General features: G+C 32.0%; 4 protein-coding genes across 5 annotated transcripts; 2 read left to right on the top strand and 2 right to left on the bottom strand.

Annotated features, from left to right (window-relative positions):
* The first annotated feature begins 2,947 nt into the window (after positions 1-2,947).
* LOC18594613 (COMPLEX 1 LYR-like protein) lies at positions 2,948-10,637 on the top strand. 2 transcript variants are annotated; one of them, XM_088807934.1, is made up of 3 exons: positions 2,948-2,968; positions 8,540-8,602; positions 10,204-10,637. In XM_088807934.1, exon 3 carries the CDS (start codon positions 10,206-10,208, stop codon positions 10,476-10,478), a length of 273 nt encoding a protein of 90 aa, XP_088664060.1. In that variant the 5' UTR covers positions 2,948-2,968; positions 8,540-8,602; positions 10,204-10,205; the 3' UTR covers positions 10,479-10,637. The 2 variants fall into 2 exon arrangements, with proteins under 2 accessions (XP_088664060.1, XP_007022290.3); XM_007022228.3 differs by lacking the exon at positions 2,948-2,968 and adding an exon at positions 8,317-8,380.
* A 931-nt stretch (positions 10,638-11,568) lies between these two features.
* LOC18594612 (cytochrome P450 71B36-like) lies at positions 11,569-13,770 on the bottom strand. The gene is made up of 2 exons (XM_018129898.2): positions 12,800-13,770; positions 11,569-12,363 (listed from the first exon to the last, which is right to left on the bottom strand). Exons 1-2 carry the CDS (start codon positions 13,715-13,717, stop codon positions 11,755-11,757), a joined length of 1,527 nt encoding a protein of 508 aa, XP_017985387.2. The 5' UTR covers positions 13,718-13,770; the 3' UTR covers positions 11,569-11,754.
* A 24,346-nt stretch (positions 13,771-38,116) lies between these two features.
* Positions 38,117-39,933, top strand: LOC18594610 (uncharacterized). The gene is made up of 5 exons (XM_007022225.3): positions 38,117-38,519; positions 38,948-39,062; positions 39,163-39,244; positions 39,408-39,459; positions 39,679-39,933. Exons 1-5 carry the CDS (start codon positions 38,148-38,150, stop codon positions 39,739-39,741), a joined length of 684 nt encoding a protein of 227 aa, XP_007022287.3. The 5' UTR covers positions 38,117-38,147; the 3' UTR covers positions 39,742-39,933.
* A 1,732-nt stretch (positions 39,934-41,665) lies between these two features.
* LOC18594609 (Tetratricopeptide repeat (TPR)-like superfamily protein) lies at positions 41,666-44,460 on the bottom strand. The gene has a single exon (XM_018125228.2). The coding sequence runs from the start codon at positions 44,251-44,253 to the stop codon at positions 42,034-42,036; it is 2,220 nt and encodes a 739-aa protein (XP_017980717.2). The 5' UTR covers positions 44,254-44,460; the 3' UTR covers positions 41,666-42,033.
* Between the last annotated feature and the right edge of the window lie 16,488 nt (positions 44,461-60,948).

Genomic DNA, 60,948 nt, shown 5'->3' with positions numbered 1-60,948 from the left:
ATTTCTTTGCCAAAAATATTATTTTGAGGTATTTTTTCTCTCTCTCTCTTTTTAGTTTTTATGATTCAATAATTTTTTTCATTTTTTCCTTTGTATTAGTTGCCTTTCAAAAAAAAAAATTTAATTACTTATTGGAATTTGTTATATGGTATCATTGTTTCATATATTTTTTTTGAAAAAATAAATTAATAATTATAATTAATAAATATTCAAAGATCACTTTAAGCAAGTTGAAAAATTTAGAACTCAATCATTTACTAAGCCTCACAATTTTTTGTCTAGGGAATCACATCTACACGTTTTCATTCTTGGAAGACTTAATTGTGATTAATTGTCCTAGCTTGAAGGTTGTACACCGAGTCATCGAAAAGGTATAAATTAATTCATGATGCTTTGATCCTGCTACAATTTATTTTGTAAACTACAGCACAATTTTATTTTTTGGTTGAAATATTGTCTTCTTTCATTATTTTAGAAGAATCTTGATTATTTGAGTAAGTAACCCCATAAGTTACTTATGAACAAATAAATGCATTGGGATTCTTTTTATATGTACTCGTGGCACTCACATGCGGCTGCCAAATGTCACAAAATCCCCTACAAATGGATGCACCAATAATTTTGTAACACGTGATATTCACATGGGTGTCGATAGACTTGTCAAAATGGGCTTGACCCATCGGGTCAGTTCATTTTTTATTAAATATGAGGTGGGTTGGTTGATATTTTTTCAGCTCATATTTAAACCGGGTCTAAATGGGTCAGTCCATTTAAATATGGATTATCCCGGGCTGGGTCGGGCCAGCCCACCGGGCTAAAAGAAAAAAAAAATTTAAATGCTTATTTCTTTGATTGGTTCAGCTGTCCTAACCATTCCTTTCAATTTTCTACTCAGCCGTTACCCACTCACCCGTCACCGTCAGCCCACATCACTCACTCACTCTCTTTCCTTTTTCTAATCACAACCATCACTCCCTTTTCTTTTTTTAATCACAACCGTCCACTCCATCTCCTTTCACAGCCGTCGACTTCCTTTCTTTCTTCTAATCACAACCGTCCACTCCATCTCCTTTCACAACCGTCCACTTCCTTTCTTTCTTCTAATCACAGCCGTCCACTCCCTCTGTCATTGTTAATCACAGCCGACTGTTACTCCCTTTCTTTTTTTTTTCTGCACTTTACCCTACCGACCGCCCCATTCTCTACCTTTTCTACTTCCACTTGCTGCGGCACCATTTATTTCTCTGCTCTTTCCTTTTCCTTCCTTTTGTTTCTTTCTATCTATTTATCGATCTTTTGTTCCTCTATTTGATTTCTTTGTCAAAAATATTATTTTGAGGTATTTTTTTTCTCTCTCTCTTTTTAGTTTTAATGATTCAATATTTTTTTTTTCGCTTTTTCCTTTATATTAGCTGCCTTTCAAAAAAAACTTTAATTACTTATTGTAATTTGTTATATAGTATCATTGTTTCATATATTTTTTTTGAAAAAATAAATTAATAATTATAATTAATAAATGTTAAAAGATCACTTTAAGCAAGTTGAAAAATTTAGAACTCAATCATTTACTAAGCCTCACAATTTTTTGTCTAGGGAATCACATCTGCACGTTTTCATTCTTGGAAGACTTAATTGTGATTAATTGTCCTAGCTTGAAGGTTGTACACCGAGTCATCGAAAAGGTATGAATTAATTCATGATGCTTGGACCCTGCTGCAATTTATTTTGCAAACTACAGCTCAATTTTATTTTTTGGTTGAAATATTGTCTTCTTTCATTATTTTAGAAGAATCTTGATTATCTGAGTAAGTAATCCCATAAGTTACTTATGAACAAATAAATGTATTGAGATTCTTTTTATATGTACTCGTGGCACTCACATGCGGCTGCCAAATGTCACAAAATCCCCTATAAATGGATGCACCAATAATTTTGTAACACGTGATATTCACATGGGTGTTGATAGACCTGTCAAAATGGGCTGGACCCATCGGGTCAGTTCATTTTTTATTAAATATGAGGTGGGTTGGTTGATATTTTTTCAGCTCATATTTAAATCGGGTCTAAATGGGTCAGTCCATTTAAATATGGATTATCTCGGGCTGGGTCGGGCTAAAAGAAAAAAAATTTAAATGCTTATTTCTTTGATTGGTCCAGCTGTCCTATCCATTTATTTCCATTTTCGACTCAGCCGTCACCCACTCACCTGTCACCGTCAGCCCACATCACTCAATCACTCTCTTTCCTTTTTTTAATCACAACCATCACTCCCTTTCCTTTTTTTAATCACAACCGTCCACTCCATCTCCTTTCACAGCCGTCCACTTCTTTTCTTTCTTCAAATCACAACCGTCAACTCCATCTCCTTTCACAACCGTCCATTTCCTTTCTTTCTTCTAATCACAGTCGTCCACTCCCTCTGTCATTTTTAATCACAACCGGCTATTGCTCCCTTTCTTTTTTTTCTGCACTTTACCCTACCGACCGCCCCATTCTCTACCTTTCCTGCTTCCACTTGCTGCGGCACCATTCATTTCTCTGCTCTTTTTCCTTCATTTTGTTTCTTTCTATCTATTTATCGATCTTTTGTTCCTCTATTTGACTTCTTTGCCAAAAATATTATTTTGAGGTATTTTTTTTTTCTCTCTTTTTAGTTTTTATGATTCAATATTTTTTTTGTTTTTTCCTTTATATTAGCTGCCTTTCAAAAAAAATTTTAATTACTTATTGAAATTTGTTATATAGTATCATTGTTTCATATATTTTTTTTTGAAAAAATAAATTAATAATTATAATTAATAAATGTTCAAAGATCATTTTAAGCAAGTTGAAAAATTTAGAACTCAATCATTTACTAAGCCTCACAATTTTTTGTCTAGGGAATCACATCTGCACGTTTTCATTCTTGGAAGACTTCATTGTGATTAATTGTCCTAGCTTGAAGGTTGTACACCGAGTCATCGAAAAGGTATGAATTAATTCATGATGCTTTGATCCTGCTACAATTTATTTTGCAAACTACAGCTCAATTTTATTTTTTGGTTGAAATATTGTCTTCTTTCATTATTTTAGAAGAATCTTGATTATCTGAGTAAGTAATCCCATAAGTTACTTTTGAACAAATAAATGCATTGAGATTTTTTTTATATGTACTCGTGGCACTCACATGCGGCTACCAAATGTCACAAAATCCCCTATAAATGGATGCACCAATAATTTTGTAACACGTGATATTCACATGGGTGTCGATAGACCTGTCAAAATGGGCTTGACTCATCGGGTCAATTCATTTTTTATTAAATATGAGGTGGGTTGGTTGATATTTTTTCAGCTCATATTTAAATCGGGTCTAAATGGTCAGTCCATTTAAATATGGATTATCCCGGGCTGGGTCAGGCCAGCCCACCGTGCTAAAAGAAAAAAAAATTTAAATACTTATTTCTTTGATTGGTCTAGCTGTCCTATCCATTCTTTTCCATTTTCTACTCTGACGTCACCCACTCACCCGTCACCGTCAGCCCACATCACTCACTCACTCTCTTTCCTTTTTTTAATCACAGCCATCACTCCCTTTCCTTTTTTTAATCACAACCATCCGCTCCATCTCCTTTCACAACCGTCCACTTCCTTTCTTTCTTCTAATCACAGCTGTGCACTCCCTCTGTCATTTTTAATCACAGTCGACTGTTGCTCCCTTTCTTTTTTTTTTGCACTTTACCCTACCGACTACCCCATTCTCTACATTTCCTGCTTCCACTTGCTGCAGCACCATTCATTTCTCTACTCTTTCCTTTTCCTTCCTTTTGTTTCTTTCTATCTATTTATCGATCTTTTGTTCCTCTATTTGATTTCTTTGCCAAAAATATTATTTTGAGGTATTTTTTTTCTCTCTCTCTTTTTAGTTTTTATGATTCAAAATTTTTTTTCATTTTTTCCTTTATATTAGCTGCCTTTCAAAAAAAATTTTAATTACTTATTGGAATTTGTTATATAGTATCATTGTTTTATTTTTTTTTTTTGAACAAATAAATTAATAATTATAATAAATAAATGTTCAAAGAACACTTTAAGCAAGTTGAAAAATTTAGAACTCAATCATTTACTAAGCCTCAAAATTTTTGTTCTAGGGAATCACATTTGCACGTTTTCATTCTTGGAAGACTTAATTGTGATTAATTGTCATAGCTTGAAGGTTGTACACCGAGTCATCGAAAATGTATGAATTAATTCATGATGCTTTGATCCTGCTACAATTTATTTTGCAACTACAACTCAATTTTATTTTTTGGTTGAAATATTGTAACACCCGACCCTAAATTATCTGTGATATATCATTCACATGCTTTGAATAGCATGTTTGTATATTGAATTGCCCCGAAAAACAAGTTAAATGACTATATTGCCCCTAATGGTAAGGTTCAGTCAAATAAGTCTTGAACTAGTTTAAACAGAGAATCGAGGATGAATTTGAGAAAACTAAAACCCATGAGTTGATTTAAAATAAGGATTCAGAGTTTGAGGTCCGATATGGAGTTAATATGGACTTTAAGTATTCTAGGGGCAAAATGGTAATTTGCCACCTGAGGACGAATATGAAAATTTTTAATCCCGTTTGATTAAGATTGATTATATTAAACTTATTGGAGTTTAATTTGAGGGTTTGGCAATGAAAAAGTTTAATTTCGGTGATTTCTGGAGTGTAGGGTCAAAATCGTAATTTTTTTATCCACGGACAAAATTGAGATTTTGAGAGAATTTAGATCAAATTTGACAAATTGGAGAATGGTATGAGTATAAGGGATGAAAAATATGTCTATGGGCAATTTTTCAGTTTTTGGGGTAAAAATGTAATTTTTGACTTTTACGGGGGCAAAAGTGTAAATTTCAAAAATTACTCCACCAAGACTTTGGATAAGTCTGAGAATTTTATCTAAGCTATGGATATGTGGGACAAGTGTATGGTGAAAATTTGGAAATAAATGGATGACTAGAATTTAAGGAATTAATAAAACAAAAAAATGAATAAAATAATATTATATTATTTCAGCCTTTAAAAATGTCAAAATTCCAGAATTCTCATCTTCTTCAGCTGTTCAAACCAGGAGAGAAAAGGGGGAAAAGAAATAAGAACCCTAGCTAAAAAAATTTGGGGAAAATCAAGAGAAATCAAGAAATCAAGCATTAAAAAGGTAAATTTCATTGATTTTCCTTGTGATTTTCACTACCCATGCATTTTTTTCTCATTTCCATACAAAATTAGAAAGTGGGTATGGACACCCATGCTGGCCAAACCTCCATGGATGAGTTTTGAACTTGAGTTTTGGTTGATTTTAATTGAATTAAGTGACTTTAGTTAGGTTATATTGAAATATAGCAAAAATAAGCTAGAGAAATAATTTTCTCCCATTGAAACCCATTATGCTGAATTTTCTAGGGGAATATTGGCTGCTGATCTTGATGTTTATTTGAGGAATTATGATGAATAATGATGAATTATGAGCCTAGAAAAATAATGAGAATTTTCGGAGTAAAAATACGAATTTTTACCCACTATGGGTGTTTTCGTAATTTACTATCGGGACTGATAATTTGCACCACACTGAAGAACATTAAGTCAATTTGGGTGCAATTGAGGTATAGAAATTGAAACAAATTAATTTGGAGTTTAAACGGACACGTATTTCGATTTATCGGGTAAAAGACCGAAATAGGCTAACATTGCATTTAAGCAAAATTTAGACATTTTGCACTTCATATCATGCATTAGTAGTATAAATTAGTTTATTTTGGTTTAGTACCAAAGTAGTAAACCTCTTAATTGTGCAATTTGTCAAGGTGGTGAATTCTCTGGCAAGGGTAAAGAAATCGCATCCGAGGAGTAATAGTTGGAGTACCCAAATTTAGTTTTCAGAAACTGTGAGTAAACTTATTATCGTCTTAATTATCTAGAGTAGTTTTATACAATTGTGTGATTTTATGAAAAATGGGTTTAAATGGTAAATTGCTATGTTTTAAGAGAAATTGTGATTTTATAAAATGATTTTATAAATTTTCTGAAAAATCGAATACTGGTTTTGAAAATAGAGTAATTGGAGACTACCTGCTTGTGTTGTAAATTTATGGTTTTAAATTGAATGGCTTATGACAATAAATGAGCATGAATGGCTAAACTGATTTTGGTGTTAAAATTATTTGTACTGTGTATTTAGCCTTGAGAGGCTAGGTTGCGATAAATTGTCATGTCATGCAGAAAAAGATTTTATAAATCAGGTGGTAGATAAAAGATTAGCTACTGCAGTGGTGGGGGGTTCCATGGGCCAGCCTATTAGAGGGGCACGGTAAACTCCTTTATATTCTCACCTCGGTCGTAGAGGCGCGTAGGGTATCTCCTGAGGTGGGCTTTTTGAGTGCACTTCACGTGTACCATCACGTGAGAGTGAGACTCAGCCAACGCCAAGGAACGGCTATGTTTCAAAATAAAAATATGATTTATGCGAAATATGAATTTTTAACAACCTTGGCGGACTCGGTTGGATACCCCTGGTTCAGGTGTCACCGAGTACAAGATTTGACATGAGCCAAGTTTTGAGTAATTCACGAGCCATATTGATTATTTGATTGAAATGAATATTCATGATGTGAAAAATTTACTGAAGTTAATTATTTTTTAATTGTCTCCATTTACTCGCCTTTAGATAGTTTAGATGGTGTCTGTTTACTCACTGGGATTTTATAATCTCACCACCCTTAATTCCCTCCATTTCAGGTTTGGGATAGCCGGTAGATAGCCGATTGCATCAAGGACTTCAGTTAGCCTTGCGTTGACAAAATTATAGGTTCACAGACTCGCATCTTATTGGTTAGTTGGGGGCCCACGTGTCATGGTAAAAGTAATTTTATACTTTAGTTATTTGATTTAAAATATGTATGAACATATTTAGCTTTTACACCATGTTTTTGGCGAGTTTTGGTAATTTCAAAGAAAAATAACAAAAATGCCCCTGTGAGCCAGAAAATAATATTTTATTGATTTGATTTGAAAATGAACTATGATTTCTTGAAATGCAAGATTTAATAACTGTCGCTCACTGGGGATATGCGAAAGCTGATGCTAAGCCTTGCGGAATTTTGATTGACATTCGGGGTAATGAGTGCCTATCGAGACGTCGCGGCGGTTGTCACGAGCCCGATAGGAGTTCCGAGTCATGACAAATATAGTATTCTTTCATTATTTTAGAAGAATCTTGATTATCTGAGTAAGTAACCTCATAAGTTATGAATCTTATTAAATGGAAATGATGACATACAACTCTGCTTTTCAAAAGTCAAGTTGATTGTGTGTTCAACTTGCTTATATTCATACAAAGTCACTACAAAATAACCATTTTTAGTGTGAAATAGAGATATCACTCCTTCAGGCTTCTAAATGTAGGCAAATCGTAAAATATCAAAGGAAAAAAAAATATAAATCAAATAAATGAATAATCAATTTGTCCAACAAATAACAAGGAAAAGCACCACAAATAACAGTTTGGGTTCAATATAGATATTATGAATATATATTAATGTTATATACAAAAATTGGAAATCACATTTTACTCTTTATAAAAAACAAGAGTACTGCTAAAATTGTCCGAAAATTTCAAGCCTGATAGACAAAATGACAAAAGGTTAAATTATATTTTGATAATTTTTAAATAGATTATTTGTCAATAAATAAAATCATATTATTAGTAAACAATTTTATATATCAAAATTTAAACTTAATATACTTACATGGCAAAAGGTATTTATGAGTTGAATTGAGTCTATGAAACATTCTTTTTCAAGTTGTCAAGCTGGAGCTTGGCTTATCTAGCTCATTTAACCATTATTTTGATATTAATACTAAAATTATTTTTATTAATATTTTTAAATATAGTTAACAATTAAAATAAATAAAAATATATGAATTATCAATCAATAAAATAATTTGATTGGTTAAGCTTGGGCCCTAAATTTTACACCTAAGCTCCGTTCGTATTGGAATTTGAGAAATAAAAAGAACCCAAAAGGTAATTTTGTCTCAAAGTTGAAAAAAAATAAAAATTTAATTTTAAATTTAAAAAAATAAAAATTTTGCCATTTTTATTTTTTTAAATTACAATATTAAAATTTATAAATTTAATTTATAATTATAAAATATACAAATAATCTAAATGAAAAAAACATTTATCCATTTATTCATATAATTATGTTCTTTGACATCAATCATTAAATTAACATTTTAGAATTTTATATATTTTTTTATATAATTATTTTTGAAGATCTCTTCATATGCGTTTCTGTTCCTTTTCTTTTTCTAATTTTGAAGGTTTCTTTTTCTTTTCTGATTTCGAAGGTCGTTTTTCAATTTGTCGATTCAAATTGTCACTAGCTTATCTCTTTATTTTCGTTTTCTTTTTTCTCTTCAGATTGGTGATTTCCCTCTATTTACTCTCTAGTTTTTGGATTTTTTTTTTGACGATTTTAAGCTCACTCTCTGCAATATCTCTTGAAGTCTTCTACAGCTCCCGCGACCTCTCTCCCCGACGGCTTTGACGGCTCCGACGGCTTCCTTCTGGTAATTTCTCTCTAGCTTTGCATTTCGCTGAAGTTCGCTTGGATTCCTTTCAATTTCGATTTCCTTTTTCCTTTCTCTCTTCAAAATTCTAAAGTAGAAGTTTTGCTTCGATTTAGGATTTTTCTCGTCTATTCAAGCAAAGTTGTAATCCCTAATCCTTATAATCTATGCTCTTGTTTTCTTTCAAAAATAGCATGTTTGATTTTCTTTATAATTTTTTACTTGCCTGATTTTCCTTTCCCCCTCTATACTCTCATTATCCTTATATTATTTCTTATTAGATGGGTAATTGTTGTTATTGTTTTCTAATTTTGAATGGCATTTTTCTTTTGTAATCTCGAGTTTTAAAGTCACATGTCAGATGCCCTTTCTTTCTCTTTGTTTTGAGCTATTTATTTGTTAGGATTTATGGCATGGCTGCTGAGTTTGTGCAAAATAGGGAGTCCCATCGGTATGGCGTTGAGGCTGTTACAAAATGCTTGCTAATAATATTGATGTTAAAACCCAATAATCCTATGCAATTGAAACTGTTTATAGTTTGGAGTCGCTCATCAGGTTTGTTTAAAGGTTTTACTATTCTGCCTAGTTGCAAGCTAGTAAGGAAATTTTGAAACTAACTGTAAGAGAAAGAAGAGATGCAGTAGCTTAGTACTGCACATCTGAACATACAGAATGCATTGTGAAAGTTTTCCTGTGTTTTTTCAGTTTGTTAGATAAGGCCTGGAAAATATGTTTGAATGGTAGTAGTTCTTTCTAGGCTGACTGATTGGGTTGATCATTATAATTCTTTTCTACTACATTATTTCTTCCTCCCTGACCTTGCTTTCTCAAGGTCTTCCTGTCCTTGCCCCTACCCCAAAGGGATCTAGGGGGGACGTGGCATCCCTGCCATTGTCATTTTTTATAAAAAATTGAAAGCAAATATTTAAACAATCAATTATTTCTTAATATATTTGGGGTTTCTTTGTTATTTAAATTTACCAAATTATATTTATTTTGTTATTGTGCTAAATCCTTTTAGGTGTAATTTTTGTCGATTGATAGATATATATATATTTATAAAACTATAATATAAAGTATATTTATTAAATTGTTAAATATTATTTATATCAGGAGTAGGGACTGGCAAAGAGTTTAATTTCCCCTATCTTCGCCCCTTTCCTCGAATTTTCATCCTTGACTCCACCTCCATCAGGGAGAGGAATTGGGTTTCCTGTTGGTTTTGGGTGAAATTGTCATCTCTAGTTTTAGGTTAGATCTAGTTTGATTCGTTTTAAAAATATTATTTGAATGGAAATTGTAATTCTAAAATATATTATAATATTTATATCGAATCTTTTGAAATGTCTGAATAATAAAATTTTGTGATCGACTGTCTATTTCTCCAACTATTTTTTTGGAACACTCATTTCAGATCAATGTATATCCCTCTACTTTCATCCCTTAAAATCAGAGTTTTTAGTTGAGTCTCTGATTATTTATTTGAACTAAAATATTTATGTGTTGTTTTTTCATTACAAACAAATGATTGCTGCCTAAAGATTAAAGGTTGTTCGATGAAATGTTTAAAAGTAACTTGTTTTTTTGGGTAATTTTGTCAGAAATGGCGAAGGGTTTGATATGGGCAACGGCAGAAGACTTAGCAAGAAACCGAGGGAAAGTTGTTTCATTGTACCGACAAATACTTCGGAGCCTTAACTCTCCTATATTGGAACTGAGTTTAGCAGCAAGGCTTGCAAAGAAAGCAGAGGCACGTGCCATTTTCATGTTGGGTTCTGAAGAGCATTCCCTTCATAACATTGAAGATCTCATTGGTGCTGCTGAATACTCTCTTTCGCTTTTGAAACAAGGCAAAATCCCCAAACTTATCCAATAAAGTTTGAATATTTTACAGCCTTTTGTCATTTTGTCTATCAGACTTGAAATTTTCGGACAATTTTAGCAGTACCCTTGTTTTTTATAAAGAGTGGAATGTGATTTCCAATTTTTGTATATAACATTAATATATATTCATAATATCAATATTGAACCCAAACTGTTACTTGTGGTGCTTTTCCTTGTTATTTGTTGGACAAATTGATTATTCATTTATTTGATTTATATATGTTTTTTTTTCCTTTGATATTTTACGATTTGCCTGCATTTAGAAGGCTGAAGGAGTGATATCTCTATTTCACACTAAAAATGGTGATTTTGTAGTGACTTTGTATGAATGTAAGCAAGTTGAACACACAAACAACTTGACTTTTGAAAAGCAGAGTTATATAGCATCATTTGCATTTAATAAGATTCATAACTTATGGGGTTACATAGAGTCTGTTTGGTTTGTTTTTTTTTAACCTAAAAACTATTATGAAACTCTTATGAAAAATAATAACTTTTAAAATTAAGCTAAAGTTGTTTGGTAAATTTTTTTTTATAAGTTATAATTTTTGTTAAAATTATCATAAAATGTATTTTTTTTTGAAGGGGTAATATTGTAATGATTTTTAATAAATGAGGATATTTTTGAAACAAAAATAAAAATTCTCTTATATTTTAAAAAAAAAAGAGAAGAAAAAGCTCTTTTTGGAGTTTTTTTTTTAAGCTCTTTTTTAAAATTTTTTTCTTAAAAAAAAAAACCTTTTTTTTAAGAGTTTCAAAAAATTATGTTTGACTTGATTTTTGCTTTTAAGAGATAGATAAGTTGAAAAAAAGCTAGGTCAAACATGCACTTACTCATATAATCAAGATTTGAATCCATTTTGTCATCCCTACTATTTTCTTTAAAATGAAGTAATCAATGTTGTAGCTCGATTAACACACAAATTATGTTACGATTAAAAATTTTTTTAAGGCATGATGTAGTATGATCAGTTTGAATTGGTAATTTCTCTGATGAATGATAATAATCTTGATTAAATTCTCATATCAAAATATGAATTTACAGTGCATGAAATGATTTGAAGAACTGAGTGCAAATGATCAGCCTCTTAAATCCCACTGGGGAATCTCAAGCAATTATTGCTGATAACATCCTCCCTTTATTGTCTATAGCTCTGTCATCACTTGAAACATATATCAGCAACACCAATGACACTAATACATAATCATATAATCATGGATTGGAGTATGCATAAAATGGATGATTTATTGCATTTTAGTTGTAAGGCCTACTGATATTTAGTAGGCACGAGTACTAAAGCTTGTTTCACATGATTTGATAGACCAGCTGCCTCTTCCATGTTGAGATCTTCCTCTTTCAGGCCATTCGGCAATTTCCAATCGAAATGATATAAGAGATTTGCGAGTGCAAGTTCCACCATGAACATTCCCATATTCATTCCAGGGCAGCCTCTTCGACCTGCACCAAATGGCAGAAACTCGAAATGATGCCCTTTGTAATCAAGGGGGCTATCAATGAACCTTTCCGGGTAGAATTGGTCGGGGTTTTCCCAGCTCTCAGGATCTCTTCCTATTGCCCAAATGTTCACATAGATGCGGGTTTTGGGGTAAACATTGTAACCATTGATGGTGAATTGGGACCTGGATTCTCTGGGAATTAGGAATGCTCCTGGAGGATGAAATCTCAAAGCTTCCTTGACAACCAACTTGAGGTATTGAAGCTGATCAATGTCACTTTCAGAGATCTTTCCTTTCTCTCCGACGTAGTTTCTGATTTCTTCTTGCGCTTTCTTCATCACTCTTGGGTTCCTAGCAAGCTCGACCATTGCCCACCCAACTACAGCTGCACCAGTCTCAACTCCAGCGAAAAATATATTCTGGGAGCAGGTATGATTAATGAAGCCATATAAAATTCCTACTTCTGTTAAAAATCGAGTATGAAATCTGGCTAATGTATTGAAATTGATAAAATTATGTGAAAAGATATGCAATAGTGTAAATATCTTAATAATTTTTACACCGAGGTAACAAACTTGATTTTTTCCTTAAAACTAAGTAAGAAGTACACTCATCTATAAGTTGAAAATCTCTGGTTTGCTGGTCCTATGTAAAATCTACCCATCAATATGTATCCAATATAATTCCCAAGTGAAAAATATTCAAAAACAAATATCCACACACTTAATCATTGTGATTATGAAATCTATGGGTATTTGTTTTTACCAAATTATATATTATAATTCTCCTTATATAATATGTTGATGGAATTTTAATTAGAATGCATCAAATATAAAGAACAGATTAATGCCTTACCATAAGGATTGCCTTAATATGATCATGGGTGATTTGGAAAGCAGAAGAGTCGGCTTGAATTTTCTTTATTTTCAGCAAAACATCAATTATATCCTCATCTTTTTCTTGCTTGTGCCTCTCTGAACTCAGGTGGTCATCTATAACCTCTTGGTAGAAAAGATCCAGATCATGGAAAATCCTTTCAAGCCTTCCATGCATTCCTGTAATCCTATCTATGATCCAACCAACACGAGGAAAGAAGTCAGATGCAGAGAAACTCCCCATAATGCTAAAAGCTTCTTGAACCAGTCCTTCAAATTTGTAAACATCGAGTCCCCCGTCTCGAAAACTATTGCCAAAAGCAACCCTGCAAATTACTTCCATATTAAGAGACATGGATTTATGAGAAAGATTAACAGGATTTCCAGAAGAGGATGATTGAGAGATTGAGTCTATCATCAAAGCAACTTCTTCTTCTCTTATGAACCGAAAGGATTGAACCCTTTTAACACTAAGCAGCTCGAGAAGACATATTTTTCTCATCTCCTTCCAGTAATTTCCATATGGAGTGAAAGCTACATCAAGATAACTGTAGGACAGTCTCCCAGTGGCAGCTAAAAGAGGCCTACTGCAACATTCAAGATCGTAGGTTTTCAAGACTTGCTGGGCTGTTTTAGCTGAGGAGACAACCAGAGTAGGAACACTGCCAAGCTGAAGCAGCATGACAGGGCCATATTTCTTGGATAGTTGCTGCAAAGAGCGGTGAGGCAATGAACCAAGTTGGTGTAAGTTGCCTATGATTGGAAGCTTAGGAGGCCCTGGAGGGAGTTGGTTGCTACGCCTACGCCTCTTTGCTCCTATCTTTTTCATTAGAAAAAATAGTGAGGAGAAAAGTAGTAGAAATGGAAGCCATACGGGTATCCGAACCTCACCATTCATGGCTTCTTTGTTCCTGAAAAGCTTGGACAGTTGGTTAGTCTATATACTAGAGAAGTCACGAGTTATAAATCGATATAAGAAATATTAATTTTCCTTTTTTTTCTTTTTAAAATGTGGTCAGAAATTGAGGGAAAGTTGTTTTAGTGTATCCACAAATACTTCGGCTCCGTGACTCTCCTAAGACTTTAGCAGCAAGGCCTCCAAAAAAAGAAAGATGACAAACCATCTTAAAAATATCAATTTAAAAATGTTTAAATCATGGACCACACGCACCCCTATCCCAAGGTAGGTGCACGTCAATTTTATCTACATATGTCTTCTTGTTTTCCTTTTTTCGTTACAATGACAGAAGTTGAAATGACAGAAGCCAACCCAACAGAAGGGACTTGTACTGAACTATGCCAGATATGGACCTGCACCCACCCCTACAGCTAAACCAAAAACAGGATTCGTTTCGTTTGATACATTCTAATAGGACTTGCTAACTGTCAGGCTCTCTTCCTGGTTGGAATTTAAAATTTTATCTTGAAAATTTTGAATTCTAATCTTGAAATTTATAAAGTGAATTTATGACATAAAAAAGAAAATTATCTCCTAGGCATAAGCCAAAATTTATATATGTTTATGGTTAGAATTTAAAACTTAGAATCAATACAGTATTATTCGTGAGACGGGAAATGGTTATTTTCAATTATGTAGACTAAAATTACAAGCATAAAAATAATTTAGATATTAAATTTTTTAAGACATAAAAGTTACATTAGTTCTAAATTAGAAGAAGATCCGCATTACGCAGCGGTTTTGTAATGGATTTGTAAAATTGTCTATTGACTATAACAATTTTGAATATTACAATTGCTATTATATTGTTTAAAGAAATATAATAATAAATTTACTAAGGATTCGTAAAATTATTTGATGTCAACAATTTTGAGTATTATAATTGTTATTAGATTGCTTAAAGAAATGTAATAATGAATTCGCTATTTTACATGGGTAAAATGAAATATTATTTTATATTAAAAATAGTAATATATATATATGTATGTATAAAATAAGAAAATAACATTGTTTTACAATTTAAAGAGTTTTCACGCATCATTAAACATAAAAACCACAACTTCTCAATTTACAACTAATAGTAAAATGTCTACATCAGAAATAATCTTGAAACCCAACGATTCAAAAATAAGAATCATAAATTTGGATGCAATCATCATAACTTCTCTTTTAGCAATTTCGTTTCTAATATTGTAATTGATGTAATTCTAGCTGTTAATATTTGAGATATGTACAAATAATATTTGTTACAAAATATAAAAAAATTGTTATAAAATGTAAAAATATTGTTCAATAGTTAACAATGAGCATGGTGCAGTTTGGGAATCAGAGCAAACTAATTTTCAACATCACCTATTCAAAAACACACTTTTTTGTTTTTCTTTGGACAATAATGTGCAATTTGCAAGCCACACATGACACAACAAACATCAACTAAACAATAGTGTTTCAAAATCTCTTTCATCAATGAGAAGCATTTTGTCAAAAAAATAGGACCGACTCTAAAACATGCTTATCATGTGTTCAAACAACATTGCAAAGACAAAATGTTACACAATATATACTAAAAACTGAAATGACTAAACCGCCAAGCACAACCCATGAAAGCAAAAGAGAAATAAAGAAAATGAAGTAATTAGAAATATAAGTGAAGCACTCCATAAAAATTCAATGTGAATTTTCGTATCTTGTTTTCTAGAATCTAAGCAAAGAAGGCAACAAGCAACTTACACGGGTAAAATCTAAAGGACATACATTAAGATGAATCATAACTGCAAAGTAGGAAAAAGAAACAAAGCAAACATAGATTCATACAAATGCATTAAGGTGAGGCATACCCATTATAGTCACCAACAGCACACAATTTAAAATAAGTAAGCAAATTGCATTACTTTATAATTTAAAGAGTTTTCATGCATCATTTAAACACCCACACCACAACTTTCAATTTGCAACTAATAGTAAAATGTCTACATCAGAAATAATCTTGAAACCCAACGATTCAAAAATAAGAACCATAAATTTGGATGCAATCATCATAACTTCTCTTTTAGCAACTTCGTTTCTAATATTGTAATTGATGTAATTCTAGCTGTTAATATTTGAGATATGTACAAACAATATTTGTTACAAAATATAAAAAAAATTGTTATAAAATGTAAAAATATTGTTCAATAGTTAACAATGAGCATGGTGCAGTTTGGGAATCAGAGCAAACTAATTTTCAACATCACCTATTCAAAAACACACTTTTTTGTTTTTCTTTGGACAATAATGTGCAATTTGCAAGCCACACATGACACAACAAACATCAACTAAACAATAGTGTTTCAAAATCTCTTTCATCAATGAGAAGCATTTTGTCAAAAAAATAGGACCGACTCTAAAACATGCTTATCATGTGTTCAAACAACATTGCAAAGACAAAATGTTACACAATATATACTAAAAACTGAAATGACTAAACCGCCAAGCACAACCCATGAAAGCAAAAGAGAAATAAAGAAAATGAAGTAATTAGAAATATAAGTGAAGCACTCCATAAAAATTCAATGTGAATTTTCGTATCTTGTTTTCTAGAATCTAAGCAAAGAAGGCAACAAGCAACTTACACGGGTAAAATCTAAAGGACATACATTAAGATGAATCATAACTGCAAAGTAGGAAAAAGAAACAAAGCAAACATAGATTCATACAAATGCATTAAGGTGAGGCATACCCATTATAGTCACCAACAGCACACAATTTAAAATAAGTAAGCAAATTGCATTACTTTATAATTTAAAGAGTTTTCATGCATCATTTAAACACCCACACCACAACTTTCAATTTGCAACTAATAGTAAAATGTCTACATCAGAAATAATCTTGAAACCCAACGATTCAAAAATAAGAACCATAAATTTGGATGCAATCATCATAACTTCTCTTTTAGCAACTTCGTTTCTAATATTGTAATTGATGTAATTCTAGCTGTTAATATTTGAGATATGTACAAACAATATTTGTTACAAAATATAAAAAAAATTGTTATAAAATGTAAAAATATTGTTCAATAGTTAACAATGAGCATGGTGCAGTTTGGGAATCAGAGCAAACTAATTTTCAACATCACCTATTCAAAAACACACTTTTTTGTTTTTCTTTGGACAATAATGTGCAATTTGCAAGCCACACATGACACAACAAACATCAACTAAACAATAGTGTTTCAAAATCTCTTTCATCAATGAGAAGCATTTTGTCAAAAAAATAGGACCGACTCTAAAACATGCTTATCATGTGTTCAAACAACATTGCAAAGACAAAATGTTACACAATATATACTAAAAACTGAAATGACTAAACCGCCAAGCACAACCCATGAAAGCAAAAGAGAAATAAAGAAAATGAAGTAATTAGAAATATAAGTGAAGCACTCCATAAAAATTCAATGTGAATTTTCGTATCTTGTTTTCTAGAATCTAAGCAAAGAAGGCAACAAGCAACTTACACGGGTAAAATCTAAAGGACATACATTAAGATGAATCATAACTGCAAAGTAGGAAAAAGAAACAAAGCAAACATAGATTCATACAAATGCATTAAGGTGAGGCATACCCATTATAGTCACCAACAGCACACAATTTAAAATAAGTAAGCAAATTGCATTACTTTATAATTTAAAGAGTTTTCATGCATCATTTAAACACCCACACCACAACTTTCAATTTGCAACTAATAGTAAAATGTCTACATCAGAAATAATCTTGAAACCCAACGATTCAAAAATAAGAACCATAAATTTGGATGCAATCATCATAACTTCTCTTTTAGCAACTTCGTTTCTAATATTGTAATTGATGTAATTCTAGCTGTTAATATTTGAGATATGTACAAACAATATTTGTTACAAAATATAAAAAAAATTGTTATAAAATGTAAAAATATTGTTCAATAGTTAACAATGAGCATGGTGCAGTTTGGGAATCAGAGCAAACTAATTTTCAACATCACCTATTCAAAAACACACTTTTTTGTTTTTCTTTGGACAATAATGTGCAATTTGCAAGCCACACATGACACAACAAACATCAACTAAACAATAGTGTTTCAAAATCTCTTTCATCAATGAGAAGCATTTTGTCAAAAAAATAGGACCGACTCTAAAACATGCTTATCATGTGTTCAAACAACATTGCAAAGACAAAATGTTACACAATATATACTAAAAACTGAAATGACTAAACCGCCAAGCACAACCCATGAAAGCAAAAGAGAAATAAAGAAAATGAAGTAATTAGAAATATAAGTGAAGCACTCCATAAAAATTCAATGTGAATTTTCGTATCTTGTTTTCTAGAATCTAAGCAAAGAAGGCAACAAGCAACTTACACGGGTAAAATCTAAAGGACATACATTAAGATGAATCATAACTGCAAAGTAGGAAAAAGAAACAAAGCAAACATAGATTCATACAAATGCATTAAGGTGAGGCATACCCATTATAGTCACCAACAGCACACAATTTAAAATAAGTAAGCAAATTGCATTACTTTATAATTTAAAGAGTTTTCATGCATCATTTAAACACCCACACCACAACTTTCAATTTGCAACTAATAGTAAAATGTCTACATCAGAAATAATCTTGAAACCCAACGATTCAAAAATAAGAACCATAAATTTGGATGCAATCATCATAACTTCTCTTTTAGCAACTTCGTTTCTAATATTGTAATTGATGTAATTCTAGCTGTTAATATTTGAGATATGTACAAACAATATTTGTTACAAAATATAAAAAAAATTGTTATAAAATGTAAAAATATTGTTCAATAGTTAACAATGAGCATGGTGCAGTTTGGGAATCAGAGCAAACTAATTTTCAACATCACCTATTCAAAAACACACTTTTTTGTTTTTCTTTGGACAATAATGTGCAATTTGCAAGCCACACATGACACAACAAACATCAACTAAACAATAGTGTTTCAAAATCTCTTTCATCAATGAGAAGCATTTTGTCAAAAAAATAGGACCCACTCAAAAACATGCTTGTCATGTGTTCAAACAACACTACAAAGATAAAATGTTACACAATATATAATAAAAACTGAAATGATCAAACCACCAAGCACAACCCACCAAAACAGAAGAGAAATAAAGAAAATGAAGTAATTAGAAATATAAATGAAGCAAACCATAAAAATTAAATGTGAATTTTCGTATATTGTTTCTAGAATCTAAGCAAAGAAGGCAACAAGCAACTTACACGGGAAAAATCTAAAGGACATACATTAAGATGAATCATAATTGCAAAGTAGGAAAAAGAAACGAAGCAAACATAGATTCATACAAATGCATCAAGGTGAGGCATACCTATTATAGTCACAAACAACACACAATTTAAAATAAGAAAGCAAATTGCACTACTTTACAATTTAAAGAGTTTTCATGCATCATTAAACACCCATACCACAACTTTCAATTTGCAATTAATAGTAAAATGTCTACATCAGAAATAATCTTGAAAACCCAACGATTCAAAATAAGAACCATAAATCTAGATGCAATCATCATAACTTCTCTTTTAGCAACTTCGTTTCTAATATTGTAATTGATGTAATTTTAGCTGTTCATATTTGAGATATGTACAAATAATATTTGTTACAAAATATACACAAATTGTTTAATAGTTAAGAATGAGCATGATGCTGTTCGGGAAACAGAATGGACTAATTTGCAACATCACCTATTTAAAAACACACTTTTTTGTTTTTTTTTAGTCAATAATTTGCATGTTGCAAGCCATACATGACACAATAAAAATCAACTTAACAATAGTGTTTCAAAACTCTTTCATCAATGAGAAGCATTTTGTCATATAGGACTGGCTAAAAAACATTCTTGTCGTGTGTTCAAACAACATTGCAAAGACAAAATGTTACAGAATATATAACAAAAATTGAAATGACCGAACCACCAAGCACAACCCACCAAAACAGAAGAGAAATAAAGAAAATGAAGTAATTAGAAATATAAGTGAAGCAATCCATAAAAATTAAATGTGAATTTTCGTATATTGTTTCTAGAATCTAAGCAAAGAAGGCAACAAGCAACTTACACGGGAAAAATCTAAAGGACATACATTAAGATGAATCATAATTGCAAAGTAGGAAAAAGAAACGAAGCAAATATGGATTCATACAAATGCATCAAGGTGAGGCATACCTATTATAATCACCAACAGCACACAATTTAAAATAAGAAAGCAAATTGCACTACTTTACAATTTAAAGAGTTTTCATGCATCATTAAACACCCATACCACAACTTTCAATTTGCAATTAATAGTAAAATGTCTACATCAGAAATAATCTTGAAAACCCAACGATTCAAAAATAAGAACCATAAATCTAGATGCAATCATCATAACTTCTCTTTTTGCAACTTCGTTTCTAATATTGTAATTGATGTAATTTTAGCTGTTAATATTTGAGATATGTTCAAATAATATTTGTTACAAAATATACACAAATTGTTTAATAGTTAAGAATGAGCATGATGCTGTTCGGGAAACAGAATGGACTAATTTGCAACATCACCTATTTAAAAACACACTTTTTTGTTTTTTCTTTAGTCAATAATTTGCAAGTTGCAAGCCATACATGACACAATAAAAATCAACTTAACAACAGTGTTTCAAAACTCTTTCATCAATGAGAAGCATTTTGTCATATAGGACTGGCTAAAAAACATGCTTGTCATGTGTTCAAACAACATTGCAAAGACAAAATGTTACAGAATATATAACAAAAATTGAATTGACCAAACCACCAAGCACAACCCACCAAAACAGAAGAGAAATAAAGAAAATGAAGTAATTATAAATATAAGTGAAGCAAACCATAAAAATTAAATGTGAATTTTCGTATATTGTTTCTAGAATCTAAGCAAAAAAGGCAACAAGCAACTTACACGGGAAAAATCTAAAGGACATACATTAAGATGAATCATAATTGCAAAGTAGGAAAAAGAAACGAAGTAAATATGGATTCATACAAATGCATCAAGGTGAGGCATACCTATTATAGTCACAAACAACACACAATTTAAAATAAGAAAGCAAATTGCACTACTTTATAATTTAAAGAGTTTTCATGCATCATTAAACACCCATACCACAACTTTCAATTTGCAATTAATAGTAAAATGTCTACATCAGAAATAATCTTGAAAACCCAACGATTCAAAAATAAGAACCATAAATCTAGATGCAATCATCATAACTTCTCTTTTAGCAACTTCGTTTCTTATATTGTAATTGATGTAATTTTAGCTGTTAATATTTGAGATATGAACAAATAATATTTGGTACAAAATTTACACAAATTGTTCAATAGTTAAGAATGAGCATGATGCTGTTCGGGAAACAGAACGAACTAATTTGCAACATCACCTATTTAAAAACACACTTCTTTGTTTTTTCTTTAATCAATAATTTGCAAGTTGCAAGCCATACATGAAACAACAAAAATCAACTTAACAACAGTGTTTCAAAACTTTTTCATAAATGAGAAGCATTTTGTCATATAGGACTGGCTAAAAAACATGTTTGTCATGTGTTCAAACAACATTGCAAAGACAAAATGTTACAGAATATGTAACAAAAAATGAAATGACCAAACCACCAAGCACAACCCACCAAACCAGAAAAGAAATAAAGAAAATGAAGTAATTAGAAATATAAGTGAAGCAAACCATAAAAATTCAATATGAATTTTCATATCTTGTTTTTTAGAATCTAAGCAAGGAAGGCAACAAGCAACTTACACAAGAAAAATCTAAGGGACATACATTAAGATGAATCGTAAACTACAATGTAGGGAAAAGAAACGAAACAATCATAGATTCATATAAATGCATTAAGGTGAGGCATACCTATTATAGGCACCAACAACACACAATTTAAAATAAGAAAGTAAATTGCACTGCTTTACAATTTAAAAAGTTTTCACACATCATTAAACACCCGTACCACAACTTCTTAATTTGCAACTAATAGCAAAATGTCTAAATCAGAAGTAATCTTGAAATCCCAACGATTCAAGATAGAAACCATAAATTTGGATGCAATTATCATATCTTCTCTTTTGGCAACTTCGTTTCTAATATTGTAATTGGTATATTTCTGGTTGTTAATATTTGAGATATGTACAAATAATATCTGTTACAAAATATACAAAAATTGTTATAAAATATTCAAAAATTATTGAATAGTTAATAATGAGCATGATGCTGTTCGGGAAACAGAACGAACTAATTTTCAACACCAGCTATTAAAAAACACGCTTCTTTCTTTTTCTTTAGACAACAATTTGCAAGTTTCAAGCCATACATGACACAACAAAAATCAACTCAACAATAGTGTTTCAAAAATGAAAAAAGAAACTAAAATAAAATTATGTCAAACCTAACAAAAACAGGTAAAATAATTATTACCCTCATTTATGCATATTATGTTTTGTAAAAATTTAAAAGTAATTACCTCTAAAAGGCAAAATGATGAATAGTTCATCAAACAAACATAGATTTCTTTTCCTTCCTCTCGTTTTTTTTTCTTCCCCTTTTCGGCTGGCATGGAATTGCATTTCGACGTTCCCTTGTCTAGCGGTCCTTTTTTTTCCCTTTTTATCCTTCTCTTTCCCATCACTTTTTTTTTCCTTCTTCTTCTTTGTCTATTAGAAAACAACGATGGTTTAAACAACTATTGAAGGAAACAAAGGAGTCACTAATTTGGAGACCGAGCGGTTTAAGAATGAGATGATAAGCATGGGTAAAAAGAGCGAGGTGAGAAAAAAGGAGAAACTAAAAAATCGAAAATGTACTTCAAAAAAAAATGATAAACCCACGTGTCACACTCTAGAGAGAATATACATGTTAAAATCAATATAGGTTATATTAGATCAAGGAAACCAACTATTTTTTTAGTTCATAGGTTTATAAACTTAACTAGAGTGTCACGACCCGGTACTCCCCTCGAGCCCGTGACAACCGCCGCGGTGTCCCGGTAGACACTTATTGCCTGGAATGTCAACCCGAAATCCCGCAAGGCTTTACTATCAGTTTCTCTATTCCCTTGTGAGCAACCATTGTCAAATATCGTGTTCTAAAAGATTTTAAGCTGTTTCCAACTTTAAACAAATAAAATATTAATTTTTTGTCTCACAGGGGTAATTTGGTCATTTTTCTCAAAAATTTCGAAACTGGCTAAAACATAATATACAAGTACAAAACACACAATTCATATTCAAAATGAGTTTAAAAGTCTAAAATCTTCATTTAAAACGAAATTATGGTTATTTGAATATAATAAGAAAATAAAAGAAATATTAAGTAAAATATTCTATTTTCTTATAAAACAGTATTTATAGAGTTATACGTGAATAATTTTTATAGCGTAAAAGCTAAATAAATTTATACATACTTAAATACAGTAAGCCAAAATATTTAATTTAATTTACAATAACAAGAGTGCCCCCGAATAAACAAAAGTAAAGAGGATTGTGAACCTACGGTTTGGAAAATGCAGATCCCACTGTAGTCCTCGATGAGATCAGTTATCTATAGTCTATATTGAACCTGAAATGGGTGGAAATGAGGGTGGTGAGATTATAAAATCCCAATGAGTAAACAGACATCATCATAAACATCTAGAGTTAAGTACATGGAGACAATAAAGTAAATCATCATAAACTAGGTTATACAATTAGAACACATCTCGTTCAAAATACGTAAAAAGGCTTATGAATCTCACAAAAATCTAGGCTTGTGCCATAAATCTATTCTCGGGGACACCTTGGCCGAGGCATCCTACCGAGACCGCCAAGGCTATTAAAATTAACATTTCACATAAATCATATTTTTGTTTTGAAAACATACCCGTTCCTTGGCGTTGGTTGAGTTCCCCCTCACGTGGTGGTTTAGCGTGAAGTGAACCCTAAACTTTACCCTAGGAGATACCCTACGCGCCTCTCCATTCGAGGTAAGAATATAATGGGGTTTACCGTGCCCTTCTAAAAGGCTGGTCCACAGAAACCCCCTACTGCAGTCATTAATTAATATATAATCCACCATATAATAAAACTCAATAACATGATATGGCAATTTTGTAATTCGTAGTTTTTCAAGGTAACCAAACAATTCGCATTTCAATACAATTGCCAACTAGCCAATCATGCTCGATTTATCATAAGCCAGTTAATTTAAACAATCAAATTGCCACAATTAACAGTCTTCGTGTACTCTATTTTTCAAAATCACTATTAATTTCAAAACAATTTATAATTTAATTTCATTGAAACTCATTTATTCATAAAATATGAAAATTTATCTTTTTAAATTCCTTTTTCCATAGAATTCATGAAGGCATCTAAAAACCACCCTAGATAATTAAAATGACAATAAGTTTACTCACAATGTCTAGAATGCAGACTTTCGAAGCACTCTGTCTACTGGTCCTCAGATGCAATTTCCTTGCCTTTATCGGAGGCCTCACCACCTTGACACAGTACAAAATCGAGAGTTTCACCAAGTTGGTACTAAATCAAAATTAAACTAATTTAGACTACCAATGCATGATATGGAATGCAAAAATGCACTGGTAACTATCTAAACCCGATATTGGCCTAATTCGTCTTATCACCCGATTAAATTCCTATCGGGTCCTTTTAAACTCTAATTTAATTCTTTTCAGTTTCTATACCTCAATTGCACCCAAATTGACTTAATGTCCCTCAGTGTGGTGCAAATTATCAGTCCCAACAGCAAATTACGAAAATACCCCTAATGGGTAAAAATTCGTATTTTTACTCCGAAAATTTTCATTATTTTTCTAGGCTCATAATTCATTATTCCTTAACCAATTCTCCTAGAATAAAATCAAACTCATCCTCACTCACTACATGGTAAATTCAGCCATTAATGGTTGGGGGAGAAAATAAATTCTTTTCTTGTTGTTTTGTTTCTAAATATGCTAAACTAACTAAAAACACTAACATAAATTAAAATCAAATAAATCCAACAACTTTCTCTCTCCTAACCCATTTTTCCAGAATTGAATTCATCATGAAAACATGTAATTTAATCATGGAAAATAAAGAGAAATGCTTGGGAATAAGAAAACTCAAGCTTAATAGAAAAAATCTCACCTTTTTCACTTAATTTCCTTGAAAATTCACACTTTTTCTTTGATTTTCTCTCTCTAGGGTTTTGTTTTTGTTTTCTCTCTCTTCTTGCTGGTTTGGCCGGCCATGGGGTGGAAGATGGGCTGATTTTGTGCCTTTTAAAAAGGAAAATAATAAATTAATAAAGGCATGACACATGGCATCATGTCATTGGCCTGTTTTTAAAATTTTAAAAATTTAAACATTTTATCTCCACCACATGTTTAGTCAAGGGTCAAAGATGAAGACAAAGGAAGACCATGTGCTGGAAAAAATATCCTAGTGGTGGAAAATTACAATTTTGCCGCTGAGGTGGCAAAATTACCATTTTACCCTTATACTCCAAATTATACCGAAATTAAAATTTTTCACTTCTAAACCTCAAATCATACTTCAATAAGTCAAATTATACTCCAATAAGTCAAATGGGGCAAAAAAATCTTTTCTAAAATTCCCATTTTGTCCTCAAGTGACAAATGACCATTTTGCCCCTAGTTAGTGAAAATTTCGATTTGACTCCAAATTGATCCTCAAACTCCAAATTACCATTTTAAGTCATCCATGAACTGTGAAACTCTTAATCTCACCTTAAAATTCCTATTTGATCTAGTTCGAGTATTAAAAAAACTTTTTTGTACCTCTAGGTACAATACCGACTTTTGTAAATTTTTCGGGACTCTCTTAGCATGCAATCATGCTATCATCACATGTAAGTCATGAATAGTATTTTATAAGGTCGGGCTTTACATAGAGTATGCTTGTGTGATACACTCGTGTAATATAGGTAAAACAATAGTTATTGAAATATATCTGCATTTCAATAATTATATGGTGCTTACTTCACATAAGCAAGCATAAACCTATTTGTTAACTACAATTTTTATAGAAAAAGTCAAAAGTTGCATAATTGTTGTTAATTGCAATGTGAACAGAAAATGTCAAAAGTTGCATAATTGTTTAAGTGGTAATATATTTAAGAATTGTGAATGTAGATTGCAGTATACAACTTAGGAACACATATAATACATAATAAGTGACTTTACTTAGTGATTTCATCAACCTTAATATTTGGTCTCTGTGGAACTTCTTTCCCAATAGTGACAATAAGCATTCCATTATTTATAAAACCTTGAACTTGATAAGTCCTTGCTCATGAAGTAGTGAATGATTATTAAGGTGGAAACAAAGTAAAAAATAAAAATTATAATTAATTATAAAGTAATATTTGGATAGCTTTTACTTTCACCACACTTGACTATATATTAACTATCAACGATTAAGCTTGAAAGTAAGAAAACAAATAACAAAGTCAACCATTTTTTGTTATGAATGTAGAATGCAGATTGAAAGAAGGGTCTTAATAGTTAGCAAAATTCCATTTGACTTGCCAAGAAAGAGAACCTAATCACAAAATCTCAACAGTTATAATCAACAAGAAACTTAAGTTGCAAAAATGGTGGATGAAAATTGAGGTCTAACAAAACAAGTTAATTATGGTAATGAAATAGAAGGAACATAATAAAACTTTTAAAAAGAAAGCAGAAATGTCATGGTAGCTGTATATCATGCTAAAAAGATAAAGGTACCAACATAAATACTATAAAAACTACAGACCATGATAAGCTGCCACACATTAGTTTTTTTGTAAGTTCATTTAGTTTATGATTCCTATAAAAAATTCCATGAAGCTGCAGACTATGCTCACAATAAAAAAGACAAAAATACCTTCATAATTTAATAAAAACCTTAAAAGGGCCTCAACAGTTTCAATCAACAACAAACTAAAATTATTTTTTTTGTAAGTTCATTTAGTTTATAATTCATATTAGAAATGCCGTAGAAGCTGCAAACTATGCTTAAAAGATAGCATTTCAATGAAAACAGAAATTGCACATCATAGTAAAAAAGCAAAAATATGAATGCAGACTATGCTTAAAACACAACATTTCAATGGAAACATCAAAGAAATTGCACATCATGATAAAAAAACGAAAATACGTTCATAAAGTAAAAAAACCAAATAATAGATATATTTCCAACAAAAATAACATAAAAAGTACAGACCACACTAAAAAGAGAGAAATACGCTCACAATTTTATAAAACTTCCAGAAGGGTATCGATAGTTGTAATCAATAGCAAACTCAAATTTTAGAGATGATGGATGACAATATAGGTTTAGGAAATTAGATCAGATATCACAATCCACACTAATTGTGACAATGAAATAGAAGAAACATAACGAAACTATTACAAACAAAGCAAAAATGCCATAGATTGTTGTTTACAATAGAAAAGTATAACTACACACTTAATTAAATGAGATAAAAAGAAAGAAAAATTTAGAAACTTATTTGAAAGGTTTATGATATTTGTATGGAAGTAATAACATTATAAAAATAAAAGTAATAAATAATCTAAATAATAAAACTTGAATAAACAAATCAAATGAGATAAAAAGAAAGGAAATTAGAAACTTACACCAAAGGTTTCTACTATCTATATAGAAGCAATAACATTATAAAAAAAAAATAAAAACTCAAATAATAAAAATTGGATAACTAGAAAATCATGGAATTAATTATTTAAGTAATTATTTTATTTTCATTCTTACCACTTTTTAAACTAATTACCTAAATTTGAATTAATGCATAAATTAAAATTAAATAAATAAAATAAATAATTAAAAAGTAAAACAATGGGAAAGGAAATAAGATGGAAAAGAAAGGAGAAAAATAAGAGAAAGAAGCCAATTTATTTTTATCTAATCTATTCAATCAATTAAAAAAATAAAAAATTTGAATTTATATTTGTGTTTCTACTTTTGACTGGCAACTCTCACTTGTGCTTGATCTCTCCTCTTTTCTAACCCCATTCTTTCATTCTTTCTCTAGATTCTTCCTCAAAGCAAAAGAGAAAGCAAAAGAACACTCTAATATATAGAGGAAAATTCCAGATCCGTGGCATTAGGAAAAGACGAAAATGCCATGGCCTCCCAAAAACACAAAAACCCTTGAAAAACCTCAGAGAATAAATAAAAAAACTTTAATGTTATGAACAAATATGTGAATCTCTATTATGTTATAACCCAAAAAGTGCAAACCAAGTTAAACAGCCCAATAGGCAAGATATAAGAAATGTAATATTATTTGAACTCTTAGATAGAATTAGATTAGAACTATTATTCAAGGGGTTGTTGGCCTATAAATAGGTCTCTCACTTCATTTGTAAATACACACTTGAATAAGATCTTCTTACTCCTTTTAAATACTTTCTTTCTCTCTAAATACTTTCTCTTATATTTCTCTTATAGTTGTTATTTTTATATTTATTTCATAACGTGTTATCAGCACCATCCTCTTTGATCTCTCAAGTTTTGGAATTATTTTAGTTTCATCATCTTCAACCTTCAAAAGGATTTCAATGATTTGATTTTGATTTATAGCTTTAGCAAATCAGATAAGTGTTGCTATTATTTTGTTTTCATCATCTCTAAGCTTTAAAATGATTTCAATGATTGGTTTTTAATTTTTAGTTGTAACAAATCAAGTAAGTGACTTGATATCTCTTTAATATTTTCATTCCCTAAAAATCAACCTTAATATAAATTTTGATATCATATAGTATATATTATATTCTGTCCCTTGATTAGAAAGTGAATTTACTATTATATAGCTATTAATGAAAAATCATAATGTCTATTCCCTGAAGTGAATGTAATAAACGAGCTACTAATAAAAATTATAAATTTGTCAATTCCTTGAAGTGAATGCGACATTATTTAATAATTATAGTCATGGTCATGAATCCATTTATTCCCTGAAGTGAATGTCACATCATTTAATAATTATGATCATGGATATGGAAAAGGTCATTATAATAATTTACACTATCACTATTTTAATTCTAAGAATAATTTTACCATCAGAAGTGGATGGATAATTTTACCATTAGAATCTAAGGATAATTTTGCTACCAGAAGTGGATGGATGCCATAATCCACTAACCTACCAAAAATGAATAATCCATCAAAAAAGTGGATGAATAATGAAAACACAAAAATGGAAAGAAGAAAAGGAATATAGAAAACGTATTGTCGATAATGTGGCATGAAAGGCCATTGGTTACATACCTGTTTTATGTCTTGAATTTTGTCAAGCATCATTGCAAACTAAAACATCTTGTGATGATTTTAACCATGGCCAAGTTGATATAGCACAACAAGATATTTGTTCACCCTGAAAGAGGAATTGATTATATGATTGGTAATAGAAATATCCATTGTTGATTTTTTTGTCCTGAAAAAGGAATTGATCATTTAATCGATAATGACAATATCCACTATTGATTTTCTTGTCTTGAAAAAGGAATTAATCATTCGATTAGTATATTTTAGTACAACTATATTATGAAGATGCTTTAATAAGTTTTCATTATATTTAAATGATATGTTCTTATTATGTGTTTTAATTCTATATTTAATATTTTTTATGTTCATTTGCAAGTTTCTTATTGTATATATCTTATTTTATTGAAAAAATATGGATATTCATATTGTTGGATCTAAGATCTATGATGTAAATATATGTTTAGCAGACATTGCTATAACACACACTATATTTAAAGACAATAAACATTTTTCTTACTTGACAAAAAAAAAATCAATGTCAATTCAATATCTAGTAGTACAAGATTAGTTGAAGGCTCTAGAAGAACTAATATTTTACTACCTTGAGGAATAAAGTAATAGACGATGTATTATTTTTTATTAAGTCTCAAAGAAGTTTAGTAAGTTTTAAAGATATTCGTCTGAATAGATATCATATTGAAACAACGAATGAAAGAGACACTTAATACCTCTATATTACATTTATTATCTCAAGTAGAAAATGTGTGTTAAAAAAAATTATTCGCATTGTTCTCACAATTAAACTATACAACTATTAGAATAATTGAAACTCATAATAAATCAGAAGTTTACTAATAATTTTAATGTTTGGCATGACTAGTTGGACCATCCCAGATCAATAATGATGCAAAAAGTGATTGAAAATTTATATGATCATTCATTAAAAAATCTTCTGATTTTTCAATCTAATGAATTTTATGTATTGCTTGATTTGAAGGCAAATAAATTCTAAGGCTATCACCAGCTAAAGTTGAGATTGAATTCCCTACGTATTTGGATAATATTCAAGGTTATATGTAGATTCATACATCCACCACGTGAACCATTTATATATTTTATGGTTTTAATCAATGCATCGACTAGATGGTCACATGTGTGCTTATTATCAGCTTGCAATTTGGCATTTGTAATCATTCGTTTGCAAGCACATTTTCCTAGTTATATAATCAAGATTATTTATCTTGACAATGCTGGTGGATTTACATCTCAAACCTTTAATATTGCAAATTGGTTGAAATAACTATTGAACAACTTGTTGCTTATATTTATACACAAAATGGTTTAACAGAATTATTTATTTAACACTTCCAACTAATTGCAAGACCATTACTTATTAAATTCAAACTCTCAATGTCTGTTTGGGGGCATGCCATTTTAGATGCAGTAAACATTTATATGCATCAGGTCAAACGAGTTATTATAAAATTCTCCCTATACAATTGGTTTATGGTCAAGAGCCAAATATTTTTCATCTAAGAATTTTTGGACATGCGGTATATGTTTAAATTGCTTCACCACAATACACAAAGATGGATCCTCAAAAGAGATTAGGAATATATGTTAGATACGAATCTCCATTTATAATTAAATATTTAGAATTATCAATAGGAGATTTATTCACGACAAAGTTTGTCAATTGTCATATTAATGAAATAATTTTTTCAATATTAGGGGGAGAAAAATAAGCAGTTGAAAAAGGAAATTTCTTAGTTTTAATCATCATACAAATCAATATGAACTTGAAGTTCATAAGATAATTCTTTTGCAAAATATAATAAATTAATTACCATACATATTTACTGACCTAAAGAGAATAACTAAATCTTATATACCAACTAAAAAAGTTCCTATTAGCATTGATGTCCCTGTAGGACAAGGCAAGCCAGAAGCATGGAGACTAATTGATTTCAAAGATAAAATCCTCAAAAAAGAAAAAAAGCAAATATTCAAGATGGTTAGAAAGAGAAAGTAGAAAATCTAGAAGAGACCCCTAACATAATTGATAAACATTCCAAAAAAAATTCGGGTACCTAAAATTAGTGAAAATAAAAAGATCTCAATAAATTATGTCATAATGAAAAAAGATGGAACTGGTAAATAAACGTCGACGATATTTTGTATATAATATAGAGCTCAATATTATGAAAGAAAAAGGAGGATCTTGAACTTATATTTATTGAAGAATATAGATATAGAAATGATTGACCAATGTGGAAAGACGCAATCAAAGTGGAATTGAATTTGATTGCAAAATGTGAAGTTTTTGGACCTGTTGTCCGTACACCAAATGGTGTAAAACCAGTGGGATATAGATATGAGTATTTGTGTGAATACGAATTAAGAAAAATGAGATTATGAGATATAAAGCACTGTTTATCACACAAGGTTTTCTCTAAAGATCTAGTATTGAAGATGAAAAGATATTCTCTGTGGTGGATACAATTACAATTCTATATTAACTAGTCTGACAATAAATGAGAAAATTAAAATGCGTCTAACGAGTGTAGCTACAGCCTATTTATATGGCTCATTTGGTATCAATATCTATATGAAAACCTTGAAGGATTTAAGTTGCCTGAAGTATAAAATTTGAATTCTCGAAAAATTTATTCGATCAAATTAAATAAATCTTTTTATGGATTAAAGTAATTCAGATACATGTGGTATAATCGCCTTAGTGCATATTTGTTAAAAGAAGGTTATAAAAATAATCCTATATGCCCATGTATTTCATAAAAGGATTTATATATGAATTTATTATAATTGCTGTTTATGTTGATGACTTGACCATTACTGAAACTCCTGAAGAGTTATCAAAAACTGTTGATTACTTAAAGAGAGAATTTGAGATGAAAGACTTTGGAAAAATAAAGTTTTATTTGGGTCTTTAGATTGAATACTTGGTAAATATAATTTTTGTCCATAAATCAAATTATATTGCAAAAATGCTAAAATAATTTTATATGAAGAAAGCATATCCATTGAGTTCACCAATGGTTGTAAGGCCATTAGATGTGAAAAAAAGACTTTTTTCGACCTCATGAGGATAATGAAGAATTTCTTGGTCCTAAAGTATCGTATCTTATTGCAATTGGAGGACTAATGTATCTTGCTAGCAATACATGACTTAAAATATCGTTTTTTGTGAATTTATTAGCAAGATATAGTTCTTCTCTAACTCAAAGACATTAAAATAAAATTAAACATATACTTCGATATCTTTGAGAAACAATGGATATAGGCTTATTGTAATACCCCGTACTTTGATATGGTGACTAATAAAGCTTATTGGATGCTAATTGAGGTTAATTATGATATTTAGAAATGATGAAAGATGAAAGAAATAGTTTGGGATAAAATATTTCGCACACGAGGAAATAATAATAAAATAATGATATTTTTATCGGAGAAGAATTTGAAAGATAAAAAGTGATTCGGAAGTCAATTGAGGCATAATAAGGTATTTTGGGTACCAAGGTGACGAGGAGACAAGAGGAAATTTTTGAAATAAAATAATATTTTATTAATAAAATAATATTAAAATATTAATATTTTATTCAGTGTCAAAATTTTTTATGAAGAATGAGTATATGATCAATCTAAGTGGGGGAGAAGAAGAATGAGAGGATTTTTAGAGAAAAATGACGTTAATGGGGCCGCGTGTCTTTATTAAGTAAAGATAGTGCGGACAAATAAATATTTTAAATATTATGGGGACACCGCGTTGGAGTACAAACTTCATACTTTGTTTGTACATGTGTAGAAGAAGATAATAGAAGAAAATTGGAGTTAAATGAGTGTTGGGAGGACTAAATTAAAATGGAAAGAAATAAAAAAGGCAAAACGGTAATTTTACGTGAAGTCTCTGATTTTTTCAGCCCAAAACCGTTCTTATCTCCTCCAGCAAGATTTTTTCCTCTTCTCCTCCATGCTCCACACCATTCTTGAAGCTTCCATGCCATTTTCTCTTTGTCCACCATGAAACCAAGTTTTCTTCATTTTTCCTTTCCATGTTTTCTTTTCCTTTCTTCTCCAAACTTCTTGAGCATTAAATTTACAGCCTTTAACCCCAATTTTCAGCACACCAAAACCCTAGGAGGAGAAGAAAGAAAAAGAGAGAAAGGAAGAAAGAGCTTGGTTTTGGTGATTCAAGCAAGGAACGGTAAGAATTCTTGTTTTTGGCTAGAGTAGTCTTTGAAAATGAGTTAGTGACTTAGAGAAATGACTTGTGGCAGCAAAGATTGGCTTGATTGGAGAAAAATTGGTAACATGTAAGCCAATAAACCCATGGGTACATGAAAGACTCAAAGTGGAAAAGGAAAATGGTAAGCTTAACACTATGTTTTAAAGCCTACGGTTAGTTGAATATTGTGAAGAATTATGGTTGTTGAAATGATTTATTTGCCTAAGCTAGTTGAAAATTATTAAGATTGTATGGCATGTTGTTTGAAAGAAATGAAAAAGGAATATTGTGGATGGAGGATTGAGAAACAAAGTATTGAAAGTTAGATTGATAACAATGCATGTAAACTAGAAAATAATCGAGTGAAAGTGAGAATGATTGTTGCTGCCATATATGTGGATTATGTGTGAAAATATAAGATAGATTTGGGTGGAAATTATTTAGAAAGGTTGAAGTAGACACGTGACATCATAATTAAGTTATCGGTGATATAATTTAAGGAATTACGTAAGCAATGGATATAAGTAATTTTAGTAAAAATGTATTAAGATGTGAGTTAATTGAAGATGGTTTCATGATAGGATGAAAAATATAAATTTGAGTAGAGATTAATTGATTGAAGTGCTGCCCGTATATGTATATAATTAAATATATTAAGTTCGTATTATTGTTAAGAAGTGCAAAGATAAGGTTAGAGTACTGTGGGGGCGTGCTGAAGTAAACATCGAGCGACTGGCTAGTGAAAATAATCAGAGACACCTCCAATCAAATAGCAATGTAATATCCTGCTATCGTAAGGTGAGTGAACTTGCACTAAAATGTTTTGGGTAGATGTACATATGTTCGATTGAATTACTTGAACTGTTTAAATTGTCCTTTCTACAAAATGCATGGGAACAAACTTTTAGTGAAATGTCTTTATGATGTGGAACATGATTGTAATGAAACTATATACCTCTATATGATGTTGATATGTATATAAAGATATATGATGTGTATTGTTAAGTAAAGTAAATTTGTATAATGGATGTAACCGTGCATGTGCGGAGTGGGCAGTGCACATGCCGGCTAAATGATGAGGTTTTGATAGTTACAACTGTGCATGTGCAGAGTGGGTAGTGCACATGACGGTTAAATGATGATGTTGCAATAATTACTACCGTGCATGTGCGAAGTGGGCAGTGCACATGCCGGTAATGATGCATATGAGCTGGGTGATGTGATGGAGGTGTATGTGCTTATATATACATACATGATTACTATATAGATATGTTTGGATTTAAAATGTGATTGCATTGACTGTTGGTAACTTGAGTATTGTCAATGTGTTCAATTTAATTTGCAACGTGGCGTGAGTGGATTTTCCCAATGGCAGTGAATACCCCTTGGATTTTATATGGCTTGAATCTCGATGCAGAAAAAATGCTTTTTTGCTGCAGTGAGAGTCAATCTATTATGTTTGACTTACTTGAAGTTTACTAAAGCTTTCACTTCTCAACTTCTTTATTGTTCATGAGTCTTTCATTATTAAGTGACTAAAAGATCAAGATTTGAAATGAGGGGTTTTTAATAAGGGTTAAGCTAAACTGTATTGTTTTGAACTTAAATGCATCATGATTTTTTTTTAAAAAAGAAACCTTCCTTAACGTTGCTTGTTCCCTTTCTATGTTCACTCACTGAGTTTATACTTACGTTTTTAAAATTCATGTTTTATGTTTTTCAGAGTCAAAGGCGATTGGATCCTAGGACGAGGTGCTCCTCACTATCCATTGCTCGGTAGGTTTACCATGACATTAAATGTTAGCAACCATGCCCAGAGTCACTCCGCTGACGGTCAAGTTTTAATTACGTGTATATGACTACTTGTTGTGAAATACTGAGATTCACTTGTCAAATTAGATGTATGTATATAATGGTTGATGATGCCATTATGAATACATGACTGAGTTTTATGAGTTATTTTCAAAGGAATTGTAATTGTGCATTATGAATCTCTGATTCTAAAAGAATATGGATTAACGTATAAGATCATGTAATTAGGCTTGCTTGGGCTTGGTGGGCTGAGCCCATTGGTCCCTTGTGCTGGTCATGGCCCGAAAATTGGGCTGTGACACTTATATTATTCAAATGCATCAAGATAAAATTTAATTAATTATGCAGATACAAGATATTTATCTGATCCACACAAAGCTCAATCCCAAACAAGTTTTCTTATTCATATGTGGAGGTATGACTATTTCATAGTGTTTTGTAAAACAAACTATAGTTGCTACTTCTTCTAACCATGCAGAAATTTTAGCAACTCATGAGCGAGTCATGAATGTATTGGGTTAAGATCTGTAACTCGACATATTCGAGAAATGTGTGGCTTGTCAACCAAGAAGAAAATTCCAACAACGTTATAGGAGAATAATACTACTTGCATAGCATAGTTAAAGGAATGATATATTAAAAGCAATCGAACAAAACACATAGTTCGTCAAAATTCTTCTTCACTCATGATCTCCAAGAAAAGGGTGAAATTAGTGTTAAACAAATTTAGTCAAGTGACAATCTAACAGATTTATTCATCAAAACCTTTCTTACTGCAACATTTGAAAAGTTGGTATAATAGATTAGAATGCATTATTTTAAAAATCTCTATAATGCAATCCTCAGGGGAGTAAAATACACTGTACTTTTTTTCCTTCATCAAGGTTTTTCCCACTGGATTTTTCTAAATAAGGTTTTTAATGAGGCAATATTTCAAAAGTGTATTCTTAAAAAGATTATGTACTCTTTTTCCTTCACTCAGATTTTTTTTCAGTTAGGGTTTTTCCTTGTAAGGTTTTAACGAGATATATTTTTAATACAATGGATATTCAAGAGGGAGTGTTATGAACAAATATGTAAATATCCATCATGTTATAACTCAATAAGTGCAAACCAAGTCAAACAGTTTGATAGGTAAGATACAAGAAATGTAATATAAATTGAACTCTTAGATAGAATTAGATTAGAGCTATGATTCAAGGGGTTGTTGGCCTATAAATAGGTTTCTCACTTCATTTGTAAATACACACTTGAATAAGATCTTCTTACTCTCTCTAAATACTTTCTTTCCCTTTAAATACTTTTTCTTATATTTCTCTTATAGTTGCTAGTTTCAAATTTATTTAATAACATTTGAAACAAAAGCATACATAAACAAAATATACATAAGAATAAATAAAAGAAAAATCAAACCTGGAAAATAATAGTGAAATAGAAGTTGAATAATACAACCTATAAAAAAAATCAAACCATGAGCATATGAAAGGGAAAAATCGAAAGTAAAATGCAATTTGAAGAACAAAACATAAAGCAAATTAGCACAGTTAAACCAAAGCAACACAAAAATCACGAATCAAAACAAAATGAAAATCACCAAACAAAGAAAGATTCATACAACAACGAAACTGAAATGTAAAAAACAAAAAAAAAATACAAATCATAAATCAAAATAAAAAAATAAAGAAACCAAGAAGAACAATGGTTGAAAAAACACACCAAAACAAACAGAAAGTCCAAGAAAAAAAGTAAAAAAAATAGAAAAAAATGAAAAAAAATAGAAGAAAGTAAAAGAAGAGGAAAGGAGGAGAAACCAAGAGAGAAGTCAAACGTTAGAATCGAGAAAGCAAAAAGGAGAGGATGGAAAACTTAAGAAAAAGAAAAATGACAAAAATACCATACCTACAAAAAAAAAAAAAAAAACTCCTTCAAGACAACTCTCACTCAATTAGGGCATCACATGTAAACCAATTGAACTATTGACGTGAGGCTCTAATTAAGCTTAATTGTCCTTTCCATGGGACAACTTTTAATAGATATAGATTTGGAATCTTCGCTAGAGGTACTCTCACCTCTCAAATATTATATTCACTTGTATTTATATGCGTATAAACTTAAACTTGAATTTAATTTAATTGTGAACTTATTTAAAAAATGTATATTGAGGATTTTTTTAAAACAATAGATAATTCATATTCCCATAATGGATAAATAATAATTAAAAATTATTCTAAGTTTAATAATTACTATTATCATTTATATTTATTTATTAGAATTTTAGGTAACCGTCTTTCCTACACTAAGGTCTCCCTCCCTTTCGCTTTCCTCGTCCACCAGCTGCAGCAGAGGCTGCAGATACATGTCCACCCATTGATCCACTATCATAAGCAGTTGCAGTTTCGGTTGAATAAGCAAGCTCCTTTCAAACATCAGTCTATTATGAGCTAGCTAGGTTTGGTTTGGTCGATATATACTTTGTTATTTGTTTTTAAAAAGTTATTTAAAGTAATAGAAAATAAAAAAAATAATATTTTAATTGATTTAATATGGATAAATAATTACAAGGTAAAATCGATTATAATATAATTAGTCTGTGTCGAAGCATAATCATGTATTTTTGTTGTCTAAAAAACATATAAAATGTTATTTATTTTTGTATCCGGACTTGTTTTTCATTTTGAAAAAAACAAAAAACCATCCAAGCACAATCTTATTTAATCAAATCCGTTTAAAAAAAGGTTAATACAAAAATGATGTTTTCTGAAATTCTTAATTAAGAGAGTGAAAGATTTTAATTCAATTTAAAAATACAAACTCGTATATATATAAATATAAAAATATATATATATATATATATATATATTGTCTCTAAAATAAAGAAAAAAAAAAGAGAGTTGCATGTCCTTACATCTGTATTACTTTCTCCAAGAAAAAATATATATAAAAATAAAAATCGAAAAAGAAAAAGTGGATATTATCAAGCATGCTGGTCAGCTCCAGAACATCCCCCCTCCCTTCTCCAACCTCAACTCTCCCCAACTTCACCGAAGCTTCGCCTTACTCAACAACGCTAACTGCCCACAATTTTATTCCCTGGAGGAACAGGAAAGGAGCATGGACCCCGCGCACCGTGATCAAGGTCTCTTCCTCCTCCTCCTCCTCCTCCTCATCATCATCATTGGAAAATCAGACCGCTATCATCGTTCCATCACAATCACAGGACGATGCGGCGGAGGTTGTTAGGAGGTTCTACGCAGGAATCAACTCCCGAGATCTGGCATCGGTAGAGCTCTTAATTGCGGAGAAATGCGTGTACGAGGACCTTATCTTTCCTCGTCCATTCGTTGGTCGCAAGGTAGCTTAGCCAATAACTAAACTCTCCGTTCCCTTCGATCTCCATGCATATGCAGCTCACGGGAGTTTGTGCTTTTTCCTTTTTTTTTTTGGGTCTTTTTTTATCATTTAAAATTTATTATATTTTCACGTGAAATTTGTAAACTTTGTGAAGCGATTACTCATGTGCTCTGTTGATTTAATCTTTATATAATAATTATAAAAAAAATTGAGTCTTCATTGTTTTTAAAATTGATAATATAAATTTAATCATTAATTAATCATGTTAGACATTTGTGACATCTAAGAATAATATCACGTGCCCATTTAACTGCTAATAATCCTTTGAATAATATGTAAGGAATTGAATGGTACTAATGGAAACATGGGGCTTTATGTAAATTTATTTTTCCAAATAACAGATTCAAGATTTTTCAGTAATGGTTGCAGGCAATTTTAGAGTTCTTCAAAAGTTTCATTGATTCTATAAGCATGGACCTTCAATTTGTTATCGATGATATCTCTGCTGAGGATTCATGTGCTGTTGGAGTTGCATGGCATTTAGGTACCATCTTTAACATTTTCTCGTGTTCCTCTCCACAAACTGTTAATAATGTTTTGTTTTTCCCTTTGACATATTTATTATTGTTGTTATTGTTTAACAGAATGGAAGGGAAGGGCTTTTCCTTTTAGCAAAGGTTGCAGCTTTTATAGGCTAGAGATGGTGGATGGCAAAAGACAAATAATGTAAGCGATATCTTTCCTGTTAATACTGGCTTTTTTTTTTTTTTTTTGGTATTTGATTTGAGAAAGGGGATTCGAACTTACTTTTTAAACAATGTGCTAACTAATGAGTCAAATGCTCGATTGCATTTAATGACTAGTTGACTAATTCTTTTCTTGCAAGCAGTTATGGACGAGACGTTGTTGAACCTGCAATCAAACCGGGGGAGGCAGCTTTGGTATGTAAATCGCTCACTTTTTGTTCTTCCAACATACTTAAACCTTTGGATAACCCCAAACTAAATATCAGATCTCGCCGTCTCATAAGAAAGGCTTCTTATAGATACAATGTATGTATGCAAATGGAATTTATATATATATTTGAAAGGTAATTGCTGTAAACATGATTTGATATGATAAGGAATGGGATTAACTTTTAGTCATATTGGAGTGTACAGGGTGCCATCAGGGCTGTAACATGGCTGTTGAAACAATTTCCTCAGTTGGCAGATCAGCTATGAAGGAAGCTATGTTGGAGTATGAACATTCAATTAATAGGTTAGATTCTGTTAGCAGTGAAGAAAAAGTTGCTGTATCTTGTATCAAAATCCATGTAGTAACAGGTTAACTGCAAGGAAATCTACCACATGACATTAAGTCTCAAAAGGATCTTGTATTTGTGTATAATATAGAAAATTTATCACCCCCCATAACCGATTCATGTTTTTCATTTTAAATTGATTTGTTTTGTGCTTTTTTTTTTTTTTCCTTTTCATAAGGCAAAAAGCATTCAGGTGACGAAAGATGGGTTAGAAGTCACAAGGAATCATATTCTTTCATCCAATTGGCAAAATGATACAAGTACATAAATTGTTTAGGAAGGGATAAAAAAAAGACAAACAAACAAATCTTGTTGAAGGAAGATACCCGCTATTTCCAGATTCAGTTTGTTATAGACATAATAAGGATCTTTAAGTCACACTGCTTCCAGATCTTGCTTTGTAATAACGTCACCTTCTGTCTGCCAAGTTGGTAATTTCTAAATTCTGCTGTGACCCTTATGTTGGTGGATTCGTGGCATTAATCATTGGATTCATGGTTTTGTTCCCCTCATAGAATGCTGCTCTCAATTTTATCTAAAGAAAGGAAAATAAGATATCCAGCCATTCCCTTCCTAAATAAATACTAAAACTATTGCCACCTTATATTCAGAAAAAGGGATGAGTGAAACAAAGTTAAAAATATATATTCAAGCTTTGTACATGCTAATGGAAAAAAGATGAAAAGCGGCAATATTCTATTCAAAGGTTAATGTTTAGAACATTGAAACTTTTTATTTGAACAATAATCATAATACATATACTTTTAATTAAAATATTGGGGGTTTAATACCAAATTAGCATGCCTCTTTCTTGATAAGAATAGCCCAAAATCTAACAGTTTAGCATAGTAAGAACAAACAATTTGTTTGAGTGAGATTAAGAGTAAATCAAACCCCTAATCAGCTCTAATGGCCCCCCAAAGCAAAACACTGACCTGAGTGGTTCCAACTTCCAAGATCAGCAATTGAGCCCTCAACAAACTCATGTTCTTCATAAGCATAAAAGAAAATCAAATCAACCTACCAAGTTAAAGAAAGTAAACAGTATTACCCAATTCCATTGAGTACAAGTATAGTAAAACGTTTATAGATACTCTTTTCAGTTAGGGAAATATGTATGGAACAAATACGTAATCAGATTAGAACCCTTAAATCCTCTGACAAGAAATGTAGGCAGAATTATAAACTAGCACAAAAAAGCTATAAAGGAAGAATGAAATTGCTCAAGGAGAGAAAAAGAAACAAAAAATTGGTTTACCCTGGTATCTTAGCATGACAAAAAGTAGAAATCTTAAGAATTACTCCAGATTTTCTACAAGCAGATGCACTCCCTTGATCTCATTGAGCTCAGCAAATTGAATCGCCACAAACATAAGAATTTAGACATGTATAAACATTCTCAATGTATAAAAAGCATATAAAGGTAGATTTTTCATAAAACGAATTAGTAAATACTTAATAGTCATTCAGAAGTTGTGATGAAGAATACACATTAATCCAAATGCATCTTTAACAGTGTTGAGCTACCTTCTGCCTTTGCACAAGGACCAAGTCTGTCTGGCTTGATGAAACCTTTGATATCAAACTGGCAGTAGCTAACAAGGTATTATTAAGTGAATCCCTGACACATCCTAACACTGTAATGAGATTATGGGTTGCATAGGATATCTCATTAGCTTAGTAGCAGCCAAAATGCACTTAGTTACCACTATATTCAAAATAGGAGAATAATTAAAAGCCCAACAACTAAGTTCGCAGCATGGATTTTTTTTTTCAGTGAGTGAGAAAAATAAATGTCCATATTTAATTATGTTTCAAAAAATTCACTACATTGCAAACAAATGTCATTCAACCCTGTTAACTTATAACTGTTGAAGAATGGTACTAGCTTACACAGACCTTGGATTGCCAAAAATTGTCAAAGATTAAGAAGAATCAGCTCGTATCCGCACCAAATATGAGTGATCAAAAATGGGAACAGATGGAAATTTGATAAAACAGTTCCATCATGCTCCAAGTTCACAAAGTTTTGAGGACCAGTTGTTATGTTATGTTTTCTCTATTCAACATGGAATCCCCTTTAGAAAAATGTTTCACTTACAGCCCCTTTCTGCTAGAGTGCCTCTTTATGTTTTCACTGCTCTTCACGGGGACCCTACAACACAATATTAGTGAACCACAAGGATTCGTGCTCCAGTAGAAATACCTATTTTCATTCAATTTCTTCAAGAACTTCACCATCCAAACCAAACTTGTCCCAACCAACATAACCGGCATCCTTCATTAGTTCAGTCATTCCATCCAATACTTGGTAAATCTCCTGTGCATAAGGATTTGATGTGTTCCCCACAACAAATGGAGAAAATACAGATCCCACATCAACCCAAGCACAGCCAGGAGACTTCTTTACACCTAAATCCCTCATGAAACTCCTGACTTTTGCTAGCTTGCTCCAACAACCAGCTGCAGCATACATGTTAGCGATCAATACATAGTAACCTGAATTTTGAGGTCTAAGTTGCAACAATTTCTCAGCTGCCCATTCCCCTATATCTGTATTTCCATGGATCCTACAGGCTCCCAAGAGAGTGGCCCACATGGAAGCGCTTGGCTTGTATGGCATCCTTGTGATGATTTCCTTTGCTTTATTCAACAAACCAGCCCTCCCGTAAAGGTCAACCATGCATGAGAAGTGCTCCAAACGGGGAATTATACCATAGAAACTTTGCATCTGTTCAAACCAAATTTGGCCTTCAATTACTAGACCACAATGACTGCAAGCTGATAGAACAGCCACCATCGTTACATGATCTGGTTTGATCTGTAGGTTAATCATCTCTTTAAATAGCTTTATAGCTGCTTGTCCCTCTCCCTGCATCCCATATCCAGCAATCAAAGAAGTATAGGTCACTTCATCCCTCTTTCTCATCAAATCAAACACACGTTTTGCTGCAAGAACTTTTCCTGACCTTGCATACATATCTATAAGAGCATTCCACAGTAATAAACGGTCCTCAAAAACTTTGCGCCGGGTTATGTAACAGTGGAATTCTTTTCCATGTTGCAGATTTGCCACTCTAGCACAAAGAGGCAGGATGCTGGCAATTGTAACATAGTTCGGTTCAAACCCAGAAAGCAACATCTCCCGAAATAGGAAGGATGCTTCTTCAGATTGATCCAAGTGGGTATAACCAGAAAGCATTGAGTTCCAAGTAATTATACTCTTTTCTTCTATGGACTGAAACACAATAGAGGCATGCCTTAGGTCTTTGCATCTGGAATACATTGTAATCATTGCGTTTCCAACATTCCCAAATGTATCACAACAACTCCGAATTGCAGAACCATGAATCTCTTTCCCCAACTTTAAGGCCCCAATATGTGAACAGGCTCCCAACCCAATGATCATGGCCACTGGATCCAAATGAATGCCGCTACTTCTCATCTGAGAAAGCAACTCCAATGACCCCTTAAAATTCCCTGTTCGCAAGCACCCTCCAGTTATAGTGTTCCAAGTTATAAAATTCAGCTCAATATCTTCAGCACGCATGCAATCAAAGAGCTTAAATGCCTCTCCCCACATGCCCTTGGAGGCATAACAATTGATCATTGCATTCCAAGAGATATCATCCCTCTCTGGCATTTTGTTAAATAAGTCACGCGCAACATCCACTTGTCCAAATTTCCCATACATGGTAATCAAAGCATTATGCACATACAGATTCCAGTCATGACGACTACCACTAATCGAGTGATGAACCATCCTCCCAAAATCTACATCCAATTTCTCACCGCAAGCCTTAAGAACAGATGGGTAGGTAAAATTATCTGCCCTGATCCCCTTATTCACCATTTTACAATAGGCGGAGAGAGCCTCCTCAAAAAGGTCACTCTTAACAAAGGAAGATATAAGCAAATTCCATGGTAATGGGTGCAAAAAATTACAATTCTCAGTAACAACTTGAGCATCGTCCAGAAGATTAAATGTAGAGTAAAATGTGACAAGCTTGGGAACCAGAACAGGGTGCTGTTCCAAACCCAAAGAGATTATTTGGGCATGAAGTTGTTTACCTGGTGGAAGCCTTTTAAGGTTGGTACAGGATAGAAGAAGAGAAGATATGGGATGTAAGATAACATCATAAGAAGCAGTGGGAGAGACATGCTGCTGGATTAGAGAAAAGGATTTGAATGCTTTCAGTAGATGTCCTTGGGTAACAAATTCCTTGAGAGATGTAAGAAGGTTTTCTAACATAGATTCATCATCAGTTGTCAACGTTTTCAACTCTTGCTTTTGGTTATTGTATGATGCAGATGGTTGATTGGATTGAATATCTACAGGTTTGACACATTGTTTCCACCTTTTAGGAATGAATTTCTGGATTTCGGATATAGAGAGGCCTTGTAATACTAAACGAGATGTTGGAGATGGCATACACTACATACGTATGTATCATGTGTCTTACAAGGATAACTGAGAACTGGATGCATGAAGAATTTTATGGAGACCAGGCACAATCTGATAACATCTTCTGCACAGTTAAGGGTTTGACCCGAAAATGAGAAGACAAATTTAAGTGACAAAAAGCCTTTAACCTAAGCAAAAGCATACCCCACTATCACATTTAGGCTAAATCAACTGTCAGACTCGTTTAGAAAGAAAATGATAACAAAACATAATTGGTATAACAAGTTCAATTTACAAATAAAAAAACCCACAATCTGTTTTAATGATTCTACAGATTTTGGAATCACCTTCACTGAAGAAAAAATGTATAGAGTCAACAACCGAACCCCAAAAAACACTATATATACCACATCGGCATGGCATAAGTTGCCAAAGCTGCCATTGCATGGTCCGATATGATTTTAAAACCACATTTCAAAGCATTCTATTATTGTGTGGATGGTCATTCTAGACAAATTAACTATGTACTTTACAAGGATTTGTAATGGAAAAGGAAGCTCTCTCACCAGTAGGAAAATTGTTTGTTGTTGTTTTTCTTTTTTTGTAAATTATCGAATACATTTTTATATATAAAGTACAAGAATAGCATACCAAAATTTAGGCTTTTGATTATGAAAACAGAGAATGAAACAAAATTCTCTAATATCTTTATTGAAATTACTCAGTGCTAATTATACAAAAAAAAAAAATCTAAATCTAGATATTAAAATTTCGTAAATTATCAAAAATTAGGGAACAAAAAATAAAGAAATAATCCAGCAAAAGAAGAAAAATAGAGAAAAGAAATATCCCTAAACTAACTCTTACAAATCTGGAATATAATCAATAAAATAAATTGACGACCTGTCAACATTCCCCCTTTAGCTAGTGAATAGATGTTGGTCATTCCCAACTTGTCTAGTAGCACTTCAAAACTCAGTTTAGGCAACCCTTTTGTTAGAATATCAACTATTTGTTGTTTGGTACACATATAGGTCATGATAAACAAGATTATATGCAATACTAATTGTGGCTTTATTGTCACAATATAGATTCATAGGTCCTATACTAGACATTTTCAGTTATTCCATTAGCCTCTTTGACCAAATTAACTCACAGGTTCTTTACGCAAGAGCTCTAAATTCTGCTTTTGCACTACTGTGAGCTACAACTGGTTGTTTCTTGCTCTTCCAAGTAACTAGGTTCTTCCAAACCTATGTACAATAACCAGATGTGGGCCTCCTATCCTAAATTGAACTTGCCCAATCTACTTCAGGAAATGCCTCCACACCTCTTAGCTCATTATTCTTGAAGAGCAAGCCTTTATCGGGTGTAGATTTTGGATACCACAAGATTTGATTGGTTGCCTTAAGATGTTCTTCACTTAGAGAATGCATGTACTAGCTCACTACACTTACAACAAATGCAATATCTTGTCTTGTGTGAGATAAGTAAATCAATCTTCCCACTAAATGTCGATGTCTCCCCCTATCTACTAGAATTCCACTCATTCCTCTTCCAAGCTTCATGTTCATAAATATGGGTGTTTCAACTGGCTTGCAACCAAGCATTCCTATCTTTTTCAAAAGATCTAATGTTTGTTTTCTTTGAGAGATAATATTATCTTTCTTGCTTCTTGTCATTTCCATCTTTAAGAAATATCTTAGATGTCGAGATCTTTGATTTCAAATTCACTTCTAAGAGTTCTCTTAAGCTTCTCCATTTCTTCTCTTGTGTCCTATTAAAATAATATCATCCACAGACACAACCAAGATAGTTTTCCTTCCATCTTGTGATTGCTTCAAGAAAATAGTATGATCACTTTGTCCCTGATGGTAACCATGCTGCTTTGTAGTCTTTGCAAAATGGTCAACCTAAGCTTTCAACAATTGTTTTAATCCATATAGTGACTTCTTCAATCTACATACTGTTTTGTTACCACTTGCCCCTTCAAAACTTCAGGGCAAATCCATGTAAACCTCCTTATCAAGCTCTCTATTGAGAAAGACATTTTTGACATCCATTTGATGTAGTGCCTAGTCAAGATTAGCTCAATGATAGTAGCACTCTTATAATGTTTAACTTTGCAACTGGAGCAAAGGTTTCTATGTAATTTACCCAAAAAATTTAAATGAATCCTTTGGCAATTAAATAAGCCTTGTGTTTCTCTATTTCACCATCTAACTTATACTTAATGGTAAACACCAATTTACACCCTACAAAACTCTTACCTTCAAGTAACTCCACTACATCCCAAGTTTCATTTCTTTTTAAGGCTCTCATTTCTTTAAGTACAATAACCATCCATTTTGGAATTTCAAAAGCTTTTTGAATATTTTTTTGGAATCTCATCTTTTTCAACCTTTTTGTCAAAGCTCAAAATGCTCATGACAATTATAAGTAATTAAAATGTGAAACCCACTCTTTACCTAAGGTTAGAATTATAACCTAACTTGGTGAGCAGTTAATTTGAAGTTTTAAACATGATGTTTGTACCACAATAACTTAGAAATGTCACGTTTTAATAACCAAATGTGTTTATATGGAAGTTGGGACCTTTAGAAGGTCAAATGGGTTGGTTTTGAACTAAAAAATGGCATTTTGGACCCAATTTATTGATACATGTTCATCATGTATCGATACATCTAACTTAGAAAAGGTTTCTGAAGAACATCTATTTATACATCAAGAAATGTATTGATAGATTCCATCCAAAATTGAATGTATTGATAGAGTTTCAAATCTATCGATAAATTAGGCACAAACTTGAAAAAAAGAGAGGGTAATTTGGATTTTTCACACTCAATTAATGTCTCTAAAACCTCAAACTTTTCCTTATTTGGCAAAGAATGTATTTTTCATTAAAACCAAGCCACTTTCTTTTTTCTTTTACCTCAACTTTCATCTTCATCAATACTATGGATTTCAAGCATTCAAAAGTCATCTTCAAGTTTAGATTTTGATTCTAAAGACTTTGGAAGGTAAAATTTTCTTATCCTAAACCTCAAAAATCTTGGTTATGATTTTCTGAAAGTATAGATTCTCAGAAATTCATTTTTTGTCATGAAAACTTAGGTTTTCATTTGGTTTAGAACTCTTAAGCTCACCAAGGTAAAGTTGTTCTTAGCTTTAACTAGTGTTAGTGTAAATCCTTTAGTTAGAGTTAGATTAGTTACTGATTTGTGGATTAAAAGATTGTTGGAATATATTCGTGGAAGAATAAATGATTATCAGTCTAAGATTTTGTTAGAAAATCAAGTATTTATGATAGAAACTTTGTGTTAACTGCTGTTGAAAGAGTTTGAGCTTTTGGAAAATTGAGTGTTCGATAAAAAGTGCTAGAGGAGAGGCATGTTTTATCAAGGTAAGTAGATACGACACTTAATTATTTTGATATAAGTAAGCATGCCTAATCTGTAACCTTGCATACAAATGAGTTTCAATGGATTTGTGATGTGAACAATGGTTTACAAATATGTTTTGATGAAAGCTATATACTATATAAATATGTTTACTATGTATTAGTTTTAAGCATGGGGAATAAACCTTTCAAACTTTTGACATCTCAAACATGGTATTTGTCTATGATTGATGTTTGATTGATGATTCTGATGGGTTTGGCTATGGACAGCATGCTCAAAATATACAGCGAAAAGAAAATTAAAACTTTAGAACTAAACGACAAAAATATGCCTCCACCCATGGATAATCTTGGTGATATTTAACACATAAAAAAACAAAATTAATTATTATTCTAAAAGTTATCTTGCCAAGTAATTTCGTAATCACAATGACCTTTCTTGAAGCAATCCTGTGAATACCACAAGGAGCAAAAACCCTAACCAATCAAGTGCTTGGCCTCCAACAGTAGTACACACAACTGCACACAAACTTTCAACAAAGGAGGGGGTTTTTAACTATATTTTGTGCTGGCAAAGAGGACAACAATTGACATTTTCTTCTTTTTCACAATCTTAGCCGAACCTTTTTTGAAAATTGCTTCAAAAGCAATATTCTCTTTCACACAAAGGGAGTGGCGGTAAAAAGAAAAAATATTTTTTCTTTTTCTGACAGAAACTAGGTTTTCTTCAATTGTGAAAAACTCTCATGAGGAAAATAGTTAAAAGGTGACTTATATAATTAGGTTAAAATAACTTCAATTTTGTAATTAAGCCCTCAATATTATAACACATTATAATATTGGACCTATTAATTAATTAAACTATTTTAATTAAGTCCTTAAAAATTAAAATCAAAATTAATTTCCTTTATATTTTGCAATCAAGGCCTTATAATTATAACTATTTATTATTATGCCTAAAAGTTAATTAAACTCTTTTAATTAAATTTATAGAAGTTAATTACCTACCCTATGATTTAAGTCTAACTTAAATCATCACTCTCTCAATTAATTTCAAATGTAACCATTGTGTGTGACCCATTAGGTTCTTAACATGTTGGCAATGAAATTGATTAATGACTTAATTGATTAATATAAATTTCAATCAATTAATTTATAATCAATTTCATAGATTAAGATTGGCATCCAACAATGCATCATGGCCACCCAATTGTTAGAAAAGTTAAAGGGTTTTTTGACAACCTTTCAGTGTACAGTCTATTAGTGTAATACATTCTTTTATCATATATCTTGGAGATAATAAGAGCTTGGTATAGTGTCTATTCTTATTGACCTCCATATTTGTTCCTACAATTATAGCATTAGCTTTCTAGAGACTTATGAAACCTTTTCATAATCTCCATGTTACCTTGGCCAAGGACTTCAATAAGCTAATGTTAAATAAGAACTGATAGGATATTTCCTCTAAAACACTTGAGGTGATAATTCTTATGTTGACCACTCATTTGCCTTCACATGCTTCACACCATACTTAAAATCTTCCTGTTTTGGTATTCTTGGTCAGACATATATAAGGATGAAATTAAAGCATAGTACTCCACATATAAGATAACCTAGTGTCTCAAGTTTAGGGAGCATTTACACGACTGACACATGAGAAGTGTTGCATAGACATTGAAGTGTATTACCAAATGCACTTCTCATGGCGGCTCATGTTCATTGAACTTGCTCTCTTAGACAATCACTTATATTCTAGTTCCAAGTATCTCTATACTTCAATTTATGGGATCGATTGCTTACTTCCAAAGTAAAGAACATAGAATATACTAAACTTTAAGCATCATTAATGTCCAGTCTCAATGATACATTGACCAAGAATATTTTGAGATTATGCTTTGATGCATAAGAATTTCATAGCTGCAACCCATTATAGTTTCCTTGCAAGGCATATTAATTTCAAGGACTTCATCCAATTAGACTTATAACTCATTATAATTGATGTCTTATTTATGAAGGAAAACCTCTAATCATTCAACATGAATGATATTATTGCATGATTGGAATTAAACCTTAACCAATCTTAATTGACTAAGGGCTCATTTAAATAGATTTGAATGCCGATTTGAGAAACTAATTTTTGCATCGATGAGACCATAGCCTTTAGTCATCTTGTCTATGAGATTATGAATTTGGTTGATTGACCATGATTTTGTTATGTCTCAACCTCTATGATATGCTGGTGATTGGATTCACTACTATGTTTGGAATGAATTTTTGATCATTGGATTGGTTGTAATATGTTTAGTGGAGCCTATTGTGATAAGGACTTGTAGCTATTGACAGTAGACATTTGCCATTGTGCACAATGATTTGTAGCTTGAGTCTATGGCTAACAAACCCGGCACTCACTTTGGTTGGTAGCTAACAGAGTTCTACACTTTGATATAGAGTTGATGGCTAAATAAGATTCGAGACTCGTTGGATATTGGTAGCTAACATAGTTTGACCTCTTTATGTGATCGGTTATTGCATGTACTGGATTATTTAATGTGATGACACTAAGTGATTTGGATTATCCTTGGCTAGTGCTCCACGATTTGTTTGAATTGATGTTTGATATGATGAATTTGGGTCATCGATATTGTGTATTTGATGTCTGGATTTTGATTACTTTACCATGGATGAATATTAGTATTAGATGAGGTCTTAGAAATGAGTTATAGGTTGAAAATTTGCACTCTATATCAAATCTATCGATACATTGCTCTAATGTAACGGTAGATTCACCTTAAACTTTAAGGGTTTGCATTCTGTTTGAAATCTATTGATACAATAGGGTAATGTATCGATAGATGGGACAATCTATTGATGAGCAAAGTATTTGTAACACCCTTAACTTTGATAAATGTTGATTATGGTTTATGTTAAGATGTTTGATGAAATAACATGTGATTGAAGTATACATGGGAATTTAAGTATGTCTATGAAGTGTAAAAGAGCATGATTATGTGTTTTGAGGACTATTAATGATGTATTGGCATGCTTGAGGCTATATGATAATGAAATGAACTTTTATTTTTTAAGTTTCTAATGTTTTACATAAGTGAATATGAGTTGGGAAGGTTAAAGAAAGAGTTAAAGACCTGAAAATGTTGAAATTTTGGGTTTTGGGCATGATCTATCGATAGATGTAAGATCTATCGATAAATGTTTTACGTATATCAATAAATAAAAGTCAATGAGCAAACTAGGATGTTCTTGAAGCCATCTATCAATAGGTAACCTGAATGTATTGATAGATACCAACCCTAGAGCAAATTGAGACATGTAGAAAGCTAACTATCAATAGATTAAGAGAATCTATCGATTGATACAAGTTCGAGAGCAATTTAGGGGAAGTTATGAACCATTTATCGATAGATTGGGCATATTTATCGATAGATGGGGCTTGAGATGCAAAAAATAAAGGCCAATCTATCGATAAATGGGTGCATTTATTGATAGATGCATGCAATAGTGGAAAAAATATAAGTATTCTTGGGCACTCCACTCATTTGAAAGAAAATGAGAAAGAATTCTCCCCCACTGGAAAACAAAACTTCAAGTTCCTTAAGGAATATTAGAGTTCATTCTAGGTTTTTTGGAGCTTAGAAAATGATCAAGATGTAAGATTAATCTTTTTAACCATTTAGTTTGTGAATTCATCAGTTTATAAGTGAGAATTGTTTATGGTTTCAACTTAATTGATTTTTCCCCTTAAGTTGTTGGATTTTTGGAGTTGTGAAGAGTTTAAGTCAGTTATAATGTAAAGTTCTAACTACCTAAAGTCTTGGAACGTAGAGAAAGGTATGAATTATGAGTTAGTAGTTGGACTTAAAGTTTAGCTGAATTATCAAATGCTAGAAATGCTTTGAAATTAAGAGCTTAGGTCTTATATTCTTCATAGGGGAAAACTAAGCTTGAAGAATTGTTACAAAGTTGGAATCTAACTAGTTCTAGAAGCCTCAAGTGATTGGTGAGTGGTATTGGCAACTTCAAGTGAGTGGGGTTTATTGTTGAACATTGGGTAATGCATGTAATGCATAACACATTTAAATATGCTGCCATGGGATGTAATTGAGTCATATTTGAAAAGCTGGACCTGTTTATATTGAATGAACCACTTGTGGTGATTGAGCTTGACTATGATTATGTTTAATGAATTCTCTATATGAGGCATAAGCTTATTGCTTAGTGCCTTGGTTTGATAATGTCAATGTTATTATACATATATATGTTCACCATTAATTGTGATAGCTTTGGCTTATTGCTTTCATCTACGTATGTATGATACTATTGGCTATGAAATAAGCTACTGTATACGCTGAAGTGTGTATGATTTTCATTTGATGAGCATGTTTGGGACGATGATATAGTCTTGTTAAAAAGAGTCGTGATCCCCATGGTCTTGTTTACCATCAATGGATTCGGCACTAGAAGTGTCTCATTACTTGAGAGGACACTTCTCTTGTTACCACTTTGCTAATGATTCGTGAATTCTTGGAAGCTATTGGTAAGCATATTAATGAGCAAACATGTGCTTGAAAGGGTTTGCTGTATTATTTCGTATATGTTTTTATAATCGTATATCTTGAGTTGATTCTTTATGCATATTGATTATTTGCCCACTCACTGAGTTAATGAGAACTCACCCAATGTCTTGTTCCCATGTGCAAATAAATAGCTTTTGGGGATTCCCATGCAGTAAGTGAGTGGTTAGTGTCAGTTGGCTAGATCGACCCTGTTGGCATCCAGTAAGGATTTTGACCATGAGTCCACTTTGCTGGTTGGTTATTTTGACAGCATGAAATTGCCATTATGATGTATAAACCTCGATTTATTTTGTTCGGGCTTGAACCCACCATGATAGCCAATGTATGGCTATTGTGACTAGTACATGGTTGTACTCTTGTTGGTTGATGCACATATATATATATATATATATATATATATATATATATATATATTATGGGCAGTGTGTTAATACTATGCTCGTATTGGTGTGATGAAAGGCATCTCTTTAGACTTGTGGAACATGGATTATGCCCATGTACTGCCTTATCTATGTGAGGCTTGCTCGAGAATCGTTAGCTTTGCCTATATGACTCATGCGTCAGTCATGGCTTTCAAGTTTGGGTCGTGACAGGCTTGGTACTGGGGCCTTAGGTTTAAAGTGTCCTAAGATTTCTTGTGTTTGTTAACATAGTGTCAAGAACTAGCATAGGTTCTTGTTCCTGATTTGTGATTGCTATCAAGCCCAACTCTATAAAATATTTGCCATGTCATTCATTTGCTTGATAATATGTTTGCATACTTGGAAAGCCCCGAAAAATCGTTAAAAGTCGGTAGTGAACCTAATGGTACAACTAACCTGAATTAAGCCTCGAACTAGTCCAAATAGAGATTTTAAGATGAAATTGAGAATTTAAAAAACCAAGAATGGCTTAATATGGTGATTTGGAGTTTGAGGATTGATTTGGAGTCAAATTGGAATTTTCATGACGTAGGGGCAAAATGGTCATTTTGCCACCCAAGGGAAAAATTGGAATTTTACACCACCCAACACTTGTCATGCCTAAGGATTTCATCCATTAACATTTTATATTATGGATAATTGAGATATTTTATGTGGTGGTGAAAGAAAGCTTAATTGTTAAGTGTTAAACATGGACCAATGGAATAGTGACAAGTGGCAAGCTTTCATTTCTTTATAATTTACATTAAAAATCAGCACATGACTCTCCCATTTCACTCCCATATGTTCGACCTCACCAAGGAAAAGAGGAAAGAAAGAAAGAAAAAAACCCTAGTTAGAAAAATTCAAGAGAAAATTTTGGAATTTCAAGAAATCAAGTGACAAAAGGTAAGATTTTTCAATTTTAGCTTGAGATCTATCTTTCCTAAGCATTCTTTCTCATTTTCCATGGTTGAAATTCATGATTTCATGATGGATCCCTTGTTGGCCGAACCTAAGGGGAGAAGATTTGATGATGAATTTAGTTAGAAAACATGTTATTCTAGTGTTTTTAGTTGGTTGGTGATGTGTAGCACGAAAAGCAAACAAGAAAAATTCATGTTCTTCCATCACCCTCATTGGCCTAATCTTCCTTATGGTATATTGATGGTGGATTTGATTTTATTTCAAGTGATTTGGTTAGGAACTAATGATTTATGGTGTAAAAAAATCAAGTATGAAAAACCATAGTGTTTACGCACCCACCATGGCCAAATTTCATAAGGAACCTAATGATGATGATTCTTGTGATATCTTGTGTTATTTAGTTAGAATTTAATGATTGGTGTGATGGAAATCGAAAATGGTAATTTTAAAGTATAGTTCTTTTAGTAAATAAGTTGAATAACAATGAGAAAGTCAAGCTCATTGAGGCGCTTTGGTGTATTTTGAGACATTGGAAGTGTGATGAATATAATTAGAGTCAATTTGGATGTTTTTGTTAAATCAAAGGTGGAGAGTTCGAATTAGGTCGAAAATCAATCCATTCCGATCATAATTGAACCAACGTGTAACACCGTCATTAAGTGATTATCCAAACAACCTCATGCATTCATATAGAGCCCGAAATACATTTATAATGTCATGACACAATATATTGAATTATTTGTTGTGTATTGTGTATAGGTGGTGAGTCTTCTAACAAGGGTAAAGACATTGTGTCAAAGGACCAAGAATAGGAGTATTTCGAACTCTCGATATCGTGAGTAACCTTATTATCATCTTAATTATCTAAAGTAGTTTTTATTCGTTTTTGTGATTTTATAGAAAAATGAGTTTAAATGGTAAATCCTTATGTTTTATAAGTAAAATGTGATTAAATAACATGTGTTTATAAATCATTTTGAAATTGAATGATGATTTTAGAAATTGAGTAATTGGAGACTGTTTGTTTGTGTTGTAAATTTATGGTTTGAATTGAATGGTTTATGATGATATTGGCATGAATGGTTGAATTGGAAATTGTGTTGAAATTGTATGAATTGTTTGTTTTGCCTTAACAGGCTGGGTAGTAATATAATTGCCATGTCATGCTATCGAAACTTTTATTGATTTGGTGGGTTATTGATTAGTCATTACAGTGACGGGTTTTCATGGATCAGCCTATTAGAGAAGGGGACTGTAAAACCCGACCCTATAAACACATGTCAGGACATACATGCACTGAGTAGCATGTTATTACGCTAGGAAAGCTTCTAAGAATAGACGAAACCCGGTATTGTACCTAACGGTACACTTGAGTTGATTTAACCTCGAACTAGTTCAAATAGGAATCGTAGGATGAAATTTAATATTTTACAGTCCAAGAATGACTAAAAATGATTGTTCAGAGTTCGAGGGTTCATTTGGGAAAAAATTGAAAATTTTGATGTTCAGGGGCAAAATCGTCATTTTTCCACCTAAGATAATAATTTGATCATGGAGTGAAATTTTTGACCAAGATTAACTATTTGGAGTATAATTTAACGATAGGAAGTGAAAAATTTCAATTCTGGTATTTTTCAGAACATAGGGGCAAAACGGTAATTTTATCACCTCGGGGTAAAACCGTAATTTTCACCTCCCAAAACTTTTCAAAATCATAGGATTTATTTATTTTAGGTATGAATAACTATGGTATTTTAAGTGGTGAAAAATTGAAGTTTAAAGGACGAAATTTTAAAAACGGGCTAATGGAAAAGTGACACATGGCACTTTTTAATGATTTAATATTATTTTAAAGGAAAATCAGCCCATTTAAACCCCACATCAGGTGATGGTCGGCCATAAGGAGAAAATAAGAGAGAAAATAGAGAGGAAAGGAAGAAAAGAGAAAAACCAAAGGAAAACTGAAAATTTCAAAGGAGAAATCGCGTTTTTCGACCGTTTACGCGTTTAACGGTAAGATTTTTCGACTTTAGCTTGATTTCTACCTTTCCTATGCCTTTGTTTCCATTTAGCATGCTTGAGGAGAGAGATCAAAAAGTGATATCAAGGGCTGGACGAAATTCAAGGGGGAGGAATTTGAAATTTTAATGTTTTGATTTTTAGTTAAATTGATAGTTTTAGTTAGTTAAATGTGTATAGAAATCAAATTGGGCAAGAAAGCATGAAATTTTCACAATACCCACCCTTGGCTGAATCTTCAATGATGTACAATGATGAAGAACTGATTTTTATTCTAAGAGAAATGAAGAGAAAATGATGAAAAATGGTTAAATGTGATAGAAAAACAAAGTGAAAAATTTACCTAGTTAATGTCCCATTTTTGGCAGAATTTTTCAAGGAGGAAAGTGAGCTGATTTTAGTGATTTTAGTGAGTTATTAGCTGATATTTAATGGTTAGAAATGTTGCAGAGAAAATGGGACAATTTAGAGCTAAAATGGAGTGCGTTAGCAATTTATCGAGTAAAGTGCCAAAAATAGGTTAATATCGCGTTTAAGCCGTTTTAGGCTATTGCATTTCATACCATGCATTAGTATAGGATTTAAGTCAATTATATAGTGATTTAGCATCAATATGGTGAATTGTGTAATTTTTGCAATGTGTCAAGGAGGAGAGCCTTTCGGTAAAGGCAAGGAAGTAGTACCCGACGAACAGTGATCGGGGCACCTAGAAAGAATTTAGTTTGTACAAATAGTGAGTAAACCTATTATTATTGTAAATTATTTAGAGTTTATTTTTAAATGCTCTTCATGGATTTTATGAAATGAAAATGAGATTAAAATGAGATTTTTGATGTTTTAGAAATAAATGTGACAAATAAAAATATATTGTGTTGATTATAAAATTGAGTAATTGGAGGTTGTCAATTGTCTTGAAAAATATATTTTTCTATGAATGGCTTATGATATATGAGTATATGTGGCTATATTTTATAATTGCATTGGAAATTTATGTAAGCTGTCTTTTACTATGCAGGCTGGGTAAATAAATAAAAGTCACGTTATATTGTCGAAATTTTATTAAAATTGGTGGGTTTAGTCACTGCAGTGACGGGTTTTCGTGGACTGTCTATTAGAGGGGTACGGTAAACCCGGTTATATAGTTACTCCGGTTGTAGAGGAGAGGAGGGTAACTCCCGGGGTAGTGTTAGAGCTCACTTCACGTCGAACCCCCACGTGAATGTGTAACTCGGCCAACGCCAAGGAACGGCTTGTTTTCAAAACTAACATGTGTTTAACATGTAAATATCTTAACAACCTTAACAGACTCGGTTAGATGCCTCGGCCAAGGTATCCCCGAGGACTAGTTTTGGCTTGAGCCCTGTTTTTAATAAAAGTTATAAGCCTTAACAATTGTTTTGGTAAATTAAAAATATTTTATGGTTTAAGAAATAAATTGAAAACCTTATGAAATGATTTGTAATTTGTTGTTTAAACTTGCCTCCATTTTACTCGCATTTAGATATTTATGATAATGTCTATTTACTCATTGGGATTGCAAAATCTCACCCACCTCCTTTCCAAATATTTCAGGCCTGTGGTAGCTTGTAGATACCGATTTTGTCGAGGATTCCAGTTGACCCCTCTATCATACAGACAGTAGGTTACTATTACCAACACTTGGTGTATTTATAGGCCACTTGTCATTGTAATTATTATTGTACATTAGAACTTTGTAAATTATTGTATGTATGAATTTATTTTACTTCTAAGTTACAAAAGATTACTTACACGTGTTTCTATAAATATTGTTTTATATAAAAATGCTATATTTTTGTCTTTTGATTTACTTGAGCCGGAAACGACTGGAAATTGTTGAAAACTGATATGTAAGTCTTGCGGGGTTTCGATTGGTATTCCGAGTAATGAGTATCAATCAGGAAGTCGCGACGGTTGTCATGGACCCGAGAGAGGTTCCGGGTCGTGACATTAAAACATACCAAAAGTAATTTAATGAGAAAATTAATGAACAAACAAGTTGAAAACCAGTTTTCAAAGCTTTTCAAAGTTAAATACGCAAGTGAAAAATTTTCACAAACTTCCAATAAAGGTAAGCTAAAAACAAACTTTTTTTTTCTGTTAAAGTGTGTCAAAAGTAATTTGAAGAGTAAATTAAAGAATAAACAAGTTAAGAAAAAATTTTCAAAACTCTTCAAAGTAAATAAAATGCAAAAGTATATCAAAGTGTGTCAAAAATAATTTGAAGAGTAAATTAAAGAATAAACAAGTTAAGAACAAAATTTCAAACTTTTCAAAGTAATAAAATGCAAAAGTATATCAAAGTGTGTCAAAAATAATTGAAGAGTAAATTAAAGGATTGACAAATTAAAATAAATTTGATAAACTCTTTAGTATAAATGCATAAATTCAAAGAGTAAAAAGTAAAGAGAAAAAACACAAAGAATTTATAAAGTTTCAGTCCTCTCTATAGGTGCCTACATCCTCTCCCTTAGCAAGTGACGGAGTTTAATCCAGTATTGAATAAATTCAATACAATGCTTTTTAAAGGTTCAAGCATAGCCATTGCCTTTCAAGGTTCAAGCACAACCTTTACTTTTTAAAGATTAAGTTATAACCTTTATGCCTTTCAAGGATCAAGCACAACCTTTAAATACTATCTTTTGAAGGCTAAAGTATAACCTTTTTCTCTTTTACAAGATTGAAGCAAATATACCTCTAGAAGGTGGGTTTTCTTAAATAAGTACAAAGTTGAAAAAGTATGATAGTGATAAAGATGATTACAAAAGATAGGAATGAAGGCACAAAGAAATTATAGCATAAGAAAGCTTAAAAGCTTGGTGGAAGAATGTGAATTGCTTGCCCTAGCTTGGTTCTTTATTTTTTTCTTCTTTTTCTTCATATGATTTGATTCTTATCAAATGATGTTTTTCTCCACTCTTCTTACCTTGTAAATGTGTTGGAGAAGTCCTTTTTATAGTTTGAAGAGTCTTGGAGCTGTTGAAGGTGATTTAATGAAGAATCTAGTCAATTTTCTTTTGAATCCTACGTCTAACGACTCTCAAGGATCGAACTTGGATGATAGGGTCTTGATCCTTTGAAGTTTCAATGACTTCACCTTTTTTCTATGTTTGGCTAGGATCAACTTCTTAAACTTGGGATGAGATCCTTGCTTCATATTTTCCTTCAATAATAACTTGTAGGATTAAGCTTTTAAATATGTATGTCGATCTTAGTTCCACATGCTTGAAATATTTCTGCTTTTCTTCTTCAAGAATCGAGCTTTAGAAGTACAAGGGTCGATCCTCTAAAATCCAATAGCTTTTTCATTCTTGTTTCTTTCTTGGGATCAAGCTTCTAGCTTTGTAAGGTTGATCCTTAGTTTATCCAATAGCTTTTTTAATTACGCTTCTTCTTGGAATTGGTCGACCAAGCTAGGGGGTTGATCCTTCCAACTTGATTTATGAGAAATCCTTCCTTTCGAAACCATTTTGGTGCTTAACATTTATAATTTTAAAAGTAAATGCAAGGGAGGTTTTTTACATGAATAATTTAAATTCAAGACTCATTATAAGAAAATTCAAAATTTATTCAGTCAAAACCCCTTCAAACAAGTTTAGCACTAACTCAAGCAATTTGAAACTTTTTACATGAAAACACAAAGGCACTTCAAGAGTAAATGAATGGAAGTTTTTAAGTTTAAGAGAACATTCAAACAAGTTCAAAGATGATTCAAATAAGTTCAAGGATCACTCAAACAAGTTTAAAATTCATGAAGGAAATTTTGATCATTTTTGTCATTTCAAAACTATAACCATTTTAAAGCTAATGAAGCTAACAACCCCTGAATCTCTTTTTACACACTCTCTCAATCTTTTGCTAGTGTGCGTGCTTGTGTGCCTTAAGGTTGTTGCTATTGTGTGTGTGTGTTATGCTTGCATTTATCTGCATTTGTGTTGCTTCAAGGACCTTTACGGCCTTGATTAATGCTAATATGCATACTTAGGTTGACTTATACTCGGAGACCAGGGTAAGGGTAAGTTTAGGCCACACTGAGTGGTATTAAAAACCATTATGTGACAGTTGGTATTGAAGCAGTTACGATTAGTGGGTGAGCCATTGGGTTCAATTGCGATCAATTGCAATCAGTTATGAGCCAGACAGTGTACAAGTCGAATAGAAGGTGATTTGGGGTAAGTAATGGCTAAAGAGTCAATCTCTCCCCAAACAACTTTGGAAGTGATGGAAGGCTAAGGCATCGTACACATCGATGGGCTAGAGTCTAAAGGGAATGAGTCACGAGCGAGATATAGAGGGCTTTGAATCACTCATTCAACACCCTAAACCAAAAGAACATCAGCTTAAAGGTGATAGTGAAGGAGTTAAAACAAGAGCTCGAGCAATTTAGGGGAAAAATAGTTAAGTGTCAAGTTGTTTCAATAATAAGTTCATAGGTGGAGGTTCCCAAACTAGTGCCATTTGTGGGGAACTGCTTTGCCAAGAAAGTTTACAACTTCATATGGGGCATGGAGTAGTATTTCTAGGTGGTCGAGATAACGGAAGGGGCCAAGGTGGGCACTATTGCTTTGTTTTTGACGAATATGCTTCTCCAATGGTGGCATCATAGGGATGATAGGGTGAGGTGTGGAGAACGTGCTATGGCCACATAGGAAGAGCTCATACAAGAGTTGAGGCAACTGTTTAAGCTTGAGTATGTGAAAGATGAGGTTAAGGGCAAGATTTGTAGGCTCAAGTACAAAGGTAAGGTGAATGAGTATTGCCGAGAATTCTTTAAGTTGCTACTCATGGTGTTAGACATGAGTGAGTGGGAGGCATTGTTTTGCTTCATGGATGGGTTAAAACCATGGTGAAGGTTGAGTTGCAACTTTGAGGTGTGCGGGATATGAGCCACCCCATTGCTGCGGCAAAATTGTTAGTTAAGCTTGAGCTTGTCAACTCTTCCAAACATTAACGTGGATAGGGAAAAGGGAATGACGAAAGCTCCTCATCCGAGAGGTAGGCTGACCGAAAACCCATTCACCCTAAGGCTAAAGCCGAAGACAAGAGTTTGGTGAAGAAGGTTTTCAAGTGCTACTTGTGTGACGAAGCCTATCGAGTGAGGGATTGCTCGATCAAGAAGAAGTTTTCAGTGATTGAAGGCAAGAGTAGCGAAGGTGAGCGAGCCACAACAAGAAGAGCCCAAGTGCCTAGATGTCATCATGGAAGATAAGGAGCCTACAAAGGAGTTGTGGTTGGGTGCTATTATCGTGAGTGCCACGAGACAAGGGGTTCTTTAGTGGTATGACAAGGAAATGGTGTAGAAGGAGGAGGCGTAGGTGAACTTGCGAAAAGTTGTAGTGTTCCCCTAGCAATGAGGATGTTGCCA

The sequence above is a fragment of the Theobroma cacao genome, chromosome 7, assembly GCF_053813885.1.
Source record: "Theobroma cacao isolate CCN51 chromosome 7, ASM5381388v1, whole genome shotgun sequence".
Taxonomy (NCBI): Eukaryota; Viridiplantae; Streptophyta; class Magnoliopsida; order Malvales; family Malvaceae; genus Theobroma; species Theobroma cacao.
This window is presented reverse-complemented; position numbering and strand designations above follow the sequence as displayed.

Excerpts from the sequence above, each read along its gene's own strand:
- LOC18594613 (XM_088807934.1), top strand. The coding sequence starts at position 10,206 with ATGGCGAAGGGTTTGATATGGGCAACGGCAGAAGACTTAGCAAGAAAC.
- LOC18594612 (XM_018129898.2), bottom strand. The coding sequence starts at position 13,717 with ATGAATGGTGAGGTTCGGATACCCGTATGGCTTCCATTTCTACTACTT. Across the intron at positions 12,364-12,799 it reads ATATTAAGGCAATCCTTATG|AATATATTTTTCGCTGGAGT; the intron begins GTAAGGCATTAA and ends ACCTGCTCCCAG.
- LOC18594610 (XM_007022225.3), top strand. The coding sequence starts at position 38,148 with ATGCTGGTCAGCTCCAGAACATCCCCCCTCCCTTCTCCAACCTCAACT. Across the intron at positions 38,520-38,947 it reads GTCCATTCGTTGGTCGCAAG|GCAATTTTAGAGTTCTTCAA; the intron begins GTAGCTTAGCCA and ends TAATGGTTGCAG. Across the intron at positions 39,460-39,678 it reads AACCGGGGGAGGCAGCTTTG|GGTGCCATCAGGGCTGTAAC; the intron begins GTATGTAAATCG and ends TGGAGTGTACAG.
- LOC18594609 (XM_018125228.2), bottom strand. The coding sequence starts at position 44,253 with ATGCCATCTCCAACATCTCGTTTAGTATTACAAGGCCTCTCTATATCC.